This window comes from Primulina eburnea, chromosome 6 (genome assembly GCF_022965805.1).
Source record: "Primulina eburnea isolate SZY01 chromosome 6, ASM2296580v1, whole genome shotgun sequence".
Taxonomy (NCBI): Eukaryota; Viridiplantae; Streptophyta; class Magnoliopsida; order Lamiales; family Gesneriaceae; genus Primulina; species Primulina eburnea.
Genome location: NC_133106.1, coordinates 30,944,891 through 31,002,737, shown reverse-complemented (window position 1 = coordinate 31,002,737; position 57,847 = coordinate 30,944,891). Strand labels below are relative to the sequence as shown.

Below are 57,847 nucleotides of genomic sequence, written 5' to 3'. Positions count from 1 at the left end.
CATGGTATCAGAGCCCGGGTTTCACCGTTATGTGTTGGACTGCCTATAATTAGGCCACCCGTTCTGCCCACAATTGGGTCATTTGTAAACTCCACGCTCCAGATGTTCATTCCTGGGCGTGAGATGAGTGTGTTAAATGTCTCACATCGGTTAGATAATTAACCCTTGAGTGGTATATATGGAATTGGACAATCCTCCCCCCTTGAGCTAACTTTTGGGGTTGAGTTAGGTCCAAGTTCCAATCTTAACATATACCTTCTATACTATTTGGTTTTTGGTAGAATAGGAGTGTTGTGTAAAAATTTCGAAATTTTTAGTGATGATTTGGTATTTTTCTCTATTTTCTAATCTTTTGTCCCTTTTTTATCCTACGAGTTTCTTCCTTAATTTTTCCTCTCCAAACTCATGAATTCGAAATTTTTAGTGATGATTTGGTATTTTTCTCTATTTTCTAATCTTTTGTCCCTTTTTTATCCTACGAGTTTCTTCCCTAATTTTTCCTCTCCAAACTCATGAATTTTTACACTTTCATCTGATAAAATGTGTTTATTGAGGTCTTATGGGTGAGTCACTTATTTAAGCATAATTTGGTAAGTGTTGGCTTAACTTTATGACACCTATTTACTATCAAAATTAATTATTAAATAGAAATTAATTGATATAATATTTTATTTTACTATTTTTTATTTTTTCTTATGAAAGTTAACCTAAATAATTGTTTTGTTAGGATTTCTATACATTTTATTGAAATGTCATTATTTCATACAAAGTTTTTAAATTTTTTTTACTTACTGATTATTTTTATTTAAGTTATATTATTTTAGAAGTCTATTTATGCGTTCTTATAAGTTTGTTTAAATTTCATAATAATAAAATTCATTTCATTATATTATTATGATTATTTATTTCATTTCCCTCTATTAAATAGATTAATGTGTAGCAATTTATTTATATATCCATCCTTTTGTTAGAATATATTTATGTCTTTGTTTATAATTATAATTATAATTATAATTATTACTTTTTATTTTTAAAATTTTGATTAAATAACTCAAAAAAATTTATATGTTACATATTGAAAAGTCAATAACCGCTGTCTCCAATGTGAACACATCTTTATAAATATAAAATTTCTTAAATCTATAAAATATCTCACGTTATTATATTCATATTTACTATATTTTTCACATTTCAATTGGGTTATCGGGAATTGTACAATTGAACAAATATTTACAACCATAGTATAGATGGTTTACTTTTGTAATATCGAACTAAATCACATATATGATCGGTTGTAATGTTCAAAAGAATGGTTGAATAAATACTAGACACGATTTACTTTTTTTAAAATTAATTTAGTGTGGTTGGCAAATGAATTATCTATTTCCGATTGTTAATGTCAGTTGACAATAAATAAGTGTGGAAATAAGCTAAACTGACATATTAGAACAAATCAAATAATGGTTTTGTTGTGTAAACTGAAAGGTAAACTGAAAGTGGAGAGTATGACAGTTTGTCTCTGGATGTTCGGAGAACTCAAGCTTCTATGTCACCCCTTCTTCCTTTTGGAAGGCTCACACTGGAAGAATTTGGATAGTACAAGTAATCTGCAAAATCTCATTTCAGTTTGGACTTAAACACTGTCAAACTGAAACTCCTAGTATACCTTAATTGAATGAATAATAGTATACAGACTGCTATCAAATACAATTAACTTTTTTTTTTCGAGATTTCCTAAACAATGGGGTGGGGAGGGCTCGAACCCAAGCCACTATACAGATAAAGAAGGTGAGACCACTTGGGCTAAAGCCCGGTCTCAAATACAATTAATTATAATACTGCTATATTGTAGAACATAATGATAATCAATGATCGGATAAAATCTTTTGTAAAGTATGCTCATAAATACTTGAAAGTTTGAACGTTTTAATATCTGTGAAAATAATATAGTTTCATTAAATTGAAATTCTTTCTCTATTTATTGACTCTGAATCCAAATGTTTCGAGTTTAAAAAAGGATTCATTCCAAAAAGAAAGTGTATATTGACTTGTATTTTGTCCATGTCAATATTCTCTAACAATCGTACACTGTTGCGATCAATTTTGTACAGAAAAACTTGTCCAAACATCAGTTTAGCCCTATTGTGTAAATTGATATCCTTGAAACTGAAGAGATGAAAACTGATAGACTTGATAGGAGATACTTTAGTTTGAGTCCGAGTCAGTTCTGTTTGATTTGGAATTTAGTTTAACTTAAATAAATTTGTTTTAATTATTCGTTAACACCAAAACATAAAAATTTTGTTCCAACAATCATCATGTTGAAATGATATGAACTAGATAGTGATTTTACAACATATAAAGAAAATATAACGGTTTAAAATCAATTGTATGTGAAACAGATAACAGAAAGAATAAGTTATATGAACACATTAATTATTTTAGGTCAATTATTGAAAGAATGAGGAGATATTGAGGGATATTTGGGAAAATAGACTCGGTCAAACTTTTTTTTAAAAAAATAATCCTCCCATGTAGTGAACAAATACTTTTTTTAAAAAAAGTTTGACCAAGGTTATAAAACAAAACAGCCCGAGATATTGATCGATCATAATCTCAGCGGAGCTATCATCCTTGATCAGGATCATAAAGGACTGATGCTCGTGGGGACTTCCGACGAAAGCGCAACATATCACACAAAATCTTGAACTTTCTTTTGGGTGTACATAGCCTCAGTCTTATTCTCATAATCTCAAGGCGGGGCGAACGCTTAAGTAGATACTCCATAAAACTCAGTTCTAATGGCCCACCATATACACCAATCATCTTCACAGTTTCCAACCGATGAAACAAGAAATCAGAAGATATCTTTCTAGCCCAAAAATCCAAATCACAATCTTTTGTCGCAGCTAATGGATTTGAGGAACCCTGTGGGAAAAAAACATATGTAACCACTTTGAACCACCGATGTCAAAAGAAAATTTAGCATGTTGAAGTTACTCACAGATATTTGTAGCTCTAGCAAATTTGGGGAGTTCTCAATTAGTCGAAGCACAAGATACACCTCTTTCTCATCAACAAAGCTAACTTGATGGAACTCGATAAACTTTAAATGCTGATAAGTTAATGGATTCCATCCCTGATCATTACCAATACTCAAGTACTGACAATAGAAGAGACAATGAGCTCAAATTTACAAAGCAAATTACAGTAAATCGTGGAACAATTGTGTATGAAAACTGGTACATTTATCTTACACATTTATATCGTGCTAGAAAATAAGTAAGGCGACATCTTACTTCTGTGAAGCATATATGCCCAATAAGCCTCTGAAACCTTGGAACATCACCAAGAAACTTATTGAGGTTGCAGCCAGAACTACGTTCAAAGTGCTCAGCGCTGACTTCGGTCATAGCAACAGATATAGCAGCCAAATTTGGGGTCTTAGCAAGACATTTATCCTTGATTTCACCTTCTAATATCAAGTATTTATGTTTTGAAGGATGGACACTCAGCTCTAAGCCATCAAAGTACAACAATGTCAGACTCTCTAGAAGATGACAACTCGAAATGAGAATTCAACATCAGAAAAGGGAATCAAGACTTGCTGAACATTGACGTATTTCAAACACAAAAATCCTTTAAAGTTTGGTGGGTTTTCCTGTTCACGTCGAACAAGCTCCAAAACAGTCAGTTTATCAAAAGAAAAAAAAAACAGGATGGTGCCCTATACGACTCACCTCCTAGTTCAAGAATTAATTCTTTGGTTTCTTTCCATGGCATGAAAAGAAGCCACTGATCAACATCAGGAGTGCCCTGCAAGTATGATGTAGATAGTGACTAGTGAGACTAATCAATCGGCCGAGAAACAAAAAACCTGGTCATAAAGTTCAAAAGATTGGTCTCAACAATTGATCTATCGCTGCCATGAGTTGCACGTCTGTCATTCAGCACAAGATGCATCAGCGAGGCCCATTTAAACCTCCAATCTCTTGATAGTATGCTTGTTCTTACAGCATCCCTTACTGGAAGCTTTGTGAGGATGATTTCAATTAGGCATTGAGGCAGTTCGCCTATCAGGTCTTGATAAAAATCATTTTCCATCCGAACTCTTCAACTAAATAATCCCTATTCACCAACTTATCCAAATCATTAACTATGACAAGCATCTATATACATTTCTTGAGCTGGAGAAAAACACAAAAGACCATTAAATAACAAATTCATGCCATCGTGACACTAGAGGGGAAAAAGTCTTTTAACTTCGTGGCAAGAAAGTAGAGCATGGTCCACTTTCAGTAAAAAATTCGACAGATTTCCTAGTGCCTATCTTCTAAAGATAGGTGAATGAACATGATTAATCAACAAACACATTTTCAACTTCCTCACTAACCCAACCCTGTAGCTGCCCCTTTTTTGGGATGAAAAAAACAACCCCATTTTAGTAATACAAATAAGCAAGATAGATTTTTAAAAAGAACTAATTCAGAAACTGAAAAAAAAAAAGAGGAAAGAACAACTACAATTTCACATGATCTCAACCAAAGTTGGACGGATTTCTTAATGCGTGATGAATTGAATAACATAATAAACAATTAAACTTCCTACAGGCTAACACACCAGCCCAAAACTACTATAACCCCATGACAGTAAACCTAAAGAATCAAATTAAATTTTCGAAATAAAATTGGGATGCGGTGGCAAACAAGAATAGCAACAGACGATGTAACGGAAACAGAAGTACAAAAGTCACTATGATTTACCTAAGACAAAAGTGGCTGATTTGTGATGGTCTCGACTTCTTCTCGTTTTTGGAATAAATAGTTTCATGTTTAGGTTATCCCCGATCACAAAATATATTTTGGTGTAAATTTTATATTAAAATAGTGCAATTTTTACACCAAATACAACATCCATCTCCAAACTATTTATTTAAAATTTTACACAAAAAAAAAAAAATATTTCCGAAATATTCTTAATTATTAATAATTAACATAAATAATTAAATATTTAAAAAATAAATAACTAAATATTTACTTGTAAATTTAATAAATAATTATAATTAATTTGTTATGTTAAATATATAATTATTAAATTAATAAAACAAGTATTAAATTATTATTTATATATTATTAATAATTATTAAAAACAAATAATTTTATTGAATTGTTGCATAGATTTTCCCTGCGCCTAATTTGGTGCAAGGGAGGGTGAGACGCAATGGATAGCGCCCCCATTGGAGCAATCCACCTTGCACCAAAAATGTGATAAGTCATTTTGGTGCAAGGTTGGAGATGCCTTTAGGGAGGACAGATTGGTGGGATTCGGATCTGTAATTCCTTTTTACATCACAACTTCTTCTCGTTTTTGAATAAATAGTTTCATGTTTATGGAGGATGGATTTGGTGGGATTCAGATTTGTAATTCTTTTTCACATCACAACTTCTTCTCGTTCTTGAATAAATTAGTTTCATGTTTAGGGATGACGGGTTTGGTGGGAGTCGGATTTGTAATTCCTTTTTCATCACAACTTCTTCTGGTACTTGAGACCATCTCCAATCATGGCACCACATTGGTGCCACACCATTGTGATTTGTGGTGCCATGATTTTTCACTCCAATCCAGCACCAAAACTGGCGCTGGATTGAAGCAGCTCTACAAGCTGCTTAACATGTGGCGCAGCAAAATTGTTGCGCCACAATTTTTTTTTTAGTTTTAATTTGATTAATTTAATATAAGTGTTTAATATTTTATTGAAATTTTAATTATAAAATTTTTAATATTCTGATTAGAAATTAATTAAGTGTAAAAATAAAAAAAAAGCACAGATTAAATTAATAATGCGTTAAAATGGTACAAATTACGAACAAAAAACAACAAAAATTACGAAACAATAAACAAACTACGACAACTAACAAACCATAAAATTACGAAATATAAAAAAGTACGTCAAAAAAATAATTTTAGTAATGCGGTAAACCAGACCTCGATCCTCCAATATCTCCAAAATAAGATCCGAAGTTGTCATTTTTTCGACGTTCATCTTCAAGTCTTTTTTGCCATATTTTTTGTTGCTGAGCTTTAGTGTACTCACGCAGAGTTGGATCAGTAATTTTGCTCAAATCTTTGTATAAAATTCTTTCATCCATTTTTCTTTCTTCTTGTTCAAGTATAATCTTTTGAAGATCGTAGCTTTGTTGTCTTTCGGCAGTTCCTTGTTTCAAAACATTCAATAACTCGCGATGTTGTTCTTCCATTGTACGTTGAATTTGAGATATGTCTTCATCTCTTTTCTTTTTTGATTTGGTATTTTTTCACTCCAATTGGTCTTTCAGAACTGTCACCGATATTGTCATTACTCAAATTTATAGGAAATGTAGAGAACATAGGTGAACCCGATTGGGGCGATTCTTCTAGTGGAGTATCAGATTGTGATGTGTCTAGATAAGTAGCACGCGTCTTAGATTTCTTGGTTGGATGGATTTTGTCTCCTGCAATTTTTTCACAATCCTTAACAATATTCCACACATGATCGAATGGAAATGCTTTGTTATCTTTACTCTCTTGCGCATACAGTATTTTTGCACGATTCATCTACATCAAAGTATACAAAATTAATTACAAAATGTTGATTATTAATAACTTGTAATTTTTAAAAATAAATAACTCACAATATCTTGTTCTGATGCACCACTCGGATTGAGATTTTCAATTTGACGAACACATCCTCTCAAATGTGCAACAGAAGTGAGTATGCTTCCAATGCGTTTATTAGCATACGCCTTACCTGCAGATGCGGCCGATGAATACATCAAATTAGGAGAGTCAACTGCGATTACATGCTTACACCACTTTTGCCGAGCAGTTGTTGAAGTTTTTGCAAACCAGTACTTACGATCTCCAAATGCCACTGATGTTGCTCGACTATTACATATTGGTAAACAACGGGGCTTCCCGGGAATGTTGGGAAGTCTCGATTGTATGCATTGGAAATGGAAAAATTGTCATACTGCTTGGGCTGGACAATATACAGGCCGTAGCGGGTCTCCAACAATTATTTTAGAAACAGTGGCCGATTATGATCTTTGGATATGAAACGCATATTTTGGTATGCCTGGTTCTAATAATGACATCAATGTTTTGGAGACATCCACCTTGTTTACCAATTTGGCTCAAGGCATTGCTCCTCCTGCACATTACACTATTTGTGGAAAAGAATATCATACTGGCTATTACTTAGCCGATGGTATCTACCCAAAATGGGCAACCATTGTGCAAATTAAACTATCCGCGACCCACTTGGGCCGAAAAAGAAATATTTTGCTATGAAACAAGAGTCGTGTAGAAAAGATGTGGAGCGTGCATTTGATGTTCTTCAATCTCGATTTGCGATTGTGGCAGCTCCAGCACGGTCTTGACGTAAAATGATTTACATTACATTATGAAAGCTTGCATTATCATGCACAACATGATTATTGAAGATGAACGTGACCTTAGTGCATCAATTCAAGATGCAATGGAAGCACCTGTTCCAGATGTTGAAATGATGGTCAATTACGAAAATACAATATTTCAAGAATTTCTCGCTCGTTATAAAAAATGAAAAATAGAGATGCTCACTATGAATTACGAAATACATTAATTGAGCATTTATGGGAACAATATAGTAATTCGAATATTTAATATTGTATTTTTGTTGTATTATTAATTTAATATCAAATGAACGTGTTTTTTCAATGATATTTTGATTTTATTAAAATATAGTTTGTATTAAATAATTGTACGTAAATCAAATAATTATTTTGTTAATATAAAATAATTAATTAAAATTTTAATATATAAATTAAAATATTTAAATATATAAATTTTAATATATAAATTTTAATATTTAATTATCATTATATTATCAAATTATAAATAATTAACATAAAACAGAAATATTAATATTGAAAAAAAAAATATTTTTAGAATATTCTATTGTAGTGTAAAATGTAGTGCAATGTGGTTGGAGATGATTTTAGTGTAACACCAATGTAGTGTAGAATGTAGTGCAAAATGTAGTGCAGTAGATTGGAGATGACCTGACTAAGTACTGGTTCTTGAGTAAGTAGTTTCATGTTTAGGGAGGACGGATTTGGTATGATTCGGATTTGTAATTCCTTTTCACCAGTCTGACAAACTCTTTTGCCGTGAGAATATTTTATATTTTCCTATTTAAAAGAAAATCATTCCATTTATTAAACTTTTTAAGGAAACTCGAAAATCATCTATAATCTATACTATCATGTTTCAAATTTTATTTAACTAACGGTTTTAACTTATCACTAACATCAAAAGAGTAAGTCTCATGTGAGATCATCTCACGGATCATAATCCGTGAGACGGGTCAACCCTACCCATATTCACAATAAAAAATAATACTCTCAGCATAAAAAGTAATATTTTTTCATGGGTGACCCAAATAAGAGATCCGTCTCACAAATACGACCCGTGAGACCGTCTCACACAAGTTTTTGCCACATCAAAATTCCTCATTCATTTCTTATAATCTCTATTGATTTTATTCTCGTTCTTTTTTTCTTAGTTTTCTAATGCTAGAAACTTTAATCTTATTCATTCATCTATTTTTTCGAAAACGATAATATTTATGTATTACACTAGACATGCACCACGTATACTTGGTTACTAGTAAAAGATAAAACTCGAGGTACACACTACACATGCTAACTGATTTGATCCGTCACTGTGACATTAATATTAAATTACATACCTTGTCTATGCAAATACTCATTCATTTTCATTATTAAAGGGCAAATATATAAAAATCAAGAAAAACATTTTCTCCACTATACGATATATGACATAATCCATTATCATCTCTAATTAAAAAATTATAAGAAATGCTTATCAGCTTTTTTCCACTTCACGTATTTGAACGCTTATCAAATTGGCAAGGACGGATTTGTAATTCCATTTCTTCGGTTTGGCAAAGATGGTATTTTAGAACTCTTTTGTCATGAGAGAATGTAAATTCATTCAATTTTTGTGCTTACAATAAAAGTAACATTTAATGTTTTCCTATTTAAAATAAAATCTTTCAATTTATTTTTATTTAAAATCGTCTATATGACTATATCTATACTGTATATAAAACTTGTTCGTCCATATAACACCAAAATGAAATTACATATGTAGCTTATAAAAAAATTTCATTAATTTATATTGTTAAAGGGCATTTATGCCGAAATCAAAATATTACATTTTCTCTACTATATGATATTGTAAAGTCTAAAATGTGATAATGTAATCAAACTGTATGCAAATCTAGGAAAAATAAAAAATATTAGTTAAATTATTTTTAATGGCATTAATTATATGTGGTATGCATGTTTGCATGTTAAAAATATATGTTTCTATTAGAATGCATAAAACTGTGTTTTAAGAGTTATTCGAGACGCGGCCGAGGAACGGAGACCGTGGATTGTAAAGGAAAAATATTTTTATTAAATGATTATTTTAAATTATTTAATAAATGACATATAAAATATGAAAATTTCAAAAATGGTGTCTTTTGAGATGTTTTTACATGTCGAGCGTATTTTAACAGTAATCGATTTTTGACGAAAATAAGGACTTTTTGGAAGCTCGGAAAATATTTTCGAAAACTTTACTAAACGAAATATTTTTTACATTCTAATGGGCCTGTTATACTAAAGTTATTAGGCCCAATTGTCTATCATATTATTTATATCAAAAGATGGAATTTCCCAAGCCCAAAACACTCAAACTCACGCCTCCTATACTACTAGAATCCTAGAGTTTTCACTCCCTAGCCACACACGCACACACACACATCCCCAAGGTCTTCTTCACGTGGGTTTTTGAAGGAAAAAAAACGCATCAAGGTTTCCCCGTCTTTCTGGCAACGTCCTTTCACGTCAAGAATTGTTTATTCGTACGTGAATCATGAAAAGACACGCCTTATTCATCTTTTCTCATCATGCATATCATATTATGTGTGAATATCATTGTTGCATGAAAAATCTGATGTCTCTTCCTATATTTATATTTTTATGGCATATACATGGAAAACTTGTCTCCTTTCGACATGAAACTCATTGTATTGATGATGCACAAGGGGCTGCCAGGTTAGGGTTGATATGGGTTCGATTTAGGGGCTATTAAGGGGTCGTAGATGGGGCTATACAAGGCTGAAATAAATAAGGGCAAGGGCTGAATGAAATTTGGGTTTTTCATGGGTTAGGTTTCGGCTTCTTTGATTCTTGAAGGGTGCGGGTCTTGTGCGGTGTTGGGCTGCAACCAGGTGACCTAGGAGGGCTATGTGATGGTCTTAGAGGTGGAGGAGCCATGCTTGGCTCGTTTGTGGGGGCTGGAGTCGCGCCCCTTGATCGTGCGGCTATGGTGTGCATGGGTTGAGGGCTTCGCATGCATGGCAGGTAGGGCTGGTCCAAATGGCTCCTAATTCGGTCTAGGTCCTAGCACTACAAGAAAAATAATTTCCGCAGCACGTCATCAACAACGTGCATTAAACGCACGCTGCGAATACGACTTTTCACGGCGTGCACCCATATGTGCGTCGTTAATAGTGTTGCACTTGATACTATTAACGGCGTGCATTAAAAGCACGCTGCGGATATTACTATGGACGACGTGCATTAAAAGCACGCTGCGGATAGTAACTTGATACTATTAACAGCATGCATTAAAAGCACGCTGCAGATATTATTATGCACGGCGTGCATTAAAAACACGTTGCAGATAGTAATATCTGCAGCTTGCATTTATGTGTGCTGTTAATAAATTATATAAACGACAGCGCACAATAAAGGCACGTCGTTAATAGTATTATTAACCGCGTGCAAGTTTATGTGTGTTGCAAAAAGTAAATCATTTTTTTTAAAAAAAATCGTGTTCAGACATTAATGGCGCACTTTAATCGTACGTCGTCAATAGTATTATTCACGGCATGCATATTATAAGCATGCTGCGGAAAATGAGTTCGAATTTTAACGTAGCAACGGATTTAGTAAAACCGTCGCTAAAATTAAAGTGCGACGATTTTAAGGCCACATTTAGCGACGGTATACAAGAAACCGTCGTCGATTTAAGGCCGGCGACGGTTTAAATTAACCGTCGCTAATTGACTTGCATTGGCGACCGTTTAGTAATAAACCGTCGCTAAATTCTCTATTTATTCCCGATCTCTGTTCCATTTTTTCACCACACATAACATTTTTCTCTAGTTACATGATTTTGGTTTCGATTTAAATACCTGTTTTTGTTTCAATTTTTGGTTAATTTTTTAATTGTTAATTAACATCATGAGTATTTTTTTATTGTTAATTAAGATCATGAGTATTATTATTATAGTTGTATTGTATTTTTATAAAAATGTATTAAATTATAAAAGTAAATTTTTTTTAAATTGACGCAAACTTTAGCGACGGTTTTGGAACTGTCGCGAAATTATAACACCGTCGCTAAATTTTAAGACCGTCGCTAAATTAGCGACGGTTTGGCCTCGTCGCCCTCTTGCGACGGTTTTGTCGAAACCGTCTCTAATATTTTTTGTTTCATGACAATTAATGGCGTACTTGTGCACGCTGCAGAAAGTTGTATTAACAGCGTACATATGCACGCTGCCAATAGTTTAACTATCAATAGCATACTCTGCACGCCGTTATTAGACTAAACCGTTGCGTAAATCGCACGCCGCCAATAGTGTCAAACTTAAGACGGCTTTCAACTTTACAACGTGCGTCGCAGCGTGCAATGCACGTTGTGGATACCTTTCCGCGGCGCATATTGCACGCTGCGGAAAACCACTTTTCTTGTAGTGTAGGATGGTTGATTATGGCTTGGTCGCGTTGGTTAAGGGCTAGGATCGAAGAACGTGGGATGGTTAGGGCTAGGGTTTGGTTCGAACATGTGCATAAATTTTCAGTAGGTCTTGGCAGCATAATGAGGAAATCGATTATATGTGCAACAGACAAAGAGCCAGACTGTTGATTTTTTAGGGGTTATGACCAACTTATCATTTAATAATATTTTCCAAAACGAATTGAATTGCGGTATTTTCTTATATACTTCTACGCCAAAACGAATTGAGGTTCACACTTCTACACAGATTCTTGCAATTTCCTCAAAGTTTTCAGTGACTGACGAGACTATATGGATCATGTTTAAGAATCAATTCAACTCGAGCACCATTGCTTCAGAAACCCGAGGATAGCCAGCTATATTTTGCACAATTTCTATTCTTCCCTCGTACTACAAGAAATTCTTTAATCAACAACACACATACAACAACGGTTTTCACTAAAACAGTTGTTAAAAAACTTTTTGACAACGGTTTTAGTGAAAACCGTTGTCGTATTGGTTTTTTTAAGCAAAATACAACGGTTTTATAAAAACCGTTGTCTTTTGTGGGTCACCGTTGTCTTTGAGCGTTTACGACACCCGGCCCAGAAGACGATTAATCCGGCATGGGCTACATGAGCTCCTAGTAGTTTACCGAATAAATTAATAAGTCGATGCATCTGGTTGCCGGGTTGGTTAAGTGCTATTAATGAAAATACTAATTCATTATTCTTAACAATAGGTCCTGGAGACTTTTTGGTTCATCATGTTATTGCTCTGGGTTTACATACAACTACATTGTTTGTTGTTGAGAACTTCTAAAACCGAAAAAAGGATTTGATAATTTGTAGGATATGGAATCGTAGTTTATATAGAATTAGGACAGAAAGGTATCCATTAACCCTAGTTCTAAAAATAAAATATCTAGACCTATTAATCAGTTGAATTTATTTTTTGCCCCTGCTTTTTCAGGGTAAGAAGGGGTAGAGACAACCGTTGTCGATTAAAGTGTTTTTTCGACAATATTTAGCGACGATTTTATAAAAATAGTCGCTATTTTAAAATGGCGACGGTTTAGATTACAATCGTCGCTAAAATTAGCGACGGTTTAGATTACAACCGTCGCTCAAATTAGCGACGGTTTAAGGTAGAACTGTCGCCATCATAAATATAGCGACGATTTAACTACCATGTTTGCTAAATTTAGCGACGGTTATATCAAAACCGTCTAGCGACGGTGAAACCCAAACCGTCGTCATCCATTTTTTCAACCCACTTCACAAAACATAAAATTTTTTTCTCTTACAAAATTTTAACAATTTACAACATTTAAACCTTTTCTTTTTACACGATTTAATTTCGATTTACGATAAATTTTTTCCCTTTAATTTTTGGTAACTTTTTGTGTGTTTGTTAATATCATTAATATTGTTAGCCTATTCAAATTGTAAGATTTTTTTAGATTTATTAAATTATTAAAATTAATTTTTTTTATTTTCCCGAAAATATTAACGACGAAAATTATGATCTAACGTCGCTAAATGTAGCGACGGAAACCATGAATTAAACATCGCTAAAATTAGCGACAGAAATGATTTTCTAACTATCACTAAATTTGGCGACGGAAATCATGATCTAATTATCATTAATTAGCGACGATTTTACATTAATCTGTCGCTAATGTTGTAGCTACAACAACGGAAAAAAATCGTTGTCTTTTAGCTCACTTTTTAACCACAGTGACTTTAACAACAGTTTTAAAATACCTAAGACAACGATTTTTAACCGTTGTCGTAGGACTTTTTTTTTGTAGTGTCGGGCAGGTGGGGCTAACTTTTACACTCATTACTTCAAGACCCGTTGAGTGATTGAGCAGATACTTGATGAAATTCAATTCACGTTGCATCCCCAGAATGCCAGTCATCTTTACATTCTTTAGATGGTTAAACACCCGGTGAGTTGGTAGTTTTGCTTCCAAGGATTCAGATTTAGCATCATTTATAGGGGCAAATAAAGATCCAGCAAGTTTGATAAGTAAGACATCTCCAAACTTTCGAGAACCGGACAACTTGAGATTAGACATTCAACATCAAAGTTTGGGGATATGACTTGTTGAAGCTTGAGTTCCTTCAACCTCAAGAATCCTTTGAATTCTGGTGGGGTCTTTAGCTGGCAATGGACAAATTCCAGATGTATCAGCTCCGTACAAGAAAATAGAGAAGTCGGTAGCTTATACCAATCGTCAGCTCCTAGTTCATGAACAATTTCTTTGACGTCTTTTCTTCGTGAGAGAAAAAGAAGCCACCGGTGCACTCGTGGAGAGGTTTCTAGATAAGCCATACGTAGCGAAAACAGATTAATTGGAGCATTGTGAAGCAGTAGAAAGTAGGTCACAAAATTATTAGGCGATTCTCCACAACTATTTGGTTGTCGTTGTGAGTTTCACATTCATCGTCAAACACAAGATCTTTCAAAGACCCCCAACTATTGTTGTTTATGGATTGAAATTGAATGGAAAAGCAAGAAGAAAACAATGAAAATGGCTTGTAGAGGCAAGTGTTGAACACTTTCTCCTTAAGATGAATTTTCCCCTCACAATGTGCTAAATGTTTGTGGCAATCTTCTCCCAAGATACAACTACAAATCTTGGATAATGAGCACTCAAATATCCAAGTTCTATAACAAAGAAATAACTGGAACTCTATCTTGTTTAGGATTTGGTATTTCATCCTTAGCTAGACACCCCCACACTTTGAGGTACGTGTAGGAAGGCTTATGACCTTTCCACAGTTCGTAAGGTTACTTATCATTTTCCTTGTGGTGTATCTTGTTCAGGATGTTATTACCCGATATTATTGCTTCCCCCCCACAAGTTTTGGAGTAGTCCTGAACTTATTAACATAGTATTCATCATATCTTTCAGAGTTCGATTCTTTCTTTCGGTAATGTCATTTGATTGTGGTGAATAAGGAGCAGTCGTTTCATAAATTATGCCCAAAGATGCGCAGAATTCATCAAACGGTACTCCGTATTCACCATCTCTATCGTTTTGAACCCTCATTATTTGTTTGCCTAGTTGATTCTCAACTTCGGTCTTATAACCTTTGAATGCTTCGAGAGCTTCATCTTTCGACCTCAAAAGATATACGTAACAGTATCTTTTATGATCATCAATGAATGTCACGTAGTATCTTTTCCCTCCTCTAGTTAGTACAAACTTTAAATCACCAAGAGCTGTGTGTATTATTTCTAGATGAGTTGTACATCTTTCAATCGAGTGATAAGGTGCTTTGGTCATTTTTGTTTCAACACATATCTCGCATTTTTGTGTTGGATCGACGTTGTGTTTCGACAATAATTCCAATTTCATTAAACGTTGCAAGGTATTAAAATTTACGTGTCCTAAACGAACATACCATAAATGAAAACACTCGAGCAAGTAAATAGAACTTTTGTCTTTATTACCTTCAACAATATTTTGGCGTATAACCATTACATTCAACTTGAAAAGGTTCTCATCGAAATATCTTTTTCCAATAAAATGACCATTCTTGGTCAATACAACCTTGTTAACTCAAATACTAGTTTAAACCCGTATTTGACCAACAGAAACCCCGACACGAGGTTCTTTCTTATCTCCGGTACATGAAGTGCATCAACAAGTGTTACTTCCAAACCCGATGTCATCTTCACTACTATATTTCATGTGCCCATCACCTCAGATGTAGCGGAGTTCCCAATGTATAGTTTTTTCCCGGTCGATGGAGTGTATGTGGAGAACATTCTCTTGTTGGAGCATATGTGTCGAGTTGCTCTAGTATTAACCCACCACTCGTTGGGGTTTTCCACCAAATTTGCTTCCAAAATAACTGCAGATAAATCAAGTTCAGAAAAATCAAATGGTACCGACATTTTTTGAACTACGTTGGCTTGAGTATTTCCCTTCTTTGGCTTCCTGCAATCCTTAGCCATGTGATTCGGTTTTCCACAATTATAACAAGTGCTTTTGAACTTCATCTTATTTGGTGGTTGTTGGACTTGTTGTGGTTGCTCTCAAACTTCATTTTCTTCCCTTTGAAACTCGATTCAAGAATGTTCACTCTTGCTGTCATTTTACTTGCCTTGGCTTCGGTGCTCTTGTTGTCCTCTTCTATCATCAATCTCACAATGAGATCCTCCAATCCCATCTTCTTCCTTTTGTGCTTCAAATAATTCTTGAAATCCTTCCACAACGGAGGGGGCTTCTTGATCAAAGCTGCAACTTAGAAAGACTCGCTTAGACTCATTCCTTCTGCATGAATCTCGTACAAGAGAAGTTGTAATTCTTGCACTTGACTCATCACGGATTTTGAGTCTACTATCTTGTAGTCCAAAAATCTCCCAACAATAAACTTCTTCAAACATGCATCTTCCGCCATGTATTTCTTATCAAGCATATCACAAAGTTCCTTGGCGGCCTTGAGTTGACATACACATTGTACAATGCATTGTCAAGTCCATTGAGAATGTAGTTCTTGCACAGAAAATCACTTTGGTTCCATGCATCCAAAGCGACCCTCTTGTTGGTGTCTGTGTCGTCTTCAGCAATGGTGGGACGAGGATCCTCCTTCAAAAACCTTGACAAACTCAAGGTTGTGAGATAAAAAATCATCTTTTGTAGCCATCTTTTGAAATCTGCACCAGAAAACTTTTCTGGTTTCTCTCCTGGTGCAACGGTTGCATGTTGTGTTGTAGATGATGATGCCATTGAGATTCTTCTTGCAAGTGATTGAAAATCCAAAAAATATTCTTAAGATTGTTGTTTATGGATTGAAATTTGATAGGAAAAGCAAGAAGAAAACAATGAAAATGGCTTGTAGAGGCAAGTGTTGAACACTTTCTCCTTAAAAAGAATTTGTCCCTCACAATGTGCTAAAAGTTTGTGGCAATCTTCTCCCAAGATACAACTACAACTCTTCGATAATGAGCACTCAAATATCCAAGTTTTATAACAAGGAAATGAATGAAACTCTCTCTTGTTGAAGAAGGAAGAAGAACAATATGCAAATGAATTATGTGTATATGTGTTTTTTATTTTCAATAAATCAATCATTTAATGTTTTTCATGTGAAAAGACATGATCTTTCATTCATAGTGGTGTCCCTTGGCCATTGTAACTAACCACAAGTATCAAACAATGCCAAGGAAATGAAAAAATACCAGAAAAACAGAAGGGACGCGTGCAGGTGCCCGCGCGCGTGCGTGCCTGCCGAGCGCTCTCTAGTAAATCAGGTATGAGCTGGGTTGAATCCTTTGACTTTACCATGATGTCATCCACGTACATTTCGACATTCCTTCCCACCTGCTCAGAAAAGACTTTATCCATCAACCGTTGATACGTGGCTCCGGTATTTTTGAGTCCGAAGGGTATGACCACGTAACAAAAATTTCCTTCAGAGGTGATGAAATTCACTTTTTCTTGGTCTTCCACAGCTAGGGGGATTTGATAGTACCCCTGATAAGCATCCAACATGCACAGATATTGATGTCCAGCTGTGGAGTCTACCAAATGGTCTATCCGGGGCAAATGATAACAATCTTTAGGACATGCCTTGTTGAGGTCTTTGAAGTCCACACACATACTCCACTTCCCTGAACTCTTTGAGATTAGGACGACATTCGATAGCCAAGTAGGAATTGCACTTCTTGAATGTGCTCAGCCTCAAGCAATTCACCTATCTCTTTTCGTATAACCATATCTTTCTCAGGTCTGAAGTGTCTTTTCTTTTGTTTTATCAGGTGGACATTCGGCAAGATGTTCAACCAATGCTCTGCCACACCCGGGGTCGTCCCGGTGAGCTCTTGAGCTGACCAAGCGAACATGCTGAGATTGACCCGTAAGCAAGTAATGAGTTCCTCCCTAACCCTTGGGTCAAGGTTACGGGCTATTCTGAGCATCTTATTTTCGGGTCCCAGCGCTATGACCTCCGGCTCTTCATCCATCACCTCCTGAACCTCCCTCATCACCACGGGCAACCCGCTCATTCCCCTTCTGATCATATTAACCTCCACATGTTCCCTCTTTCTCTCTTCTTTTACCATTCCTTCATAACACCGACGTGCAACTTTCTGGTCCCCGCACAGGACTCCAACCCCCTTACCCACAGGAAAATTCAGCTTCTGATGATATGTTGATGCTACCGCTCTGAAATCTTTTAGGGCTGGTCGCCCCAGAATTCCATTGTATGCTGATGGGGTGTCCACCACGGTGAATGTTGTCATTTTTGTTACTCGACGAGGCTCATGTCCCAAAGATAGAGGAAGGACAATTTGACCTAATAGCAGAATGACATGTCCTGCAAACCCATAAAGAGGAGTAGAGATCGGCTCAAACTCAAATCCTTCCACCTTCATCTGGTCCAGAGTGCTCTTGAACAAGATATTCACATAGCTTCCATTATCAATAAATAAATGTAGTGACCCGTTCCAGAATCACCTACTAATCAAGAACTAAGCATGCAATTAACCTAATTAACAATAATCAGAGATAACAGCGGAAAAAGTCAACAAAATAATGGTTATACAACCCAATCGAAGTCTAGAATAGTACTGAAAACTAAACCAACCAGATACTCACTGTCCTCCTCCTGCTCTTCCCGAGCTGTCCAACCTGAGGCCTGCCCCGTGGGAATGGGGTGTCCAAGAATAAACAAAACCGAGGACGTGAGCGATAAGAACGCCCAGTACAAAAGTATGAGTATACAAACCTATATGAAATGCACATGCTATGATATGATACCAGGGTAGTCAAGAAACAGGAATCACAAAGGATCTCAAAATGCTCAGTCTAGAGGCGCCAAGTGGATAGTGCCGCGCGGTCCAACCTCTGGGTCACTGCATCCACTACAAGACAGACGTGGACCTAAAATGTCCCGGACCACCGAAGCCCTCCCGACCCGTCGGCCACTGTGTACTCTCGGTGTCCATGCGTCCACAAGACAGGGCTGAGCGGCCCCAAGATATAGCTTATCTCGAAAGAGATACAGCTCAACAGTAAAGGCTATCTCGAAGAAGATACGGCTCAACATGAAATGCAACGTGCAGTAATAAACGTGACATAATAGCATGCATCATATGACATATATCAATGCACCACATAATCATGCAACACATATAAGAATGTATACTCAACCAGGATATCTCGGATAGTACTTTCGTACCTCTATCACAGCAAGCCTAGCCTTACGCAACACCGCTAATCAGGTCTAGCACAAGCCTTCGCATCAAAAGCATACTCAATCAATACTACCATGCTCAACTAGCAAAACCAGTACTCCCTAGTACTACCAAAGGTTTAGGGTTTACCTTCGTCCGTCGACAGCCCTTTGATGTCGATTGCCTCGTAACTCAGACGTCGCTACGCTACCACTCCTGGCAGCTCCTGGCTATCGCTCGACCAACAACTACCCTAGAACCTTCCAAATCTCTCACTAAAGACTCAATCTCAAGAAATGGCAATACCAAAATGAGGAATTCGAGCACTATTTATAGGCCATGTTCGGATCCTCCGAACAACACTTCGGAACGTCCGAACGCTACGTGTCCATTGGCTCTTGACAGCTCATGATCGGATCCTCCGATCATACACTTCGGACCGTCCGAACATGCACGTGTCCAGCTGCTCTTGACACCTCATGATCGGATCCATCGAACCCACTTCGGACCTTCCGAACTCTTCGGTGCTTCCGAACCATCTTCGGTCCGTCCGATCATGACTATGTCAAAATTACACATTAAACCTTCGTAATCACCATTACTCCGTAAATTACCCAATTTGGAATTCGGGCTACTACATTCTCCCCCCCTTAAAAAGATTTCGTCCTCGAAATCAGGCTTAGAGGATGAACAAAACGAAAATAACAACATCGTTACCCTCAAAATCTAAAGGACAACCCATCACTAGACGCTTCGCTAACACCGAATGACCCATCGGAGTAGAAACGGAAAGAATGACGTCTACGATCGTCCTGGTCACCCCAACGACCTACACTCCCCTGACTACTCTCATCACCAAAGTGGTCAGCCATCGCTACAAGATAGAATAGGAAAAATGGTAAAATGGTCAACGGAAATCCCAAAACAGAATCTATATCCCAAAATCATACGCATGCTCTGATACCATAAATGTAGTGACCCGTTCCAGAATCACCTACTAATCAAGAACTAAGCATGCAATTAACCTAATTAACAATAATCAGAGATAACAGCGGAAAAAGTCAACAAAATAATGGTTATACAACCCAATCGAAGTCTAGAATAGTACTGAAAACTAAACCAACCAGATACTCACTGTCCTCCTCCTGCTCTTCCCGAGCTGTCCAACCTGAGGCCTGCCCCGTGGGAATGGGGTGTCCAAGAATAAACAAAACCGAGGACGTGAGCGATAAGAACGCCCAGTACAAAAGTATGAGTATACAAACCTATATGAAATGCACATGCTATGATATGATACCAGGGTAGTCAAGAAACAGGAATCACAAAGGATCTCAAAATGCTCAGTCTAGAGGCGCCAAGTGGATAGTGCCGCGCGGTCCAACCTCTGGGTCACTGCATCCACTACAAGACAGACGTGGACCTAAAATGTCCCGGACCACCGAAGCCCTCCCGACCCGTCGGCCACTGTGTACTCTCGGTGTCCATGCGTCCACAAGACAGGGCTGAGCGGCCCCAAGATATAGCTTATCTCGAAAGAGATACAGCTCAACAGTAAAGGCTATCTCGAAGAAGATACGGCTCAACATGAAATGCAACGTGCAGTAATAAACGTGACATAATAGCATGCATCATATGACATATATCAATGCACCACATAATCATGCAACACATATAAGAATGTATACTCAACAGGATATCTCGGATAGTACTTTCGTACCTCTATCACAGCAAGCCTAGCCTTACGCAACACCGCTAATCAGGTCTAGCACAAGCCTTCGCATCAAAAGCATACTCAATCAATACTACCATGCTCAACTAGCAAAACCAGTACTCCCTAGTACTACCAAAGGTTTAGGGTTTACCTTCGTCCGTCGACAGCCCTTTGATGTCGATTGCCTCGTAACTCAGACGTCGCTACGCTACCACTCCTGGCAGCTCCTGGCTATCGCTCGACCAACAACTACCCTAGAACCTTCCAAATCTCTCACTAAAGACTCAATCTCAAGAAATGGCAATACCAAAATGAGGAATTCGAGCACTATTTATAGGCCATGTTCGGATCCTCCGAACAACACTTCGGAACGTCCGAACGCTACGTGTCCATTGGCTCTTGACAGCTCATGATCGGATCCTCCGATCATACACTTCGGACCGTCCGAACATGCACGTGTCCAGCTGCTCTTGACACCTCATGATCGGATCCATCGAACCCACTTCGGACCTTCCGAACTCTTCGGTGCTTCCGAACCATCTTCGGTCCGTCCGATCATGACTCTGTCAAAATTACACATTAAACCTTCGTAATCACCATTACTCCGTTAATTACCCAATTTGGAATTCGGGCTACTACAATATTTGTGACACATCGTAATTGGCAACGATGTCCGTCACCACCAAGGCATCGTTATGTTGAGCCACAACGCCTCGGAGGTCCTCCGACCCAAAACTGATGACAGGATCCTATAGTAGGTCTGCACCCCTAGATATTTCAAAGTTTTCCAACCTCCTTCCATGCGTTTTCCGAGTTCGCCCAGAATCTCCATCAGTAGCACCCCCAAGATCATATGAATAATTCATCTCATATGGTGGTTATCATCATTCGTTTCTCTCTTGGTTCAACGGGCTCCCGAGAGACATCCTGACCTCGACCTCGACCTCCCCTCCTCAGCTCGTCAACCCTCTGGTTTATCCACGGAGGGCCTCGACCTCGCCTAGCTGACGGTCGAGATCTCTGTTCACTCCCGGATGAGGATCCTTCTTGCCTGCCTAGCGGCGGAAACCTAGCACTGCTTTTCACCCTCTGCGAATTTTCTCCCCTGATTCCCTCACCTCCATAACCTAATCCTGATTCTTATTCAGAGGAACATGTGATGAGAATTGTCCTCAATTTCTAGTTATATCATCCTCCCTTTCACATGCACATCTCTTCCTTCCTCCTCGCTCCACTCCCTCAACTCTTCCTCCCCCAGGACGCTGCTCCAACCTCTTGTATCGCTGAGCGTCCTCTAGATTCACATACTTTTTCGCCCGAGCTAACAGATCATTGTAGCTCGACGGAGGTTTCTTGACCAGCGATTTGAAAAACTCTCCTCCCCTCAATCCTTGTGTGAAGGCGTTTATCATGATGTCAGGGGTGGTCGCTGGTATTTCCATCGCTGCACTGTTGAAACGCTGGACAAATTATCGCAAAGCTTCAGCCTCTTGTTGTTTCATCACGAATAGTCTCAAATAATTTTTCCGATGCCTCTTACTGCTAGCAAATCGGTGCAAGAAAGCTGTAGAAAAATCCTCAAAAGACTGTATGGAATTGGGCTGCAAGGTATTAAATCATTGTTGAGCTGACCTCACCAGCGTGCCCAGAAACACCCTGCATCTGACCCCATCCGAGTACTGATGTAACAGGGCCGCATTCTCAACTTCCCCTAGTGTTCTTCGGGGTTAGTATGTCCGTCATACTCTCCCACGTTTGACTATCGAAAATTTAGAAGAAGCCCTTCTACCAAGATGGCTAGTCAAAAAGGACTCCCTCTCTTGGGTACCGGTGCTCTGCTCCCCACCTGCTGTCTCAACATCCCGATTTCCTTCCACATCTCCATATTCCCTTTGCTTGGGAGGGGCTATGTCTCTTCTGATGGGCTGTTCCTGTCTCGTCTCGAGACGCGGCTGTTTCTACCTCGCCTCAGCATGAGATTGTTTGGGTCCCCACTGAGGACGCGATGATGCCGAGTTAACTCTTCTGCTCCCCCTCCTGTCTACCATCTCTTCGTCTCAACTCAAGTTTCCCATAGACGGCGTCAAGTGATACTCACTGGAAATTTAAGGTCCGATTCCAAAAGGTGTCACTAGTCCAGACGCAGGTGTCAGAATTGTCCCGAGCCTGAAATCACGAATAAGACCGTTAGAAGGGGGCCATGAGAGTGTCCTGGCGTAGCCTCTCCGACGCTCAAATTAGAGACCGAGGATAAAAATGGAGAGCAGCTAAGGGTGCTGCTGAAAAACAATATAGTGAATGAATTATCATATGCTCAAAGCTGGTATTTATAGGAGAATATTTGGACCCTTGATGGGCCTGTCTTCCATTTGAGCTATGAATGGACCAGAGGTAGTGGGCTCATATATGGGATATCAGGGTGAAGCCCGATTCAATGCCTGAAAAGATTTCCAAGTAACGCAATCCAATATCTCAATCTTTTACTCTCCAACTCAATACACCAATCCAAAGAAACAAACCACATTTCCCTAACAGTACTCTATTACTCAAAAAAAAAAAATGTTTTTACTGTATGAATGAGTGTATGCTACGTAGGGAGATTTATTCTTGGATTTTTTTTTTACGAGATGATCGGTTGATCATCTCACTTTAAAATAAAATAATAAATGTGGTGTTCATCAATATTTTTTAATTTTAAAGTAAGAAGATTGGCCGATCATTTTATACAAATACTCCGAGAGTACTAAAACTCTTGGTGTAACATACACTCACCCGTGTACAGACAAACTCTAAAATTTGTAAAATTAATTAAGGGAAATTTTGGCGCTTTACAACCAATTTAAATTTTAATTAGAAATAATAAAATTTTATGAAATTTAAAATTTAAAACCCCTTGAAATTCAATATCTCCAACTGTTACATAGAAACGGGCTAGAAATAAAACGGATGTTGTTAAATTTATTTTAAAATAAACGTACGATTCGTAAGTCAAAGGAATATTTTATTTATTTCTAAATTCATGCATGAGATTGATTAAATGTAAATGATTCCCAAAATTATGTACAAAATAAAAATAATTTTTAGTACCGTTACGTACATTAATTACACAAAAACTCTCGAGAAAAGTTATCACGAATCAATTTTGTAACATATATATTTTATTGTGGTTATTAATGAAAAATTATTACTTTTAATGCCAAAAATATTATTTTTGATTATAAATATGGACAGTATTAACTCATCACGTACACGAATAAAGATATGTGAGATTTTCTCACAAGAGACATACCCAATTAATTATTACTAGTGATCTAAATTTATTTTGTGGCTTGAGCAGTTGTCCCATTGAATCTAGCATTCATGCAAATTTCATCCATGTCGCCAACTAATAGAACTTTTTTTTTTTGACAAGAAACTTGTAATCTTTATTGATGATGATCCCACATTACAAGTTGGTCCACCCATAGGGGAGAATTCCCATTCGAATGGTGCATGGGAATAAATTGCAAATTTAGATAAAAAAAATGAGCCACCTCATTGGCCGATCTCCTAACATGCAATAATGTAGCATTAGAAAAATCAAGACACGAACATCGGATCTCTTGAGCACAAAATCTGACGTAACTCAAATCACTTGTTGGTGACGTGACTGCTTGCACGGCCAGAAGTGAATCAGAGCAGATACAAATATCGTGGAATCCTTTCTCTTTAGCAAGACGTAAGCCTTCTCTTATCGCAAACAATTCTCCCATGACGACTGTGTCCGGTTTAGGAATAGCAAGTCCAAACGCGATCACCAAAGTACCATCATTGCCTCGAATCAATCCACCCAGCCCACAGACGTTGGCTGCTGTATTGAAGCTCGCATCCACGTCAATTCTTACTGTTCCTTCTAGCGGGGGTTGCCATGTCTCCTGCGAGGTAGTCGCTGAATGGTGTTGGTTAATTGAGAGGTCTCGGACCGCCGCTCGATAGTCATCCAGCAAGACTGAAGCATTAGTACGAGGCGGTTGTAGCTCTTGTTTCTCCTGATCATGTAAGAACGTACACCTGGCACTCCATATCAGCCATGCTTGACACATAAATTCCTCACAGTCAGCCTTACTCAAGTGATTCATCACCCAGAAACATATGTCTTGGATAGCACTGCACCCAGTCCGCTTCAAGTTTGTCCAAGCGGGGTTTCTTTTCCAGAAACCTCTCACCATCGGACAGGATATAATTGCATGGCTAGTGGAATCCTCTTGATGCAAAGTGGACACCACCCGGAGACTGGCACATGATGCCTCCTCAGATTTTGTTGGCAGGGATGATATTATGGAAAACCCTCCAAAAAACACGAATCTTCGGGGGAGTAGACAAGGACCAAATGAATCTCCACCAGTTTTCCATTGTCGAGGCATCCGATTGGTGTTAGGAGGGTTGTGAAGGCCGATCCCGATTAATAGTTTTTTATTTTTAATATAATATTGTTCCCACCTTTTTGTTAAAATTTCAAATTATCTAGGTTGTGCTTCGGTGGACTGATATATGTTTCATATTCATGATCAAATCCATTGATCTCAATTTTCTCGACAAATTCCTGTATTTTGATTGGATGAATAAATTTCAGGAGCACACATAAATTCGGTTATTTGAAATTTATTACTCGAATCCGTTCCTAAATCAAATTTCTCAAAAATTAATTATATCCACAAGATATTAAATTCTTTCTCTACAAATCCCTCTATCCAAACACAACCTCAAACCACATTATGTAAATTTATATAGAAATTGCTAAAAGTTTTGTCCATGTGTATAATTATAAATAGATTAACTAACTAAATTATGTGGACTTATTTTGATTCCTTCGTTGGCGTAATACAGACTATGATTGACTGAAAATCGATCCAAACCATACGATTTGGTTTTGTCTTACAGTTTGGTTCAATTTGTAATCAACCATATGATAGTTCATAGACTATATTTGCTGTATTGAATCGAGTAAAAAACTATTCAAGTATTAAGCTTATATATCATTTATTATTGCAAAGCCATCGTTTGGTAAGATCATACTATCTTTGAATATTAGAATTCATCATATCATGCTACAACCTAACAAATTTGATACAAACTTATGTGAAACGGTATCACGGATCGTATTTTGTGAGACATATCTTTTATTTGGATCATCCATAAAAAAATATTATTTTTTATGCTAAAAGTATTATTTTTTATTGTGAATATCTGTATGATTGACTCGTCTCACAGATAAAGATTCGTGAGATCATCTCACAAAAGACCTATTCAACAAAACCTATTCAACAAATTTTGTAATAAAATAGTTATATCATCTTTATATTTCAATTGTTGTCTCATAATCCATCGTTTCATCCGACAAGTCAAGTGGGTTTTTGAAATTATACTGAAGTATACATGATAAACAGTAAGCTAATATTTTTCTCGAAATTTTTTGGAATTGATCCTGAATTTTAAGTATACTGTATATATATATACGATCTCTACTAATTTTTAACCTAAGTGAGGTGTATTCAATTCAGAGTTTTGATGACTTTTAATTACTTTTTTAAATGATAGACTTTTATGGATTTGATAAATTTTTATTGACTTTTATGGAATCTCACAGATTTATAAACAGATTTATGTGGATTTATGTAGACTTTTTTGCAAGATTTTTATAGACTTTTGTAGATTTTTTTTATAGAATTTTATAAATTTTGTACTTAACTATAACATGTGCTTTTTTATTAATTTCTTTGAACCAATAATTAATTGACATATATAACATATTCAATTTGAAATTATTTTTAATATTTATATTAATAAATAAATTTACTTATTTAAAAGTTAAAAGTCTTGATTGAATACCTCTAGATTTTTAAACTCTACAAAAGTCGTTAAAAGTCAATAAATTTCCCACGTTGAATACACCCCCCTAAAGCCTAAGGTACAACTACAAATTGTAAAAAATTGTATTTGGTTTACCCCAAAGATTTGAATGGATTTTAAAACTTCTAACTCTCTCTCTGTCGCTTCACATCACACATCTATATATCTTCTCTCCTTTCATCTATTTCTATTACTCTCTCAAATTTTCGAAGTGTATATCTATATATATTTTCATCTTTCTTTTTCAAATTTTTCATTTTTTGGCTGATTGTTCATTTAATAATTTTTTATTTTAATAACACAGAGAAATTTTGAATTATAGAATTGATTTTGTGATTTTTAATTTATGATTTATACAAATTAATGTAATATTCAATAATAATAAAAGATGATCAAAAAAATGTTGTTTAATTCTTAATAATTGAATAGTTTCGTAACAACAATGATTTTTTAAATTCATTTTCGTATTTTTAATTAATATGTAAGCTATGATATTTTTATATAAAATTATATTCACACAATAATAAATAATATTATTTTTACATTTATATTATCAATTTAAAAATAAGATTACATGTTAATCAATTGATGTATTTTAAAAAATTTACAAACATGCATATAAACTCACATATATATACATGTAAAGATTAAACGATTTAACTTTTAAATAAGTAAATTTATTTATTAATATAAATATTAAAAATAATTTCAAATTGAATATGTTATATATGTCAATTAATTATTGGTTCAAAGAAATTAATAAAAAAACACATGCTATAGTTAAGCACAAAATTTATAAAATTCTATAAAAAAAAAAAATCTACAAAAGTCTATAAAAATCTTGCAAAAAAGTCTACATAAATCCACATAAATCTGTTTATAAATTTGTGAGATTCCATAAAAGTCAATAAAAATTTATCAAATCCATAAAAGTCTATCATTTAAAAAAGTCATTAAAAGTCATCAAAACTCTGAATTGAATACACCCCACTTAATGTTTGTATGTCAATGAATTCCATGGAGTTATTAAAAGTCCATGGAAAATTTGAATACATGTAGACTTTTATAGAGTTTATAAAAGTCAATGTTGAATACCACTTGACTTTTTAAAACTCCATGAAAGTCTATTTTGAATACCACAAGACTTCTATAGAGTATGCAAAAGTCTTGATTGAATACCTCTAGATTTTTAAACTCTACAAAAGTCGTTAAAAGTCGATAAATTTCCCACGTTGAATACACCCCCTAAGATTGCACACGCCGAGCATTTTAACCATCCATATATCAAATAACGTGTTTCAATTAATCACATTTTAAAATGAATATATATATCCACGAGTAATGGAAGCGCAAATGAAAAAAACCACACATTCAAACTTCAATACAACTTTTCTAGAAAATAAAAGTTTCATCTCTTAAAATTAATTTTACGGTCTGAAATTGAAGAAATTGGTAATTATGGTGGATGGATGAGCAACAGTAGAATTACAAAAGATAAAGCCCAAAGAAAAAGGGCAGAATGACAGACAGAGAAAGAAAAGGGAGCGGGAGCAAATGTGGAATTGTGTTACTTGTGTGACCTGCGGAGACGGCATCTAGAACAAGTTGATCATGTATATAACTCGGAATCGAGAACATCCTTCCGACGGCTCAACCTTACATATTCATCCTCATAATCCTTGCTACTACTGCAAGTTATGCCAGTTAAAGCATTCTTAACTAGTATAGATTTCACCAATGACATCACCTGAATGCCTAAATCAGGCCATGACACGCACAAAGTCCCTGGGATCTTCTTCAACTGACATCGACCCAACAGAGCAGCAGCCAAGCCATCCACCACACTTCCTGATGGGTAGTAATCTAAACCTTTTATTAGAGATGAATCTCCCGCCTCAGAATTTTTCCTTTCCAATGATGTTTCCAACTTGAAGGCACATGCCTCATCGAATGAAAGCTTACCTCGGAAATTAGGGCTTTTGATAGAATCTAAAATCAAAACTCTCTGAGGTATGATCTTTTCACCGATGATCAACTTTGCTACTGTGTGAGATCTCTCTGAAGAAACAGAAAACTGAACCAAGACGATCATAATCAACTTATCATCATCATTGAGGGCATATATGCTACATGATTTGTCTTTAAGTGAGGGTTCAAGAGAGTTTCCAGTGCAAGGGATCTCAGGGAGAACAAGTGTGCCAATAAGAGTTTTGGAGGACAGGTGGTATAAAAAGTGAATGGATGGGGAAGATTTGGCGATTATTAGGAGTGAAGGAGAATAGCTACTCTTGGAATCGGCAGATGAGAATACCAGAAACGGAGTTGGCAATGGAGGTGGCGGTGGTGTGAAGTTGTTGAGATCTTCCAACAAAAATCTCGATGGTGGTGGGCTATCTGTTATCACATCATCCATCTCTTCTATCGAATCCTGCAACCAAGATATCATTTAGTTTGACATAAGCAAGTTTTATGGTGTAAGCATTTGAGAAACGGTCATATGCCAAAATTAGCTCAGGTGCAAAGGAACTGAGCAAAGGAACCATCAAGTTTTCAGAATCAGAGCCGCAGTATAAAATCAAATCATTCAAGGTACAACTAGAAATAAGTGAATAATAAGTTGTAGCAAGAATAAATTGAAGTGCTTTACCTACGTAATCTAGTTTTCAATCAAAATATTCATGAAAAAACTAAAATAATCCAAGCAAAATCATCTTATTGGTCGCTAAAGGTGTAATATTATCAAAAGTACAGTATTAAGGAGTAACATCACAATAACATTTTTCAAACAGTTTGAAATTCTGGAACATTTGAATCAATGTATACAGTTTACATAATATTTTGACATATGCCAAATTCATAAAGTAAATGTAAACTGATATAAAAATTGTGTAAGTTTACGATTCCACTCAGCATCTGTTTTTGATATAATTAATAGATGCTGAAAACTTTAGTTATTACAGCCAAACAACTTCGATACAAACTTCAACTCAGATAAGATTTTTCCTTAATTATGTTAAACCATAGAGCCTAAAGGAGTGACTACTTTTTATAACATTGTATTTATAAGAGAGATATGCAATATAAAATAGATATGTTTACAGGAAAGCTTTCTCAAGATTGTAATATTGGCAAAATTGCATCAGTAGGTAATAACTAAGAGTCTATGGAACATTCGGAGGAAAACAAACACATGGAAAACAAATAAGAAAGAAAAACAATCGAATTTAGCATATTCAAACAAAATAACCAACATCTCTTCATAATTTTACACTTGATAAAAAGTCAGAACATGTTGATTGAATTAGTAAAAAGCTGAAGCTAATTATCACAGCTTCAAACAAAGTAAGGTTTAGAATTTGGTCAACAAAATAGCAATACCAATACACCTACAATTGGTATTTTGCAAACAAGAAACCCCAAACAAAAGCATATTAGTTCTCCTTAATGCAAAATCACGTTTTTGAGCTGAGACATCATAAATTACTCAAAAATTGTTCTAAATAAAACAATTTGGCCTCATATACTGAAACAGGTAAACATATGCGACGTTCCAATAATTTCAAATCATGCAACTAATTGTCAACACTACTTAGAGGAAGAATTAGAAGAAAACAAAAATAAAAGAGCTGAGACTGCATCTCTTAGACATAACAAAAAATATGTAGAGTTAAATAGAGATCAAAAGAAAAGGAAAAAGAGCGCGACTAGCTACCAAAGAAAGAGCGAAGAAGTTATCCGAATGTCAATTAACTGGCGGCCCAGCGGCGGTCCTGTCTGGTTGAGCGGTCGGATCTACGGCGGAGAGGGCAGGCGGCGCGGATGATAGAAACAGGATCCCCAATATGAAACAAAAATCATGTATCTTTGCTACAAAAGCTTTTGTGGCAAGTTACTCGAAAATACTAAATCTTTTTTAGACAGTTTTACAACCTATTCATATTATATTCTTATTGTTTCATTCGAAAGTTAATTATTATAATATAAAAAACACATAAACTCATATAAAACCGTCTCACGGTTTAATTTTGTGATATGAATCTTCGATTTGATTCGATCCGTAAAAAGTATTAATTTTTAGGTTGAAAATGTTATTTTTCATTACAAATATAGATTGAATTGACATATATCATAGACATAAATCTATAAAATTTAATCATAAGATAAATATTGCTAACCAGACAATATAACAAAATCAACTAAATTAAAATATTTCAATTTGAAAACAAATGGAACATTCAATTATACTTTTTAAGAATATATAATATTGACTTTTTTAAGTTGAAATCGAATTCAATTTTAAAATTTAATATATGTAATTATGTAACAATGTTTTTATAATCGAATCGATCTTTTCTTTAAAAACTATTAAATCGGTCTGACTAGTTCCAGCGAATGATGAGACCAGAAAATTATGTATATATTATACACACATATATGGACAAATTATTTAAAAAAATAATATATAAAACTTTTAAAATCAAACAACGAATTTTATTTTTAAAAACAATAATTTTTAAAATTTTCATACCGAAAAGGCAAAAATTTCATATCATACCAAATATTGTGTAAAATAAATTCAGTTGGAAACTTATTCTTCAATTAAAACTTCAGAATTTCTCATGTAAAAAAAAAAAGACAATAAAACATAATCAATAATTATTTATTATAATAGTTTTATTATATTTATAATTTTACTCATCCATTTTTTTTTTAATTCAAAAGGCCAATGTCAAGGCCCATACTATAATAATATGTTGGCCCAAACTAGAAAAAAACAGCCTACCACCAATATGGAAGAACCTTACGGAGGATCAAGGATTAAAGCATTTTGATGAAACTAAAGTTATTTAATATTTTTCTCGATGATAAAATTCATATTTTGTGGATAAATGACACATAATATTTTGTTCTATCTATATATGGAAATATTATTTTAGTATTTTATTTATAATAAACATTTTTTAAAATTTAAAATTAATTACAAGCTGTTGGATGCAAGAATTGTTCATACTGAGTAGAACAATCGAAACATGTCGTTTTTGCTGCTGTGTAGTTTAAAAGATTTGAGCTGTACCGTTATCAGTCGTTATAAATTTTGGTAAAGCGTCAAGCACTCAACCTTACAATTGGTATCAAAGAAAATGTCACTGGTTCGATTCTCATTGATTGTATCCATGCAATTATCAAGAGAAAGATTGTTGGATGCAATAATTGTTCTTGATGAGTAGAGCAATCGAAATGTGATATCTATAATATTGTGTAGTTTGAAAAATTGTATTTACATCGTTACTACGTACTATAGTTTTTCATAATTTTTTCAAGAAAAATATAGTGGAGGCTGGAGTATCATTTTTACCACAGGAAATCTGATATGAGCCATGCCACCCAAAGAATTGAAAAGTGCCTCTAGGAAGGTGCATTTATTGGAAATCAATTCTCACAGAGTTAGGTGTAACATTACTAGTTCCTCAATGTGAGTTAAACATACTGTGAACATTCTTTCTCTTTTCTTTTTCTTTTTTTCCTTTTTTCCTAAAATAAAAATAGTAAGAAATAATTTTAAAAAATACTAAGTCAGAATAATTTTTTTTATTATTATTATCTCAGAGATATCTCAGTTTGATTTATATATATATTTCTAAGTAATTACTAGGACAAAGTAAAATATTTTAATGTATATTTCATATATTCAAAATATAGTTAAGAATAGATAAATATTCTAGAACTTTTGAGAATTGGAGAAGTAGGAATGTGAGAGATAATATATATATATATATATATATATATATATATATATATATATATATATATATATATATATATATATATATATAGGGTTGTTACCCTACACCCCTTGGGTGCAGGGTAACATGGGCGCGCTGGCGCTGTGCTGGCGCCAATGTGGATGCAACGAAACAACGTTTAGCGACGGTTTTTACGAATCCGTCGTCAATAGCGACGGATTTTAACATACCGTCGCTAAATGTCTAATTTTTTTAAAAAAAAAACCGGACAGAGGGGCGTTCACAAAATCGATTCTCGCGTCCAACCTACCGCCCCACAACACAGAAAAGTTTGAGAGAAACACAACACAGAAAAGTGAGGTTCAACTGAAGGCAAATCTGGAGATCTCGTGCAAGGTTTTTCCGTGCGCCTCAAATTCGAAGTTAACTCGATATAAAATAGTTTGTTATTTTACACATATATAATATAAAAATTCATTGAAAAAGTACAATTAAAAAAATTTATATATATTTCCAACACATTCACGCACAAATTCTACCGGGAGTGAGAAATTTTCCGACAACATCGAGTTACCTTCGGATTTGAGCCGCACAGAAAAACCTTGCACGAGATCTCCAGATTTGCCTTCAGTTGAACCTCACTTTTCTGTGTTGTGTTTCTCTCAAACTTTTCTGGGGCGGTAGGTTGGACGGGAGGATCGATTTTGTGAACGCCCCTCTGTCCACCTCTGTCCGGTTTTTTTTAAAAAAATTAGACATTTAGCGACGGTTTGTTATATTCCGTCGCTAGTTGCGACGGATTATTCAAAATCGTCGCTAAACGTTGTTTCGTTGCATCCACATTGGCGCCAGCTGTGCAAGCGTCCATGTTACCCTACACTCAAGGGGTGCAGGGTAACAACCCTCATATATTATTATTATATATATATATATATATATATATATATATATATATATATATATATATATATATATATATATATATATATATATATATATTTCTGGAAGTCGGCCAACTTTATGAGCCCGAGAAGGCAGTTCCAATCAACACATTTAACACACCATCTACTTCTTGATAACAAATTGAACACCACTTACTTATTTTTTAAAATGTTTTCATATCATCGTATGTTATATGATAAGAAAATAATCGAAACGTGACATTTATGTTGATGTATTGTATAAAAAATCTGAGTTACACCGTTATGACTAGTTATAGTTTTTGATAAAGCGACAATCATTCTATCTCACAATCATTCCGTCGTTGGCTTGATTGATAATTCAACTATTATTTGAAAAAAAAAAAAATAGAGTAAATCGATTTATTTTGAAGAAAATAGCAATTATCCATAGCATCCTCCTGGATTTGATGAATTCGAAGAAGTCTGGTAGCAAGAATATCATGGTTAGTCTATGATAGTATAGGACAAAATATGATATAAAATAAAAAAGGCACAAACTTTTACGTGAATATATAATCTGCTGAAAAATGCATTGATCAACTATACGAGTTGGAAGATGATATTGACGATGAAAACTTATTTGTAAAGGCAATTAAGTCATTCCTTGACCCAACATGGCCATCCCTTTTATGAAGATGGCTCGAAGACATAAATTAGCTTGGATTAGGAATTTTTCGATTGGCAAAAATTTGTGTGAGACGGTCTCACGGGTCGTATTCGTGAGACGAATCTCTTATTTGGATCATCCATGGAAAAATATTATTTTTTATGCTAAGAGTATTACTTTTTACTGTGAATATGAGTAGAGTTGACCCGTCTCACATATTAAGATTCGTTAGACGATCTCACATGAAACTCACTATTTTCGATTTTATTGTAGCTTATTAAGTTACGATCTTGTTTGTGTTGTCAGATTTGTAGACTTGTTATGTTGTTCTTCGTTGGGTTTTTAATTAAAATTTGGACATATTTGATATATTGCTCCTGGTTTGTTGAATTTTTATTTAAATTTGGATATTTGTGCTGATACATGGTTGTATGATTTTCATGTTTGTCAATGTTAATTGTTTTGAACTAAATTTGTAGGTAAAATATATTGTGGATTGTTCACACTTAGGTATATAAAAACAAAAAATGATAAGGTTTTTTAAAATAACACTTTTATGAAAATGTTTTTAAATTAATTATCCAAACGAGCCCTTGTCACTCGCAAGTTTTAGTAAAGTCTAATTGTTGGCCAACTCAGAGGGGATATTAATTAATATAATTAATTAACACGTAGGCATTGGGAGTAGACTTTCACATTGCACAGTAATGACTAATGACACTGATCTTGAAACTCGCAGTTTGCCATAAAACCAGACAGCTACCCATTTCCATCCTTTTATCATTATACCTAGTTTGGGTCAATGTAAATACAGAAAAGACTAATTCAATTTAATCAAAATATATTTGTACTTTTTTATATTATTATTATTCTATATTGGTTGATAAATATTTATTGTTATAAAATCTATATACATACATACTCTCGATCCAAAGTTGTTTTTCCAGAACAATTCAAAATTTGACATCTACTAGCTAACTATATCCGGTCCCAGCATTCGCGGAACATTTGTGGAATGTTCGAAGAACTCGCCTAGAGAACGATGGATTTCGAATTTTTTGTAAGAGATGTTTTATTTTCAATATACAAAAGTGATGCGATCCGATTGAATTGAGTGAGTTGGATCCGGACAATCCATCGAATCTGATAAGAATCTTGTTAAGGGAAAAAGGAGCAAGAAAATATATATCGAGGTGAAGATATATCTGTAGGTTATGGCTGTAGCCGTGTCCTGCAAACAAGAAGATGAACTCGTGAATGAGTACTGGAAGGATGTCCGGCGTGACCACTCCGATATTTAAGTTAGCAGGTCAAGATGACGAAAATGGCTATGTTATCCGTGTGTATGAGCGTACGTGAATATGTGAATATGCGAATCCTTTGAATGCAAAACAAACCTGCTATTTATAAGAAGGAAATCAATGATTACCTTGTTTTCAGTATCCACTTAATAATTAGGACAAGATGGCTGTCCATACCCTACTTCTGACACGCCAAACCACTGTGATTCTGACTGTAATGATTGTCAAATATAAAGTATCTCATACTGGTACTCGAGTGAGGTGATACTTTCGAGGTAGTCTAGGTAGAAAGCCACCACCCGAAAACTTGTATGAAAGCTCGTGCTTCTGGTAACCTGGGGTAAAGATTTATCGGGCATTCAACTGCCCGACTTCTTATAAGCTCCTCCTGCAAACTTATCTTAATTTGAACTATCCATTTAATATCCCGAGTCATCTATAGTCCGGACTCTCCCGGTATCACCAAAAAGCTTGAAACATTCTTTTTGACGAAGAAAAGCACCACATGAGCTCATACTTATCAATCTAATCCCAACAAGTTAAGGACCATGGCATACGTGCACACGCAATGCATTTAACTGTAATAAGTAATAAAGGGACTTTATTGTCTTCAAGTTTTTGAACCAAAAAACTCGCACATTTAATTCAGAAGCCTTTGGGTTTTTGGCCGATGTGTCAGAAATCTTGCACAGTTGCACGTGAAGCTGTTTTTATATATAAAATAAGAGTCAGCAAAGCATTTAAGTGTCAACATCCTCCAAGCAAGGCCTAGCTGCCATAATCAATATCGGCCATAAAGCAAAGATCCGACTCGAGCTAATCCAAGAAATTTAGTTAGCTGACCATTATTCTATATTTCAAGAAAAATTTTGATATGAAATTTGAATTTTCGGAACAATCCCATGTACACTTCATAACTAGTTGTGGTCTACATGTAAGCATTCCATCTGATACCCCCGTAAGAGCCCGGGTCATGGATGACCCGGAATATCAAATGGATTCCCAAATTCGAGTAAGTCTGCAGGTGGATTCTTCTGGAGCCGGGCAGGTGGAAGCCCATGCTCTGCTCTCCGGGCAGTCATAGGCTCGGGCTCTTGTATAAATCTCTTGTATAAGGCATTCTACCCGGGCACCTCGATTATAGTGTCGCATTCAAGTGGTTCAGAAGATAAGATCTTGTCTCGAGAAGCGCGCCCGACATAATCCTATTGATGTGATACGATGGGAAAATAGGACAGCTTGACAGGAAGTCAACATCAAATGCTATGAGTGGTAGGTGTACACGCAAATCGAGGTCATTATTACTTCTCCTACTATAAATACCAGGTTCTCTCTTTACATATAGGGGGATTCATTTTTACACCAATCACACAGCCATCACTTGGCTACATTGGTTTCTTGCTTGAGTACCCTGCTGACTTAAGCATCGGAGTGGCCACGCCGGACACCCCTCCGGCGCCCATTCACGAGTTCATTTCATTGTGTGCAGGTGACAGCCGAAGCCATCTACTTTGCTCATCTTCCTGAAATAAATTATTGATTCGATCCGGTGGAGCACCCGACCCAGCTCACCCATTTCACCAGGATCGCATCATTGGCGCCGTCTGTGGGAACTTGAGCTCAAGACGTAGATATGGTTTCCATTCGAAGCAAGTCCGACCTTGCTCAGCACCACAGTAAGCCCAACTCTGCTTGGCAAACATAGAAGTCCGACCAGCTCGGCATTCAGATCTTATATGTGAATTTTATATGAGCTCGAAGCTCAGCAGTTGTTCCGGGCTGACGAGGAAGAGCAAATAATCCAAATTCTCATATTACACAAGCTTGATCGTGACATTTGGTTGCAAGGTTTCATATATCTCGAAACTGGGTCTTGCTTGCTTGATTCTACATCACGATTTCTCCCATCTTTGCTATCGGGCCTCTTGGCTATCAGGCCTCTACATCTCTGTAAAAAGGGCTAAATGAAAGGAGAGTTTTATGGGTACTCTTGTCGATCGGCAGGTTGGAGCTTCTCTACTTCTCAACCTTGGGAATTTATCAAGTTTATCGGAAAAGACTCATTACTACCTTCATCTATGGATGTCGTAGCAGGGAAGATTTAAAACTTTGTTCTTTATATATCTTAATATTACATTTGTTTTTCGCCTTATATTTAACTTATCAATATGCTTAAGGATGTTCAATGCTTGCAAACTTGCTATATTTTTTGGGTTGTTAACATCGGGCTCGGGATGCGCTACATATCTTCCTACATGCCTTGTCTACGGTTATAACTCATGTCCTTTTATTATTGGGCACTTTAGCTCGAGATGAAACTTCGACTTCCAGCTCCGTGCAGCGCCTCAGTGCATTTTGCTATCCTCGGTGATTATTCTATTTAATTGACAGTGGCTTACTCTACTGATCATTATCGATTATTGATAATCTATTAGCAACAACTGCTTGGTTTTCTCGATTTTGAATGCATCGGACCTCTAACTTCGCGGTCCATGATGGGGTCTGGTATGTCAACTGACTTGTGGTAGATTTTAATACAATCAACGGAGGAAATTTCAGCTAGCGCTTCTTTGGGATCCATTAATTGCATCAACAACCACTCTACATGGCTTCCATAGCTCCCCCCATTGAGTTGCGACACACACAATTGGCATTAGCCGAGAAACATGGTTATATCATCTTTATTTCTTGGATATCTCGGTATTAGCTCAACATCTTAGGTGCTCCTTCGTTCCCAGTTCGTTACTGCTGATTTTGGTGCAATTTCACGAAGATAAGTTGCATCCCTTTTATCTAATTAATAAAATCGAGTGTTATGCGTATTTATCAATTATGCTCAGTCATAATTTTTAACTGAAAGTGTTTAAGATATATCATAACTAGCCTTTCTTTATGCTTGGGATTTTATCGGTATGAGAGCTGGAATGTTTGGTGATGGATTTCTTATATCGGGCCATGTGATTACATTGGATTCCTACTCCTTGGTATGTTGGCTTGGATATTTCTACAGCTCGAACATACAATCTAGCAGTAAATCCCACTCTGTTTGGAAAAACTACAAGTCTGACCAGCTCGGCACTCAGATATTATATGTGGATTTTATATGGGGTCAAAGCTCAGCAGCTATTCTGGATTGGCGTGGAAGAGCATTTGCAATGCACTCAGTAGCATACGGCTGTGAGAAGCAGAATATCTTAAGTCCGGGAGATACGAGGCCCCGGCACATTCTCTTAAGTCCGGGAGATACGAGGCCCCGGCACATTCTCTTAAGTCCGGGAGATACGAGGCCCCGGCACATTCTCTTAAGTCTCGGAGGTACGAAGGCCAGGGCTCCGCACTCTGGTTATCTATTAAGTCCAGGGATCCGTAACCTGGCTCGGGGATCCGTACCTCGACCATTTATGAAGACCAGGGCTCCGCACCCTGGTTATCTATTAAGTCCAGGGATCCGTACCCTGGCTCGGGGCTCCGTACCTCGACCTTTTATGAAGACCAGGGCTCCGCACCCTGGTTATCTATTAAGTCCAGGGATCCGTACCCTGGCTCGGGGCTCCGTACCTCGACCATTTATGAAGGCCAGGGCTCCGCACTCTGGTTATCTATTAAGTCCAGGGATCCGTACCCTGGCTCGGGGCTCCGTACCTCGACCATTTATGAAGACCAGGGCTCCGCACTCTGGTTATCTATTAAGTCCAGGGATCCGTACCCTGGCTCGGGGCTCCGTACCTCGACCATTTATAAAGGCAGGGGCTCCGCACCCTAGTTATCTATTAAGTCCAGGGATCCGTAACCTGGCTCGGGGCTCCGTACCTCGACCATTTATGAAGGCCAGGGCTCCGCACTCTGGTTATCTATTAAGTCCAGGGATCCGTACCCTGGCTCGGGGCTCCGTACCTCGACCATTTATGAAGACCAGGGCTCCGCACCCTGTTATCTATTAAGTTCAGGGTTCTCAAACCTGGCTCCGGGTTCCGCACCTCGACCATTCCAAGTCCCGGGACCTGCTCCCCGGCCCAGGGCTCCGCACCCTGGTTATCTACTAAGTCCAGGGATCCGTACCCTGGCTCGGGGCTCCGTACCTCGACCATTTATGAAGGCAGGGGCTCCGCACCCTAGTTATCTATTAAGTCCAGGGATCCGTAACCTGGCTCGGGGCTCCGTACCTCGACCATTTATGAAGGCCAGGGCTCCGCACTCTGGTTATCTATTAAGTCCAGGGATCCGTAACCTGGCTCGGGGCTTCGTACCTCGACCATTTATGAAGGCCAGGGCTCCGCACTCTGGTTATCTATTAAGTCCCGGGACCTGCTCCCCGGCCCAAGGCTCCGCACCTTGGTTATTGATAAGCCCAGGGCACTACACCCTGGCTCGGGGCTCCGCACCTCGACCATTCCAAGTCCCGGGACCTGCTCCCCGGCCCAAGGCTCCGCACCTTGGTTATTGATAAGCCCAGGGCACTACACCCTGGCTCGGGGCTCCGCACCTCGACCATTCCAAGTCCCGGGCTCCGTACCCTAGTTATCCAGTAAGTCCGAGAGACAAAAGGCCTCGACATCTTATCTCAAGTCCATGAGGCACGATACTCCGGCATTTCTTCTCATTTTTAGGAGACATGAAGCCCCCGATGCTTTTATAGAACAAGATTGATTATCTCTTTGGGAATCCAAGCATGACTGATCGGGACAGCGAGTATGACTCTAGCCCGACTATTTAAGGGATGTGTGATGATACCCCCGTAAGAGCCCGGGTCATGGATGACCCGGAATATCAAATGGATTCCCAAATTCGAGTAAGTCTGCAGGTGGATTCTTCTGGAGCCGGGCAGGTGGAAGCCCATGCTCTGCTCTCCGGGCAGTCATAGGCTCGGGCTCTTGTAAATCTCTTGTATAAGGCATTCTACCCGGGCACCTCGATTACAGTGTCGCATTCAAGTGGTTCAGAAGATAAGATCTTGTCTCGAGAAGCGCGCCCGACATAATCCTATTGATGTGATACGATGGGAAAATAGGACAGCTTGACAGGAAGTCAACATCAAATGCTATGAGTGGTAGGTGTACACGCAAATCGAGGTCATTATTACTTCTCCTACTATAAATACCAGGTTCTCTCTTTACATATAGGGGGATTCATTTTTACACCAATCACACAGCCATCACTTGGCTACATTGGTTTCTTGCTTGAGTACCCTGCTGACTTAAGCATCGGAGTGGCCACGCCGGACACCCCTCCGACGCCCATTCACGAGTTCATTTCATTGTGTGCAGGTGACAGCCGAAGCCATCTACTTTGCTCATCTTCCTGAAATAAATTATTGATTCGATCCGGTGGAGCACCCGACCCAGCTCACCCATTTCACCAGGATCGCATCACCATCTAATAGGTCATGGAAGGTACGGCGAAGAAAGAGACGTCGGTTCGCTCGTTATAGATTAGATTAAGACACATACTATTTTAGCTTTCGAAATCAAGTTAATCATATCTTAATCTCATATCGGTGTCATGAGTGATTTTGGGCAGATACATGTTGAAGAGGCTATACTATTTTGAGGTATGTCCTAATGATTTTGATTTATGTGTTAGTTTACTCCTAACTGCAACCCAAGAAGCTGTAAAATAAAATATCTATCTAGAGGAATGTTGTCCCCATGGTGTGCAAGAAGTTCCAAAAATTGTCTCAAAGTGGAGCCTAACTCAAAGTTAAAGTCGATATCTAAACTTGAAAAGAGGAAAGACAAATCATCAGACAAGGAAAATTTAAAGGGGCCTCTCGTGTCTAATTCCAGACACATAAAAAGACAGTAGATGGAAATTTAGTGGGGAACTATGGCAAAATACAAACAAGGCAAATGTGCAATCAAACCAACAGCTATCCCTTTTGGAGGCAGCATTTTCTATCAACAAAAAAAAGAATCTATTTGGCAAAAAGACTACCATCCAAGAATGTGATAATAGATGCAAAAGGGGCAAAACGACATCGATAACATAATTGTGTGAAAAGAAAATAGTAACAGTTTCGTTTCGTCGTCTTCGTATCTTGTTCGATCAACTGTTAGTCAAATGTGGAGATTTTGTTTATGCTCAAACAGAGAACTTAGTGAGTTGCATTATATCAATCAATGTAAATGGTCTACGAAGTGACCAAATTTCTTCAAGATTTTACATCCCAGTAAAAGGATAAATCCTGTCTTTATGAAGGCAGTGACATGAGACACATTGAGAAGATTGCACATAAGGTATTTTGTTACAATAATGGCCATATATGTAACTTACTCACCTAGATCATTCAATTTAACCACATGCAAGAAGCCAAAAACACAGTTGGATTCACTGCAAAATTCACATGAAAGGCTGCCCTCGGCTGATGACAAGACAGAGAATTAAAGTTCTTCATATTAAGAGTGTACTGGAGAGAGTCATTTCAAGCTATTTGAAATCATTGGTCTTATACATTCTTAACCATTTGTAGAGTGGGCCTTATCTGTATCCCCATTAGAGAAGCAGCTTTATATTTATGAAGAAGACAGGAGAGTAAGTAAAGAATGGGTTTTTTCTGAACTTTAATTATCTATGAATCGTGTTGGCCTCCCGTAGGTCCCATTTAGTCTTTCGAACGATCCAACAATCGATCAAAGCAAAAAAAATAACATAAAGAATAGGGAGATTTTCATGTGCTAGGCGACTAAAGTATCTTCAACTTTTAAAGGGCTCAAAAAAATCTGATTACAAGCGAGTTTTAGTTCCCCTATAAAGTGCAGTGCCTTCTGTAATAAAGGCCAGAGAAGTTATTGGGCAAAGACAGCTAAGCAGTACTTTCTGTGAAGACTTCTATGCATGTAATTAGAGCCAAGTAGGTATAGTGTATTTGCTTGCATCTATTCAAGAAGATTGCAGATTGCCCAATAACAAATTAAATCGGTACTCTCCAAAAGGGTACAGCCTTTCTTGGATAAAAGAGTTGTAAATTGCTATTTTTGTACCACTTTCGACAATGGATTCTTCAAAAATCCATGAAGAAACTGAAGAATGTAGCAGCAATGAATCGGGTTGGACGATGTATATCGCATCACCAGACCGAGAACTCGATTACGATGATTATGAAGATGAAGAGGAGTATAGCAACGGTGGACAAACATACACAAAAGATCCCAAAAAAGACGCTCATGAGGATGTCGATAGCGATGACTCGATGGCTTCTGATGCATCCTCTGGCCCAAGTTATCAAGGCCATTTATGCGAAAATGTCGACAGAATTCACGGTTCGGGTCATGCAGGGAGCAAAAGAGGAAACAAACAAGTTGACAAGAAGCATCAACAGCAGGAGAGGAAGAAACAGGTTGAGCAGAAAAAGGAAGCAAAAGACAAGGATGGGAACAAGAAAAGAAGTGCTGCAAAATCAAAGAACAAGTAGCATCCTTTTTTCCCCAGTGAGGAATATGCACAAGCTGGTATATGCATCCACTTTGTAGTTTTCGATTCCCTGTGTTGTGAAATATATCAAGTATCAAAACAGCTTGTGCTAACTGTGGCTTTTGAGTTCTGTAAAATCTTCACTTGTAAAGATGCAAAAAACTCACTTTTGCGGCACTATGCTGAATTTATCCAATTTTTACACATTAAGGTTAGTTTTCTGTCATAATAGATTCGGCATATACTTTCTTTTTAAACACAATGAACAAGACTCGTAGATAGTAAACAAAAACATATATTCGTGAACAAAATTGGTAACTTGGAATTTATACAATGTCCTTCCTTGTTTACTATGTTTAAATGCATACTATTCATCACTCATCAGTACAGTGAAATTAAGCAACTACAGTGGAGCAACCTCTGTATCCATTTCTTGATGCTCCAGGCCTTTGTGTTCGACGCAATTTGCAACAATAAACCAACAACATGCTGCCTTAATATATATAAAATGGATACACAAGTTCCTGTGGGGACATAATGAATCTGAATTAGTGGGATTCATAGTTTAATGAAAATGACATTATGCTTTGTTATATCACATGACAACGATAACGATAGCGAAAGATGGCAATAATAAAACTTACCATTGTGAAGATATTTCACTATTTTAATTCCAACCTTTGAACAGTTTGCATGTTGTGTTTATTGTAGTCTTGCCTTCTGGTGGCACGTGTTAAATGAAATTAGCCGAAATAAAGAACAAAACAAAATTTCCTTCCGGACAAATAAAGAAACTAACCTCAGTTGGAAAACTAGTTCTTTCTGCAAACAAGCAATAGAAATTAGAAACACGTGGAATGCTACAAGAAGTTAGGGATGAAGGCAAAGACAAACTGTTTATGTTGGATCAAACAAAAACCAACCCCAACCCTCGAGTGGAGAAATTGCCCAAAAATTCCACAAAAGCTTGGGCTCAAAAGTAAGGATTATGCCTTGCCTGACACACATTAATTTGAAAACTGGCCTCTGCTGTAAGCATCAACTTTGAGTATCTTCAGTTATTCATATATTTATTCCAGGAATGAGGTAGACTGTTTCCACAACAACCCATGAACATAAAAGAAAACATATGCATGGATGAAGACAGGCATCACAACATATACACATACCTTAATACATAAACACAGAAAGAGAAATGCTAAACTATACAAGTTCAAATATTTGAAAATACCCATATTCATGGTTCAAGAATCAATAGACAGCGGGGGGTTCGTAATAAAACTTATGCTGATAGACGACAGTGTCTTCAGATAAAGACTTCGTAAAGAGATGAACTTAGTTTCACTCACAACAGAGGACTTGGCTTAACATTATGACTAACAATGGATCAATGGGCTAAACAGAGAGTCTTAAGCAATGCAATAGTGGTCTAATCGAGTTTGGTTTCAGCTCCCCTCGAGAAGATACATAAAAGGTTATTGAAAATCACAACTACGGTTTTCTGGTTATCTCAAAGCTATTCCGTATGGGATGACCCAGGCATATCGATCCTCTCACACGTGCGAGCAACAAAGTGATCCCTTTAAGCCCTGCATCAAATGAGCTGGTCATCTCTAACTCCTGCATGCTTCAAATAAGCAAGACTTGAAGGCCAAAAATGTAATGCGGATACCAGAATTGCTAGCAAGGCAAACGGACTCTTCGCTTGCCAAACCGCCTGTAAACTATATCTCCTTTGCTAACTCTGGTGAACCTGCTTGGGCAAGAATGCTAACAACACAAAGTTTAGGATAGAATGCACGAAGGACTTTGGATCATGAATTAAAACTATACACTGGAAGGTGATTTCTTTCCTGTTTAGTCCCTCAAAATTAATAGTATCATCAACTTTTGAAGTGGTTCCTTTACGTTACAGACAGAAATGGGGAATACTTTCTGTATTTGTTTTTAGCATGAATACGAACATACAGTCAGTCCACAAATCGTCTCTGGATTTTAGAGTTTGATTATATATCACAGGGGGTAAAAATTAATTAATTAATTATTATTATTATTTAATAATATAAGATCTGAAGTAAAATAATATAAGATAAATTTAATTTTAAATTATTTTTTGTAATATCATAATTTGAACTTCGAAAATGAAAATAACGGGATGTCCTAAAGTCGTAATTGACTTGATACGTCGGGGCCATTTCTCTGCTTCATTAATTTGGTTGCGCATATCCTGGTCTCGGGGTGATCTTATCACAAAAGATGATACTTAAGTGGATTTGGAAGTGAATAATTTTCTATATTTTATGAGACGGTCTCATATATTTATATCCATAAAATAGTTTGACTCAATTCAAATTTAAATATTTTTTATTGGTCGAATTGGAGATAGAAGAGTAGTCTGCAGATTATTGTGTTAACATGAAAGTTCACTTTGAGCGTCCGCTAATAGCGGCTGCATGTACTTACAACATAAAAGAACGGGATTTGGATCTTCAACTAGTCAACTGTGTTGAAAACACAGCTCCGATTACTGTGCACTTTTTACACGTGATCATCTCGTTTAATCTGATAATTTTTTAAACAATCAACCCAACATAAAAGTAACCGGTGAGACAAAGCAAAATGTGCTGTACTATGGGAAACTTTATTGACATTTCTACTAACATGATTAATACTTCTAAATCTATCATAAATAAGGAAACCCAAAATGTTTTAGACTAAGATCGTAAACGAATCGAATCAATTCACGAACTTTTCGAATTGGCTCGATAAATATTTGATTCGTATTCGAATTTATAAAACTCGAATATGCTCGAATTTTTTTCGAGTCAAGCTCGAACCAAAAGTATCTTGTTCGACAGTTAGCGAACTGCTTGTTGCGAACATTTTATTAATATAATATAATTACATATTATATATATATATATATATTTCGAACTTTAGGACGTTTCGAACTTTCGAACCTTTATTGTGGAATCTTACTATCCGAATAACTTGGGAATAAGTTTGAAGATTTTGAGTCGAACTCGAATTTGAACTTCTTTTCGAGTCGAACTCGAGCAAAAAAATTTAAAAAACATAAACTTCAAATCGAGCTCGAACTCGAACTCGAACATACTTAATTTGAACGAGTCATATTCAAATATTTAACTTTTATTGATATTCGATTCGATTCGATTCGTTTATTTTCTATCTGAGACAAGTACTTTGAGTCATTTGGGCTGATATGTCATCTCATAGAGGGTTTTTTTTAAAAATAATTCAAATTTTAAAATTAATTTCAAAAGTAATTTAAAAAAAAAACGTTTTCAAAAATACCCTAATCCGCGCTTATGAAGCTGCCCACGTGGAGCAGCCTGCAAACGTGGAGCAGCGTCCGTGCTTACGAAGTGCGGATGGTAATTGCGACGGAATTTAGCGACGGAATTTATAATACAGCCGTCGCTACAATTAATTTAGCGACGGTTGTAAAGACCGTCGCTGAAATAGAATCAGCGACGGTTTAACAACGGTCGCTACTTTTAGCGACGGCTAAAATCTGTCGCTAATATTTGCTATTTTCTTTATCACCAAACACTGCACGCTAATAATAGTATTAACAGCATATACATGTACGCGGCGGATAATCTTTAACTTTTAACGGCTTGTATCTTTGCAGCATGCAATGTGCGCTGCGGAAAAAGAAATTGCGCGCTGCGAAAAATCGTTTTTGTTGTAAAGAAGACATTAAATAAAAACAGAAAAAAAATCATCACGAAATAAGTTTTTTCATAAACCTCTACTATTCAACCTGGTTTTGCAGTGAGTCAGGGATGACTGACACCTTATAAAATTTATTGACATTATTTTGTAATACATATAATAAATATTAATTAAAATTTTTTTCTGATTTTTATATAATTTACTTATGATTGCGTTTTATTTTTTATTTCAGAATAATAGTCTTTTGTGTACATTATAAAGAGATTTTGTAAATAAAATCACAACCCATTTGGATAAAGATACCGATGAAACAATTATGGTTATCATTCAAATGTATCAAACACGTTGTGAATATGGATTTAGACGAAATTACTGAATTTTTTCAAAAAAATATTTCTCATTAATTTTATTGAATGTGATTTAAAAATACATTTCTAGCACATATTAAAAAATAATAATATATAGTTTTTCGAAAATTTAAGAATTAAATATATATTAAGGTTGGTGGTCGACATCAATACACTAAACACGATATGCATCATGTCATTGCTTTAAGCTAACACAATCTTAAATTTTGAGATATGATAGTGATTAATAGCCAAAAAAATTAACCTACATGCGTTGTATTTAAGAAAGTTTTTAAAAATTAACGAAAAATAGTTTTATTTTTATATTTTTTTTTTCAATTTAAATATTTTTAATTTTCACTAATTTTTAATAATATTATCCAGCGGATTACATGCTGTTAATAAGAATTAGTGACGGTAAAGTCCGTCGCGAAACGGAGCGACGATTTTTAAACCGTCGCAGATTCAATTTGAGCGACGGTTGTTTAAAACCGTCGCTAAATGAATTTTAGCGACGGTTTTGTTATACTGTCCGTCGCTAACTTCCGTCGCAATAACCATCCGCGCTTCGTAAGCACGGACGCTGCTCCACGTTTGCAGAGTCCGCGCTTCGTAAGCGCGAATTAGAGTATTTTTGAAAACGTTTTTTTTTTTAAATTACTTTTGAAATTAATTTTAAAATTTGAATTATTTTAAAAAAAAACCCTCTCATAGACATCATTAACATAATCTGAAAAAATCCAGACACCATGAAAATCACTTTACACTGCTAACAACATGCCAAAATGAATAGCACTCTGCTTCCACCAGGATTGCTGTACCAATAGCTGAGGCAGCACAAGTAGTGTCATGGTGATCACGGATAAGTGCACCCACATCCTAATTTCCAAGCTAATAAAAAATTAATTAACTGAGTAACTTATTATGGCAAAAACTTATATAAGACGGTCTCATGGATCATATTTGTGAGACGGATCTCTTATTTGGGTCACCAATGAAAAGATATTACTTTTTATTATGAATATGGTAGAGTTGACCCGTCTCACATGAGACACTCACTTATTATTTGACCATCATATCAAATCTTATTAAAATATTTGGCAAAAAATTTTGCGATATGGTCTCACGATCGTATTTTGTGAGACAAATAGTTTATTTGGGTCATCTATGAGAAAATATTATTTTTTATGTTATTATTTTTTATTGTGAATATTGGTAGAGTTGACTTATCTCATAGATAAATATTCATGAGACCGTCTCACAAAAAACTTACTCAATATGTTTACTAGTTTGGTTCCATCTACCATATCATACCTTGATATCGTTGGGTTGACGTTAATATCGAACTAGGTGTACGGAGAATTATATCGTCGTCGTCTTGTCGACAAATGTTATGCTACACCTAATAAATGTACAAGTGGATTGCACATCCAGTGGATATCTTTTCCTTGATTGTCTAAATCTAAAATATATTTATATAGTCAAAGATCTCTTGACTTATTTATAAATGTCACAGTCAAAAGATAAATTTATCAGAGTCTGACTTAATCTTGTAAAAAATTGGTTTTTATTTGGTCGACGAATCCTTCTCGACGTCCTGTCCGTTCGCTCCAAGTCTCGACCACTCGGAAAACCCACACGAGCAGCCCACCAAAGACACGTCCCCGCATGCATCCACATCCACTTTCCCCATCTCAGACGAATCCCTCTCCTCCCGCGGCTTCACCTCCCACCGAATTATCGACAACCTCAACCTCGACAGCCTCAACACAGTCTTTGCGGCAATCGGATTCCCCAACCGCGACGTTGAGAAGGGTCGCGTTGGAGCACACTTGACCCGGTGCTCTGGGTGGAGTACGAGAAGTCGCGGAAGCCGGTGGCATTTGCTAGAGCGACGGAGGACGCGATGATCTGGGATGTGGTGGTGGACCCCAGTTTCCAGGGGATTGGGCTGGGGAAGGCTGTGATGGAGAGATTGGTCACCGAGCTGGCGTAGAAGGGGATCAGTAATATTGCTCTGTATTCGGAGCCCCGAGTGCGGCGTTTTTATAGGCCACGTGTTTGTGGTGTATTATAGGAAGTCGAAAAAGATATAATGTATATATGATTGGTTTATTCTGTTTCACTATCTGATTTTGTAAAAATAAATCGAAATTCATTTCAATACTGTTAGCTGCAAGCTATGGCACGAGATCGTTCAACAGTTTTACATGCATTCCGGCTAGAATTAGACTTTTAACACATTCAAGTTCAATTTTATCCAGACAGATTAGATGATTTTTTTAGTGGAATTCAACTCATATAATAGTTCCAAACCAAGTTACACAAGGGATGAAACAACGACGAAACCGGCTTGAGAGATATTGAATACTTTTACCATGCATGTTTCAGTTTAGCTGGAGTTGAAATCCGCACAAGCCCAAGTCCAAGTCCAAAAAGAGCGTAATATTTGATACTTGATAGAAAACCCTTGGATCACATATATTTTCTTTTAACACTTGGTCCATCAAGATTAGTGATTAGGTTAACCCAATTTCTTCACAATGATTGCTTCACCGAAAAGACGAAAACAGTAGCACGACTAATGATAGTGGGGTGCCTTTTCAAGTGTTTCTCTTCTTATGGTAATGGTAGCTTCTCGCATCATGATCCGATCCACTATCGAGTATCGAACCATCTCCACCACCATTTGTCCCATTGCCTTTGCATGCTGCTCCAAGCAGTACACGGATGATGGGGACGATGTTTCCAGCACTTGGAGCCTGATTTATCCAGAGCTACTCCATAGTATCATGTTTCCTGGTGTTTTTTCCCACTGTTCGACCTCGGAGTTGCCTGCGTTTCTCGAGTGAATATTCGATATCTATCGTCACCATATGCACAGCTCGGGTGACTAATGACATTGGATTCTTGCGGAGCGACATCAATGATTGTTGAAAAAAAGTTTAATCTGCAAGAAGAGAAAAGAGACGCTTGAGCATCAGCAATATTAACCACCACCGAAAACTGAATGCATGTGTCATAGCTAGTTTTCACGTCATAAAAAGTACTATTATAGCATATTTTATTTTGATTGATTGATATATAATAGAACTTATTTGTATACACTAATATGTTTGATTAATTGCAGAGTTATTGCCTTGTTATTAAACCAGCAATCAACGAGGAATCCGAAGAGGAGACCTCAAAGTTGCTATCTTAATCTAACACAACCAAACTGCGGCTTAGCCGCAATCGGAACAAAGCTAAAACAAACTAAGCAAATCTGTCCGACATTTACAAGTTTCAGTCCATTATCGAGGGCAGACTAAATAGGTCAGAAATTTTTTCGCAAAAGACCAGAAAACTTTCCTAGTTATTAGAAATCCATTTATTTCAATTCTTTTTGATTTGAAATCTTCCCAAAAACCCAAATCCTTATATCAAAATGCAACCTTATGGTAAAATAGATGGGGACTGACAGTATTGTCTAAAAATTACTGGTACTGGAGTGAGAGCAAAAATAGAAGAGAAACATTGTTAATAAAAACGCCAAAACCCTCTATTTCAGAATCTTGATTAATTTAAAGAATGATATGATCCTCTAGAGTTTCGGATAGAAATTGATTGAAGATCAGTTGAACACTTGTATATAATAAATATAACTATATAAGATGATCATATGTGGATGTCTTGGACATAATGCCAAAGAAGAGCGCGCGGAAAATTTTCTATCTAACCTAATTATTACCCACACAAATGAGATTTGAACATAAAACTAAAAATGGATATTAGGACATTATGCTTGCCACCAGGTCAAAGGATCCTCGGTAAAAAATGGTTGTATTAGCAATTAGTACCAGTGGTCTAATCAAGCTTTAAACTTTTAGACAATTTATTAAAACGAGTTTTTGTAAATACCCATGATAAGGTATTGATTGTTAGTCTGGCTCGGGCATAAAAAAAATTCGATGTGTTCCTTTCAGTGGGAAGAATATATATATAATAGTAGCAAGAATATAAATCATTTTTCTCATCTATAATTTTGTCTGGGACAATCATCACCCTCTTTACATATATTATATTGTTTGAATCTTTTGAATTACCATCGATCAATTACTTGCCACACTGCTTAGTTCTGAAAAAACGAGCCCCGTTTCAGAGATCCTGGTTTTGTATCCAAAAGTGGGGAAAAAGATCTCACTCCAACATGGGTCATTATGTTTTTCAACACTAAGAGTTGGATGATATGCGGCGAGATGAACTAGTTAACTTAGTTTTTTACGTTGATTTCCACTTAAAAAGCTGAAACAGTACCCGATACAAATTAAAGAAGGTAAAAATGGCTTAGTGCACCACCCGCGCCCACTCCTCTCGCTCAGTTAATTAGTAAAAAAGTTTTTTGTCCCAGAATTAATTATTTAGGCGGTGACGGAGTGGTTCGTGAATTCTGCCCGGACATGAGATATGTTGCATGAATCATCTTCCTGATCAAGATCTCTAAATACGTTGTAAGAATTGCTAACCAAAAGTTCTGTCACCATTTCACGAAGATCGGATGCTTCTTTTTTGAGCCGCGCGTTTTCGTGAAGAATTTTTTCGTGGCTCTCGGAAAGGATATTCACTTTATCGATTAGATTGTGATGCTTGGTCCTCAGATGAAGAATATGAGACCGGAGCTCGTCAAGGTGCCTCTGCTTACGCATCCTTGATCGCCGAGCCGATTCCCTGTTCGATATCATCCTCCTCTTCTTCCTCTCGTCGATGATGTTGCTTAGCTGATTCTGGTCTTCCGCTTCATCAGAAGTCGAGTTAGTGCTCGTGCACAAAGAGTTCCGGGTGACGAATTCTTCGACGGGAAGGGAAGTTTGATGATTCCGGAAGTTGAATTTGTTGAGATCAAGAAACGATCTTGAACTGGTTTGATCCAAGTTTAACTGGGAGGGGATCGAAGGGTTCTCATCAGGAAAATAGTTCATTTCTTGGAATTTAATTAGATTGAATGTTGGTAGATTTTACAAGAAGTGTTGTACTGATGTAGGCTTGTTTTTTTGTGGATGATTTTGTGGTGGTAGGGGACAATGCATGAAGAGGGCAAGGGATTTATAGGAGAAGTTTTAGACATTCGAGTGAGCTCATTGGATGTAAGATTTGTTTTTCGACCAATAAAATAACGAGTAATTACAAACTATGGATAGAGACAATTGTTTATTTTTATGTAGATGTCAAAAATACAACCAAAGTCTCAAAGACATTATTCCATATTATTGTTAAAAATACAATCAAATTCTCAAATTAGAATATCAAGAGGAAGATCATGAGTCAATAAAATGGAATAATATCTTTATTGGTATGACTTCTTTTGACTAAAAGTCAAAAATAAATCCATGAGAGTTTATGCCTAAAGTGAATAATATCATGTTATTGTATACATAGTGTTTCATGATACAACAAGTGGTATTAGAACCATAATCGAGTTCAAGCCATGTGAGTGGAACTATCGGATACTTAAACAAAAAAGGTATAAGAACTCCGAGTAAAACCCGGGACGAGCTCTCAAGGTAGGTGAGTCTCACGCAGTGAAGAAGAGTAACCCTATTCGAGCACATAATGTATATATTTGAGGAGACTTTGATTACACATTCTCAGCATATATTTATATGTTTTTATATTATACATACGAAAATTGAAATTTTCACCACATATGTTAACAAGAAAATTTAAAATTTTGCATTTATGTCTTGTATATCATGCATGTTTATGTGACAGACTGACAATAGGAAGACTCATGTTTTGGTGCATGTGCTTAATCATTGCAATTATTCAACTTATATTTAACCTACTAACAACACCATATAATTAAATCATTTTTAAAAATTTATGTGAGACGATCTCACGGATCATATTTTATGAGAAAGATCTTTTCTTTGAGTCATCTATGAAAAAATATTATTTTTTATGTTAAGAGTGTTATTTTTTATTGTCCATCGGTAGAGTTGACTCGCTCACAGATAAAGATTCGAGAGACCGTCTCACAAGAAATCTACTCTTAAATTATTAGCTATATTCAGCTGATTTTTTTTACCTCTTATTTATTTATTCATTCAGATATTTCGATCATCACATATCGCGTACAAGAACGAACAAATATTTAGTAGGAAAATTTTAAGAAGGCTTACATAAATAGCAAAGAGACATCCGTTTTGAAAAACAGATAAAATGGGTGGTTTATGTCATTGCACGTAATGATTGGGGCCATTTTCTTATGCAATAATTATTTGGTTCATTAATGGTTCTTCTGTAGATGTAACATGTCATTACCATGGATGGAACAAACTTAGGTGAGGTTAATGTCATGCAACAGGGGAATCAATGCATCTAATTAAAAATTCATAAATTTAATTTGCATTTATTATGTAACGATCATGAGTCATTTGACTGGTGAAAGCTCGACTCTTTAATATATATTTAATTTAATTTATCATTATATATTTTTATCACAATATTTTTATTAAAAATTATAATAAACTTTATTTATGGATTTAAAAATATAATTTATAGACGCTTTCTTTATATATGGTGTAGATTGGTACATAGACACATAGCGGCTGGTGAAAGCTCGACTCTTTTACTATATATCTAGCACGATGAATTATATTTGATGGGCAAAGAACTATATCTCGATAAGTATTATAAAAATTTTATTAGTATTTTATAAGTGAAATAACTTAAGGGATGTGTGTGGTAAAAAATTTGTAAGGAGTTTATGAATTTTTATTTTAAAATTTGTTCTCTGAGTATAGTTTTTTAAAAATAATTGAGAGATATTTTTTATTTTAAAAAAATAAAATAAAATAGCATGGGTCAAATGGGTAATAAATCTCAAACAAGAAGAAAATGAGAAAAAAATACCTATATATTCAAATTTTTTATGGAATAGTTGTCCAAATACCTTGTTAATTATTTTTAAATATAAAAACGTCTTTATGGAATAGTTCAAACACATATATATTCAAATTTTAAACCTTTTCATAATTTTTTTTGTAAACGTTTTATAAGTACTTGTACAAACGGTAACTAGTTGTTTGAAGTCACTGATCCATGTTTTCAGATAGTCATTTGGGTGGATTTGGATATTCTACATCTGATCATCTCGTTATATTTGATAATTTTTCAAATTTATGTGATGTTCATCATATGATCAACTGATCATCTCGTATAAAAAATGCACAACACCATGTACTATGGTCGAAACACAGCAGAAGATCCAAATCTCATTTGATTATATTTGACAGGTGCTATCCATCTAGGTATGTTGACTGTTTTTGTACATTATATTTTATTAGTGTTTATTTTACGGACAAAAATATAGATAGCTAAACACATAAAATTTGTCGGTTTTAACAATTAATTTTGAACCTCCTAAATTTGAAATAATAAACATTCAATTTAAGAATTAAAAAATATATTTTGCGATCGTGGGATTTAAATGGATGAAAAGTTTGCGATGATGGGATGTAATTATTTAGCCATAGAATTTGTGAAAGAGAGAAAATTGTTTAGAAGTCAATATCAACGAGCCATCTTTTTAAAAGCATGAAATTCTCGAAATTATATTAAAAATCTCAATATTGACAATGAGGTACTTGTGATTGATGACGAAATCTTTTTTTTATTCTGTGATAAATCTTTTTTAAAGAAAATGAAAACAACATATCTATTTTAATAAATATTTGATGACTCAAAGGGCACTTGGATTTGGGATATATGGCCCCATCTTAATTTTTATGCTTTATGATGCTCACGTCTGCTACCTAAATTTCCATGACGATTGTAAACTTTAACTCACGGTCTTATTTGTAAGATGAGATGATAAATAATGTGTAATATATGGATGATATATCGAGATATTTGGATGATTTAATGACTTGTAACTACAATTTTTTGTCGAAATCGAGTAAAACGTTCAATTAAACAAATACATATAATCAACTAATATCTCATCATTCACGTCAAATAACATATAATACTTTAGTGTGCAGTTCTTGTCAGGATAAAAATAATATCTGCTGTTAGATTTAATTGTTCTAATTTGATCTAAGTATGTTTGGTCCACGTTAAAAAAATATATATTTGAATAGACATAGCCAAATTAAAATTGAGCAATTGGATATTGTAGCTGTAGCAATTAGGGATGGCAATTTCCTCCGAACCCGTTGGAGGATCCGATACCCGACCCGAATAGAAGAGGGCATGGAGGGATTTTTAGACCCGATTAAATAATTGGGTAATCGGGTATGGGGATTTTCGGATTTGGGTATGGAGGCGGGTTTGATATAATCCGACCCACGCCCTACCCGAATACCCGTTTAAATTAATATATAAATATATATATATATATATAGTAATTATATTTATTTATATTAAATATTCATTTTCGCAAATCCAAATAAATCGATACTTTTTCTTTTCTCTTTATATATAATTATATATATATATATATATGTATGTATATATGTATATATATAGTAATTATACTTATTTATATTAAAGATTCATTTTCTCAAATCTAAGTAGATCGATACTTTTTCTTTTTTCTTCCCTTTCACTTTCACTTTTACGTTTCAAGGTTTTACCGCTCTTTTATTTTTCATTCAATTTCTCATCTTCTACATTGATAAGTTTATTTCATATTTGACTTTAAAAATTGAAAAATAATTTATTTTTGTTAAATTGCGTACTTTTGTTCAACTAATATAAACTATTTTTAATATTTTGTTATTTTTTTATAAAGTTTACTTTGCAAATTTTTATCAATAATAATTTTTCTTATTGTTCATTTAAATAATTTTTTAAACATTCATAACTTCATTGAAACAATTTAAATTTCAAAAATTCAATTGTATATGATAATAGGGTATTTGGGTAAGGTATGGGTATCCGATAATCCGATGGGTATGGGGATGGGGATGAAATTCAATACCCGATGGATATGGGGATGGGTATGGGGATGAATTTAATAAATGGGTATGGAGATGGATGTATCAAATCCGACCCATACCCTACCCATTGCCATACCTAGTAGCAATGAGGATATTATATATTTTAGATTATTTTTGTTCAAGTTTATTTGATTCCAAGGATGATTTTAAGACAAAAACAAAAAACAAAAAAAAAAATCCTTTAATTTAAAAGATATATTAGAAATGGTCTTTTTAAAGTTTTCAAATAAAAATATATAGAAGAAATATGTAATAAAATTGTAGAAAAATGTAACAAATTAGGATTCATGTATGAATATAATAATTATTTTTGTTTCCAAATATGTAAAAAATTATAAAGATTGTAATGAGAGAATATTAGCATATTGAAAAAATAGATGATAATATATATATATATATATATATATATATATATATATGTGTGTGTGTGTGTGTGTGTGTGTGTGTGTGTAACATGTGTATACACTATGAGGGTAGTATGGTCTTTATCATAAATTCAAAATTTATTTATATGTTCTATTTTATTAAATATGAGGACGTGATGGTAACCACCTAGAAAGGACTCCAAATTTTTCATCAAACTTTATCATTATATGATGCTAATATTACACTTTTGTTTTTTATTTTTTTAATTTAATTTCAACATACACTTTTATTTTTATTTTTTTTATTTCAACAATTCAAATATCAATTTAGTCCTTTCATAATTTGTCAAATTTCATTTTAGTTCATCGATAATGATAAAAAAAAACTGTACACACACGCATCGCGTACACACACGCATCGCGTATGCGGAGTAATCAGTTTATAATATGTGTCTGTAACATGTGTACACTATGAGGGCAGCATGGTCTTTTCCAGGATATAAATGGCCGTAACATAAAGTGTGTATGTATTCCTTCATGCTTCCACTTCTCTGTGTTTTTGCCAACTAAATTATGAAGTGTCCCTTTATGGACGTTAATTACAAGTGGGAAATTATAATGTTGAATCATTAACTTTTTTTAACATAAAATCTTTATATGTTGATTATTTTTTTAGAATTGGTCATATCAAAGTCCTGTAATCTGTTGAAATAACCAAATAAATAAAATGAAAATGAAATCACATATTGAACAAATTTGGAATTTATGACTTGGGAAATGGGAAAAATATGGAATTTAGAATTTGGGGAGAGAAATAATGAAAAATTGGATATATATGAGATTAAATGAAGATTTATTTTTACCTAATACAGATTTATTTTTATGTCCTACAGTTATACTTTTCATATAAAATCAGCTGTCATATATATAGAAAAAATTGGGGGGAAAAGATGAGGGGCAGCTTAAAATTTGAGGGGAGCCCCTGAATTTTATTACTCTACTGTTCTAAAAATATAGATTTCTTTTTTCCTTTTTCGGTTGAAAACTGTAGTTGTGTAAACTCGATCAATGCATTTTCATCCCTTTCCTTTTTCCTGGATTTTTTTTGTTTGGAGAGAACTTTTCAAGAAATTTGACATAAAGTTTATTCTTTATTTAATTACATCAAGATTTATGTATCTGGTATATATATGTCATTGTAGAAAAAATCACCACAAAGCATTTGCAATGATGCCCCTCTTCCCCTTTTAATTTCTTGAAAATTCTCCTCTATAAACCTAGAAGAATATATTTTAGCGATAATATCTGTATATATCTTTATTTAACAGTACTTATGATGCTCTTTTGACAATTATATGTAAACTTTTTTTCCATTTCTTTTTTTTTGAAATTATGGTATACAATTGTCGGGTAGCTTTAATGATATTTAGGGTAATACTCCAAGATATATATATATATATATATATAGGTCCACGTGAAAATACACATGCGATATATTTTAGGTCATCCGATCTTCACTTGATATGCACCCTGTTAGTTGTCCCACATCGGTTAGATAAAATCCCCGAGAATTGTATATATGAATTTGGATAATCCTCCCTTCTTGAGCTAGCTTTTGGGGTTGAGTTATGTCAAAGTCTCAAACTTAACATGATATCAGAGCACATGTTCCACCGACCACCGTTATTGTTGGATTACCCATAATTGGGCCACTAGTTCGACCTATATTTGGGGGAATGTTAGTTATCTCACATCGGTTA

The 57,847-nt window shown here is 35.7% G+C and overlaps 6 protein-coding genes and 1 long non-coding RNA gene across 10 annotated transcripts; 1 reads left to right on the top strand and 6 right to left on the bottom strand.

Moving 5' to 3' along the window:
• Positions 1-2,568: 2,568 nt before the first annotated feature.
• LOC140834230 (F-box/FBD/LRR-repeat protein At1g13570-like) lies at positions 2,569-4,836 on the bottom strand. Of its 4 annotated transcripts, none has more exons than XM_073198975.1 (5): positions 3,910-4,757; positions 3,741-3,816; positions 3,300-3,517; positions 3,005-3,163; positions 2,569-2,928 (listed from the first exon to the last, which is right to left on the bottom strand). In XM_073198975.1, the coding sequence occupies exons 1-5, from the start codon at positions 4,102-4,104 to the stop codon at positions 2,629-2,631; spliced, it is 948 nt and encodes a 315-aa protein (XP_073055076.1). In that variant the 5' UTR covers positions 4,105-4,757; the 3' UTR covers positions 2,569-2,628. The 4 variants fall into 4 exon arrangements, 3 of the variants coding, with proteins under 3 accessions (XP_073055076.1, XP_073055078.1, XP_073055079.1); XM_073198977.1 differs by having other exon boundaries at positions 3,005-3,139; XM_073198978.1 differs by adding an exon at positions 4,764-4,836 and having other exon boundaries at positions 2,572-2,928; positions 3,741-4,128.
• Positions 4,837-6,473: 1,637 nt separating this feature from the next.
• Positions 6,474-6,758, bottom strand: LOC140833463 (uncharacterized). Its single transcript, XR_012118487.1, has 2 exons — positions 6,672-6,758; positions 6,474-6,594 (listed from the first exon to the last, which is right to left on the bottom strand). It is a non-coding gene; the product is annotated as an uncharacterized lncRNA (long non-coding RNA).
• A 10,768-nt stretch (positions 6,759-17,526) lies between these two features.
• On the bottom strand, positions 17,527-18,273 carry LOC140835471 (uncharacterized). The gene has a single exon (XM_073200964.1). It carries the CDS (start codon positions 18,271-18,273, stop codon positions 17,527-17,529), a length of 747 nt encoding a protein of 248 aa, XP_073057065.1.
• Positions 18,274-24,210: 5,937 nt separating this feature from the next.
• On the bottom strand, positions 24,211-25,188 carry LOC140835469 (uncharacterized). Its single transcript, XM_073200963.1, has one exon. It carries the CDS (start codon positions 25,186-25,188, stop codon positions 24,211-24,213), a length of 978 nt encoding a protein of 325 aa, XP_073057064.1.
• Positions 25,189-28,028: 2,840 nt separating this feature from the next.
• LOC140834221 (uncharacterized) lies at positions 28,029-30,559 on the bottom strand. The gene is made up of 2 exons (XM_073198958.1): positions 30,387-30,559; positions 28,029-29,102 (listed from the first exon to the last, which is right to left on the bottom strand). Exon 2 carries the CDS (start codon positions 29,085-29,087, stop codon positions 28,284-28,286), a length of 804 nt encoding a protein of 267 aa, XP_073055059.1. The 5' UTR covers positions 29,088-29,102; positions 30,387-30,559; the 3' UTR covers positions 28,029-28,283.
• Positions 30,560-42,066: 11,507 nt separating this feature from the next.
• LOC140833462 (uncharacterized) lies at positions 42,067-42,871 on the top strand. Its single transcript, XM_073197796.1, has one exon. It carries the CDS (start codon positions 42,277-42,279, stop codon positions 42,694-42,696), a length of 420 nt encoding a protein of 139 aa, XP_073053897.1. The 5' UTR covers positions 42,067-42,276; the 3' UTR covers positions 42,697-42,871.
• Positions 42,872-51,141: 8,270 nt separating this feature from the next.
• LOC140835468 (basic leucine zipper 43-like) lies at positions 51,142-51,699 on the bottom strand. Its single transcript, XM_073200962.1, has one exon. It carries the CDS (start codon positions 51,697-51,699, stop codon positions 51,142-51,144), a length of 558 nt encoding a protein of 185 aa, XP_073057063.1.
• Between the last annotated feature and the right edge of the window lie 6,148 nt (positions 51,700-57,847).

Coding starts and splice junctions, on each gene's coding strand:
- LOC140834230 (XM_073198975.1), bottom strand. CDS start 4,104: ATGGAAAATGATTTTTATCAAGACCTGATAGGCGAACTGCCTCAATGC. Junction 3,817..3,909: donor ATGGCAGCGATAGATCAATT/GTTGAGACCAAT, acceptor TCATACTTGCAG/GGCACTCCTGATGTTGATCA. Junction 3,164..3,299: donor GGCATATATGCTTCACAGAA/GTAAGATGTCGC, acceptor TTCTATTGTCAG/TACTTGAGTATTGGTAATGA.
- LOC140835471 (XM_073200964.1), bottom strand. CDS start 18,273: ATGAAGGTGGAAGGATTTGAGTTTGAGCCGATCTCTACTCCTCTTTAT.
- LOC140835469 (XM_073200963.1), bottom strand. CDS start 25,188: ATGCCTCGACAATGGAAAACTGGTGGAGATTCATTTGGTCCTTGTCTA.
- LOC140834221 (XM_073198958.1), bottom strand. CDS start 29,087: ATGGATGATGTGATAACAGATAGCCCACCACCATCGAGATTTTTGTTG.
- LOC140833462 (XM_073197796.1), top strand. CDS start 42,277: ATGGATTCTTCAAAAATCCATGAAGAAACTGAAGAATGTAGCAGCAAT.
- LOC140835468 (XM_073200962.1), bottom strand. CDS start 51,699: ATGAACTATTTTCCTGATGAGAACCCTTCGATCCCCTCCCAGTTAAAC.